The following is a 72,089-nucleotide window of genomic DNA, read 5'->3' on the forward strand; positions in this document are numbered from 1 at the left end:
GACATAAGAAATGGACAGATACTTCTTCACACTTACTGTATAATGGCTTGAAGGTAGTTTTAAAAAGAAGATATAGAAGTAGCTGCTGACTAGAGTAATCTAGATTCAATATCAACTGATAAACACTATATGTAGATATATTTTCTTGTCCTTTAATCATTAATCTTTCACTATTCTGTGCCAAAGTAAATTTATTGTATTCTATGAGTTAACCAATAGGATGACGGATCCACAGTTCTCTCTCCACAGAATTTGCATCTTTATACAGGCAGTATTTCCCGCACTCTTTATCACATTTACCCTAAATAAATGCTAGATAAAATGTTATTCTGCCTAAGATAACTAAGTCAAATGTTTTGGGAAGTGGTTCTCAAACTTAAGCCAGAAATCAGAATTACCTGAAGGATTTGGGAAGACAGATTTCTGAGTTTTGTCTCCAGAGTTGGTGATTCAGTTGATTGAGGTAGGGCTCAAGAATTTGAATTTCTCAAAAATTCCCAGTAATGCTATACTATTAATTGGACCTCACTTTGAGAAACACTGTTCTAGGGAATCTGTGTTTTTAACAAATTCTCAGGTGATACGGTGATTAGCTAAAATTAGGAAGCATTATTCTATGACTGAGCTCTAGCTAACCTCTTTATAACCAACATTTTTTATCTTCTATCATCTCAGCCTATCCTGCTGTAGTCCCACATTTCTTCCTGACACACTCTCATTTATATGTAAGAATGATATTTCTGTGAAGCATAACTCAGCACAATCAAAAAATTCGAATTTGAAGGAGTTACTTTTTTCTTCACATGATGTAAAACACTTTTACAGTTTTTATGAAACTATATTCCAACTTTGGTATAACATACAATCTCTCTACCCTGATTATAGCTAAGATGTAAATGCCTCAAGGACTAGGAAGACAAACTAAATGAGACGGATGTGTTGGATGGAAACTCTGGTGAACTGCATGGCCCATGTCATGTCTAAAGGAAAAATACAGTATGGGAGGGAGGCGCAAGAGGGAGGGAATATGGGGATATATGTATACATATAGCTGATGCACTTTGTTATACAGCAGAAACTAACACAACGTTGTAAAGCAATTATACTCCAATAAAGATGTTTAAAAAATAAATAAATAAAGGAAAAACACAATCCTCTTCAATTAACTACTACTGTAAAACAATATGAACCCGATACTTGCAAGTGATGAGTTTTATTTGTTTGTTTGTTTGTTTTAAGAATCAAATCTAAATGTGTGTAGAGGTATAAGTGCAAGACTTTAATGTTTGTTCAGTGAATAAAAATAAAATAATTACACATCTTATCTAATAATCTGTTTTCATAAACTTTAGTTTTAAATTACAAAGACAGTACAGAATTCTCACATGCCCTTAATCACTTTTATTTTTAACATCTTATATTTTCATGATATATTTGTTACAACTCTGGAGTCAAAGTTGGTATATTACTATTAACTAAACTCCACAATTAATTCAGACTTCACTAGTTTTTCTCTAATGTTCTTATTTTGTTCCAGGATCTCACCCAGGACAGATTATATTTAATCATATGTCTCCTTAGGCTTTTTCTGGCTGTGACATTTCTCAGAGTTTTCTTGTTTTTTTAGAACTCAACAGTTTTAAGCTGTACTGGTAAGGTATTCTGTACAACGTGGTTTAATCAGGGTTCACCTGATGTTTCCCACTGGGGTTTAAACTAGGGTTGTATGATTGGGAGGAAGACCACAGAGGTAAAGTACCATGCTCACCACATATCCTGGAAGTACAAGCTACCAAAAGGGCTCATCGTTGATGATGTTAACAATTACTCGCCGGAAGCAGTGTTTGCCAGTTTTCTCCACTGGAAAGTTACCCCCTGCCCCCTATTTTACAATCTACAGTTTCAAAACAAGTCACAAAGTAGAACCAACATTCAAAAGAGGAAGAACAGTTCCACGTTCTTGAGGGTGGGGTGTCTTCATGAATTATCTTGGATTCACTTGTAAAAGATTTGTCTATTCTCGTCATAACAATAAAATTTTAATTAAAATAATTTTAATAAAAAATTAATGAGAAAGCATTTTAACATAATGTGACATTTTAAAAGTAAGTATTGCATTTTTGTTTTTATTCTAATGGAAGTAAAATATTACTTTCTAAATTCTTATACCCTGTAACACCTTTTACAAATGTGGCTTTTAAAACTGGGTGTGTATTAATGAAATATCACAATTAGGAATGATCTAGATATTGCAGAGGAAGAAGCACAAGCCTGAATGAGTTAGTAAAGCAAACCTTCTCCTGGATAAAGCAGGATAATGTAAGGCTTTGACGAGCATGTAATACACAAGTGTCAAGGATAAACAACGCACATTGCATTTGATTGACTCAGGCCTCCTTAATCTATTGAAGACTCCAACAGGTAACCGTATTTTTAGATTTCCTTTGCTATGGTCAGCAAAGAGACAAAGAACAATGATAAAGAGAATAATACAATTTTAGCCCAAGAAAGAACCTCAGCCATCATTAATTTAATAACTTCATTTCATATAAGAAAATGTTTAATTTGAAAATGTTGAAAGACTTGCATTGTGGTATACAGCTATTCAAGGAATAAATAGCATTATCCCCCATTTTTCTGACTACCAAGTCAGTGCTTTATTATTATACTCTATTTTACTGTGAAGAATCAGAAGAGAAAAGTAACCTGTACCTGGAAAGAATCCTGAATTGCAATTTTCTTTGTTTGTTCCTGTGCTGGTTTATGTTTTGTCAATTTAGCGAAGGCTGTGTGTTGTTTCCATGAATCCCCTCCCTAGGGTTTTGGATTATAAATGGCCAAGAGTAAAACTTACATGAGATATGGAAGGTTAAAAAAAAAAAAAAAAGCTTTCCAAGAGCTGGAAATTTCCATAGACCTTGCTCAGACATTCCTTCCCTCCCCCTCCATTTTTCTTCAGTTGCCAGATATGCTTGATTTCTTATAGCTCTGAGTTGTTCATCAGTACAGACGTTTTCTTTGATTCACTGACTTCTCGATTCCAGACATTTTTTTTTTCCCTCATACTATCATCTCCCAACTCCTGTCGATTTGGATGAGATCTAATTCATATAACAAATCTCTGATTTCATACTTCTTAATAAATTTAGTTTCTTTTTTTTCTTCCAGTTTTATTGAGATGTAAGTGACATACAACACTGTATAAGTTAAACGTGTACAGCTCAATGACTTGATATTATATTGTGAAATGATTACCACAGTAAGTTCAGTTAACCTCTATTGCCTCATATAGTTACAATTTTTTTCCTTGTGATGAAAATTCTTAGAATCTACCCGCTTAGCAACTTTAAATATACCATAGCATTGTTAATTATAGCCATCATGTTGCACATTACATCCACACTATTTATTTATAACTTTTGACCACCTTTGTCCAATAACCATTTGTTTGGTTGACATCTGCAAGATATGTTTTGTTTTTTTTCATTTTTTATGCTTCACCCCTCTAGATTACTAAATGAAGGAAAAGGGAAGCCTTCTTTTTGGAAATGAGAAAAAGCTTTACTACAAGTAGGATGATTAAAAAACAAAAGATAATAGAAATCACCATCTCATTTGTTACTTGTATTAGTCTGCCGTAATAAAATACCACATACTAGGTGGTTTAAGTAACAGAAATTTATTTTCTCACAGTGCCTGAGACTGGAAGTCCAAGATCAAGGTGCCAGCATAATTTGTTTCTGGTGAACACTCTCTTCCTGGTTGCAAATGACCATCTTATTGTCATGTCCTCGCTTGGTCTTTTCTAGGTGCAGACACCCTGAGAAAGAGAGTGAGCATTCGGGTACTCTTCCTATAAGAATACTACAACGATCATATCAGGTCCCCAACTTATTTCCTTTGAATCCCCATCTCCAAATAAACCACACTGGAGATTAGGGCTTCAACATATGGATTTTGTGGGTAAACAAACATTCAGTCCATAATGTTACTTAAGCAAATAAAAACAAATGATAAACCAAACAAATGTATAAGTAAATAAGTAAAAATTCAAAGAGAAGATCATTGAATTGAGTGTCTCAAGCCATATATTCCTAAATGTTGACCTTAAACGTGTGTCAATCTGACTCTTTAAGGATTAATTGGGGATTTTTATCAAAATGCAGATCCCAGATTCGCTGGATCAAAATCTTCAGGGAGCAGACCTAGAAGCATATATTATGACAAAGTTCCCTGAATGATTAAGAAAACCAATGTAAAAACAGCTGGTTTAAAACACAAAATCCAATTCATTGGTAGTCGTTTTTAGTCACATTATAGGAAAAATTTTAAGACCAAGCTTGGCTCTAACTTGAATGTACTGTACCTGAGCAGGAGACCCTAGTATGGACATAAAATGTTAGAGTGATGGCAGATATGGCATTTGTGTGTCATCCTTGTTAAAACTTTAAAAAAGGAGAGGTATAATATTCATATCTGCAATATGCTCCTCTAACTGAATATGATTTGTCTTTCAAGTTTTTTAGAGTTTACTTAAAAGTAAATTTTACAAGTTTGAAATCTATTGTGAACATTTATAGCAAAAGCTAAACCAAATATTCTATAAATGTCAAATGTATCTAAAGTTTTATTATACATAAGAAGAAAAAAGATCGAGAATATAATAAAGGTTAAATAATAGGGGATATTTTTTGAATAATACAAGAAACTATGAAAATTAAATTCCTTCGGTATTTAGAAGTTCTTTTTTAATAGAAAAAAAGAAATGTGACTTTTTGGCAAGGAATTAACTCCTAGAATTAATAAATGTTGGCAAAATGCAACTACACCTGTCTTTAAATTACATTTTAAAAACACAACTAATTTGAGTAAAATTATTCATCTTGGAAAAAAAAGAATTCTACAGAGTGAGTTGATGACTTAAAAGTGCATGAAAGGTTATTACAGAAGGAATATTGAACAGTTGTTTCTGTCTTAAGTTATGGAATAACCAGGTGATCGATTAAAGGAGATATCTGAATACTCACTGTGAGCATACCACTAAACTAGCTGCTTTTAGGGATCATACAAAGGAAGAGACAACATGGCTCCTAACTTAAAAATGGAGGAGCTAAAGGTAGGATAAGCCAGTGGAAATAAACTAGACATAGATGGCATGAGTGAGGGCTGAGATAAAGTGCTTCAAAAACATAGGTTAAAGTGAGCAATACTAGAAGCAATTTAAAAAAGCAGAAATTTATTAAAGCAAATAACTCTTCAGGCAAAGTAATCTTTTTATTTTTTCCAAAAGATTGTAATCCTCTTTTATATTACTCATGTTAATATTTGAGAGCAGTCAATGTAAATAAATGTGATGAAGGTACTTCAGGATTATCAGAATGGGGACCAGGTATGGAAGTTAATATTCTGCCGTTAAGACAGCAGCCTGGTCCAATGGTTTAGAATTTTTAAATTCATCACTTTGTTCATTATTTACACATATCTACTGGCAGCTTGCCAATCATAATGTATGCACAAAGATAAAAGCCATATCATTAGCTGTGGATGACCTGTTTTGGCTGGTAACCTCTCTGCAATACGTCAGAAGGGTTATATTGAAGCAAATACTTCGATAAAATTTTTCTTAGGATAGATGTAACTGTCACTAATAAACTTATGTCCATATCAGAACGTGTTCTTGTATTCTTTCCAAAATTATTTGTTTGTTGTTATATGACATTGGCTGACTTGGAGGATATAAATTATTTTCTATGTAATGTTTGCTAATACAGTATTACAGGAAAAGATGTTTACTATATGCATCAAGATGGAGAATAATGGTGCTGACTTTTCAGTACCTTAACTGTTGACTATATTTTTCCATTTTATTTTATGTGCATTTTGAATTGCATATGCACTATACTTCACAGTTGATTTTAGCACAGGATCCAGATGTTCCTGACACATCTTTTTTCATACCTGTATATAAATGAACTTCAAAATGATACTAGCAACTCTGGCGACTGCATTAGTCACAATAAAAAGTACATATTTTTGTCTTGTCTACATGGGGATCGCCTATGTATAAAGTAGATGTGGAGTAGCTAGTCATTTTTTATGTGTCCGTGCAATGCAGTTATTTACATACTACTGATTTGCTATGCCTGGCCATCTGGTTATGGATGAAATGCTGCCTTTTTTTTTTTTTTTTACCTTTGTTTAAAAGGACTTTCTAAATGTTATCAATACCAAATGCTCTATGTCATTTATGCTAATAATCTACAAAAATATTATATATTTTTCCAGATTGTTGCATGTTACATTTCTAAATTTACATATCATTTGCTTTTTAGCTGACTTTGTAAAACTGTGGAATTAAATATAATGTTTCGAGCGTTTTCAAAGATGTTGTATGACACACTTTACTTCTTAATAACTGTGTGAAACAGTAGATCTACATCACCTGTTCTTTCACCAGTAAAGATGCAGCCTGGTAGTTAAAAGCTCAGGCAGAGCAGTCGCAGTGTTTTGTGGCAAGAATGGCTGTTGAATTTTTGACTGTGTGAACTGGGAAAGATACAAACGTCTTTAAATCCCAATTTCTTTATCTGTAAAGCAAGAATAGTTGAGTATTAATTCATATGGTTGTTGTGTGGATTAAAATAGGTAATCTATTTTGATAACTTAGCACTGCACTGAGCATATAACACATACTTTTTAAAGGATAGTCATTTGGATTAAATAATAGTAATTAAAATATTGTATATAAATTTGAAGAAGCTGACTTTATCACTGCTTACTGTAACTAAATATTTTTCTAATTTTAATAATGAAGATAAACTTTATATTCTTACTTTAGTCCACTTACACAGTATCACAGGAAGTTCATGTACGTTCTAAAGTTTTTAAATGTTATTAAAAAATCTCCTAATGAAAAGTCTAAAACACTCATATTCATACACAGTTTTTTCTAAGTCTTTTTTTAAAAACAGCTTCTCTGAGGTATAAGTGATAGACAAAAACTGTGTTTATTTAATGTATCCAAGTTGATAAAACCATTACTTCAATCAAGGTAAGAGACATATGCATCATCTCCAAAAGTTTTCTTGTGTCTTTGTGAGCCTTGTGTGTGTGTGTTTGTGTGTGTGTATGTGAGAGAGAGAGAGAGAGATAACAAGACTTAACATGAGACCTAAATCCTTTTAATAAATTAAGTGCATAGTACAGTATTGTTGACTAGAGTCACTACGTTGTACAGCAGATTTCTAGAACTAATTCTTCTTGCAGAACTACTGAATAATACATTCAAAAGCATTTTGAATTCTAAAGCAAAATTCCAGTGTATAGGCAGTATCATTGAAAGGAAATCTGCCAATAGCAGACCATCATCAATACAATGTGTTTCCCTGTTGTTTACATAGAAAAAAATTGTATGCAGTATTTACATACATAAAAATATAGTACAAAATTTTTAACAAAATAATATGTGAGAAAATTTTCAAATTATATTTCAGACATAACTAGTAGCAATCAGATATTTTGAAAAGTTTGCCAACTGTTAACAAAGCGATGTATCTCTCAGGTCTTACTAGGCTGAGTCTTGTTACAAAACATGCGTACTTTACTAAGCACAGTAATTTTATAACTATAAAGGTGAGATTTTAATAATCTTAATATGATTCTTTATTATAACATATAGGTGTTTTACTAGGTTTTGATCATGTTTTAGGAAATGTTTAATATTTGAGGTTAATACAAAACACAAAATTATACTTCTTCCATTTGTATTTTCAAAGGAACATCTGATTTTCAAGAAAAAATTATTGAGCTTAAATGGAAGAACAATTTAAAATTCCTAAAATGGTAAGATGTTATGTGTTAAATGAAATTCTAAAACATATTTTCCCACAAGTATTATAACCATATATCTGATAGATAATCCTTCAGGATAAAGAGGAAATTCAACCTATTTCTACGTTTAATAAAGGAGAGGAAGGAGTTCTGGACCAGATGCAATTGATTTTACAAACACAATACCTCACTCAAAATTTATGAACATTTAAGAACAGTGCTATATATCTCAAAGTTTTTGATATTGAAAAGATGTCAGTTTAATACAAATGAAAAAATAGTAGGCATTCTTTTGACTTGTAAAAGTACAGATAATACTTTTTACATTCCTCATATTTTTCTGTATTTTAAAAGAAAGTGAATGATTTTAAAATACAAGAGAATGTTTGCATTTAGCTTATTATCATTTTATGCCTATTATTAATAATCATCAACTTCATCATGCTAGGCGATCCCACATTTCCAGATACGAATAAGGAATAAAATTAGAGGGCATTCTGTAGGTATATGTGTTTCCCTAAGGAAAGTGTTGCTAAAACTCCAACTTCATTTTTTGAACACAGTATACTTAATTAATGCTCTGATACAAATTTCCATGGACATGTGTGCTTAACATAAAACAAATTACTTGATGCTAAGCTGCTTATCAGGGTGCTTACACGAATGACAAAGAGTTTGGGTTTTTCCACATCCTTGCCAATATTGATATTTTAATGCCTGGCTAGTCTGTTGTATATAAAATGTCATCTCCTTGATTCAATATGAATTTTTTGAAAATTGATAAGGTTGAGCAGCTTTCCACACCATGCATATATTGTATTCTCAGAATTTTGTTTCCATTGTTCAAGAGTGGAAACTATACAAAGTGTAAACCTCAATTAGTACTGATTTAGCTACATCCCACTATTTTTGATATGTAGCATGCTCAGTCTTTTAGCTGAAATGTTTTTTACAACCCAGAAATAATGAAACGTTGTATTATAAATTCTCAAGTATAGCGGATTTTCTCCACACTATATTTGTCATTAATTAAAAGTAATAGTATTCTAATCAGAATATGTGATCTGTACTATATGTACTCTTTAATAATTTAGTTTTTGATCATTTCAAAAAGTTTAGTGATTATTTAAACTATTTCATGTGCATATATCTGTTGAGAATTCATGTGCCCAATTTTATTTTCTTTGATGACTATTTTAGCATTCATTCAACAATGATTTATTGAGCAAACTCCTCCCTGTATTCAGAAATTTACATTGATTTTGAAGGGAAATTTTTGTGCGCTCTGTTATTTTATGTTTAGAGTTTGTTTCAAATCTCCCTTTGCTTCTTCCTCACTCCTCCCTCTCTATAATTTTGAGGGTCCCTACAATCCAGGCTTCCATCTCCTCCACGTCCTCTGTTTATGACAACATCTGTTAGTGGGAGTTCCCGTCCTTTGCAGGAATACTGAGATATGGTGTTGGGACACCATAGCAGAAGGCAGTGTGTCTCAGCTTCTGGTCAGGAGCCTGAGTTTCTTCTTCCTCTCATTTGGGCCAGCATTTGCTATAAGCTGTAGCCCTACCTCCTTGCATAAGCAGGAAAGTCTTACCCCTTAATCGGGCTCTAAGACTCAAGCCTGGCTTCAGCAACCCATCTTTCATGAAACACATTGTGGCCCAATGTCCAAAAAGAGCTGAAGTCCAAGGCCACAGTCCCTGCTTCTAGACCTAGAAGTTTCAACACCACTGCCCCTATGGTATTGCTGTTGGTTTGTCTTCTGCTATTTGTTTTTGTGTTTTTCGCATTGACAGTTTTCTCAGGTCTACATTGATGTTTGAATTCTTTTTTAACCTAACTATGCATTTTTATTTATGTGGATTTAGAACAAACAGAGTATGGCAGGATTTGAAATTGCTGATCCTTTTGTGTGAGAATTTTTTGGTATCATTTTCATAGCATTATTCTTCAGCCAAATTTTGAAGGACTGTGTACTGTAAGTCATGATTATGTTATGTTAGAGAGCTTCTACTACTAACACATAAAAAAGTTTTGGGTTTTGCTAAAGTTTATATGAAAAGCCTGAAATTTAAATAACGACATGAGCAGAATCTAAAATCTAAGATATGACTTTATTTCACAGACTGCCTAGAATGCAGTTTTTTAGTAATTCTCAGCTGACACCTTAGAAAGATTCTTAAATATATATCTAAACTACATTTTTGTCTTGATTGATTTTCATATATTAAAAGACATCTCCATTATTTTATTTTTATCAGGCATATCTAATCTTAGAGATTTATGGTAGGAACTTAGAAAAATTTCAGTGAAAATAGGGGGAATTCATTTGAATCTAAAGAATATAAAAGGAATCTAACATCTTCTCATGTCTCCAATTCTTCAAATATTTTAATACTACACTGCCTCTTACATGATAATTTTATTCTTGAATATTAGGGCAGTTATCATAATTCTTAGATTAAATTTCATAGTGGAAAAACCAATATTATAAGGTTTATAGTGACTTGAGGTCTATTCCAAGATCCTCAGATAAGTAATGATGTACAGTGTGAACTTAGCTTATTGATTAAAAGGGATATGAAATATGTAAATTTAGACACAAGGTTTTAAAGGCAAATATAGATGTTTGAACTTTTTTTATTATAATACTACATGAAATCATTGATTGTTCACTTCACTGCACAGAAATTAATACATTTACTTTTGAAGTTTCACTTTGCTTACCTGGGAAACTACCCTCCAACTTATAATATCAGTTTATATCTTGATACATGTTAAAATAGCATTTCACAAGCTCCATTACGTATTTGAAAATGAAAAAAAAACTTTGAAATTAAAATGAAAGATATTGATAATACATATCTATCCTATTTTTCTTTGGCTCCATAATTCAACATTTCCTTTAATGAAAAAGAATAAATTCCTGTTACACAAAGCTTAGTGAATATTAATTTTTAATCTATTACAAAACCTGACCAGTATATTATAAAAAGTTATGATTACATAAATGTGTATGATACTACATAAGTAGAGTTTAATATGGTAATTTACCTTCAGAAATTCTACCTTTCATTTCACTTGAATGTGAGTGTGTGACAAATTTCTAAGTGTGCTAGACTGGAAGGAAAGAATTTTAAGTCCTTGTTTTTACCCTTAACTAACAAAGAGGGCTAACTAGTGCTACTCTCCATTTTCTTATATACAAAATGAGCTACCACATCAAATATGATTTGTATATTTCTTCTCCATGTGCTCTGTGTATCCCTAAACCGACCTAGAGCTTCTAAGGAAAAAAGAAAAAAAAAAAAATCAATAGAATTACATGTTGGTGAAACCAAAGTCTCTTTACGGAAGCTCAGTATAGAGAAGTATGAAATGATGAGATAAGGAAGAGACTGAGATTTTGAAATAGTTCTTTTAATTAGCAATACGACTCCAGGTAAAACAATGGTTTTAGAAACCAGAATAAAATAGTGCAGAATGCAGTTCTGACTGAAGTCACATTGCAATAGTAGCTGTGGATAAGATTCCTATACAACCTCCTACATTTCAAAAGAATAATGTAAATTATCGTTAGTTACCAAGATCTGTCTGTTCCAGTGAGAATTACAACCTAATTTAAATGAGTCCAATGAACCCTCCTATGGAGGAAAGAATCCTATTTCATCAAAGTGGATTCAGCCTGTGGCATGCTGTGTTTAGTTATGGCCCAAGTCACAGCCCGCTGGGAGTGGCAGCCCCTGCCATCAGTGTCTGTCAGGGAGCAGACAGTTCTCTCTTTGTATTATCCCTGAGCTCCAGGCTCCTGTGCCGGTCAGACCACAGTGAAATGCTGACAGTGAGCTGCTGCACAGAGAGACCAGTGAGAGGCTCTCACTCTGTATTTAAAGGGCCCGAGAGCTGCAGGAAGACAGTGTTCCTGCCTCTTCTAAGTGGCATGTATGAAGAGATATCTGATTTAGCAGCTCTGACAGCCCACAGGAAACTTGATCCAGACAGAAACAGAATGTGAAATAACAGGAGCTCTCATCCTTGAGTTTAAGAAAGAGGAGAGGGGACTAAGAATTCTGAGTGTCTCTGATAAACCAGAGTGTGTTAAACACATACTTTCATTTAATTTCCCAAAACATCACACATAATTGTGGAGTTTAAATAACGTACCTTCAGTCATCTAGTAAATGAGTGGTTATGGGGGATAAAATCTGATAATGTGAAGTGAAGCAGCAATTAAAACACAGGGATGAAAAATGTGGCCTCTGGGATCCTGAGACTTGGTTTCAAAATTTGTCCCGACCACTTCCCAGCCAGGAGAAATTGGACAAGTTTTATCAATTTTTTTTGTGCCTTTGTTTCCTCATCTGCAAAACATAACTGGTGCTCACATGACAGAGATTTAATATTCAAATAAGACATCTCTATTAATTGCTTAGAAAAATATTTAGTGTTTCTTAATTCCTCAGTAAATGCTTGATATTATTTTCCAATGATCATCAAAATCTATGCTCATTCTAAAATGACATTCAGCTTCCTGTATTTAAGTGTCATAGTCATAATATCCATTGAAATATGCTTCTCAGTGTTTCTATACTCTGTCTATAATACAAGCACATCATCCTTATTCATGTAATTCATCTAGATTTAGGGTGATGATCTTATGCTATTTGTGTATTTGTTGAAACTCATTTTACTCATTGCTTGAAAGATACTCTTTGATGAGTTACTAAGTAATACTTATTGGAAATGGAAAACTTAATCTGTAACTTTGTAGCCTCAGGAATTGTGATTAGAAAGCAATGAAGATATGGAAAAAACATTTTTTAAAGAAGTAAAAAGATAAGTGCATTAAGGGAAACAGAGAAACAGAGATAAAATGCTTCAGAAAAGATGATTTTTTGTAGCGTCATCTGAATGACTAACAGTATCTTGAACTTAGCACAATGAAAACTACTTACTCCCTCATCCCTATTGCAAACTGATCCTATAGTCAGCTTTGTATGTCCTGTTAAATGAGGTGGATTAATAATCTATTAATTCATTTGCTCTTTTTTGAACCAAATATTTTTTAATTACATAGTATTATACAAATATGTCCTAAAGTGTACTTATTCATACATAGAAGCATTTTTTCAACAAATATAGGCATTTACTTTTTTTAGCTCTATAAACAATGAGGAACAAACATTTGTTTGGTTTTATTTATTTATTTTTCCCATAAGGAGTTTATAGTCTTCACAGAAAAAGATAAATCCATGCATAATACAATTAAAAATTCTAAGGGTGCTGATGAAAGAAATTGTCACATGTTGAGGTATGGGGAAGTCATTCTGGCTTATACATGATTTGAATTGAACTTTATGCTAACTTGAATAGCCTGTCTTATGGCCTGTCAAACATGCATTGTATATCTGCTTTGACCATTAAAGAAAAGAATGCATTTAAAAATCAAAATGGAGTAACTGTGGTTCAAGCATTCAAAATGGAACCAGGTGGTCATTGTGGTTGTGGTTTCAGACACGTTATTGCATCACTGAGAACTTGAATCTTCTGAACTGTATGAGACTCAAGGACAGCATGATCCATTCTCAAAACAATATCTGCTAGCAGCTGCCAGCTGCAACCTGTGGTCTTAAAGTCTTGTAACCATGCAACCATTTCAGACGCTAATCAATTCTTGTTTAACAAGCACCCTTACTTCTTGCCAGCTCCAGTACTAATTCTTGACAAACAATTTATGTAACTTTGTGGGTTTTGTCTATATAAGCCTCCTCCATTTTGTAGTCTGGCAGAATACAATTCAAGTGCTTCTTGAAACTTTGTCTCCCAGGCTATAATCCTCAGTTTAGCTCAAATAAAACTCTTTTTTATTCCTAATAGAGATTATTTATTATTTGTGTTGACAATACTTACTATAAATAAGCACAATAAGAAAACAAAACAAAACAAAAAGGAGTGGTGGAGGTAGTTGTAAATTCATAGCTGTTAGTAATAAACCTGCTATTATTATTATTAAAAATAAGCCTGCTATAAATATATGTCAGCAAATATTGGGATGGGCATATATTTCATTACTCTTGGTTAACGAAGGAATGGAAGAGCTGGGAAATGAAATAAATGTATTTTTATATTTATAGAAATTACCATAAAGTTCTCCAAGTAGTCCCATCATTTCACATTCACACCAACATTATATGAGATTTCCAGTTTCTCCACACGCTCAGCAATACTTGATAATTTTAGAAATTCTAGTTGGCGTGTAGTTGCATATTATTATCATTTTAATTTTCTTGATGTGTAATGACATTCACCATCTTTCATGTGCCTAGTGACTATTCATGTATCTTTCATGAAGTGCCTGTTCAAGTCTTTCGCATGTTTTTAAAGGGAAATGTTTATCTTCTCATTATTGTATTTTAAGGGGTTTTCATATTATTTTTACAAACAGTTCCCTTTTCATATATTTGTTTCACAAATATTTTTGGCCAGTCTGAAGCATATTTTATCACTTTCTTAATATTTTTAAAAAGCATTTTTATTTTATTAAATTTTAAAAAGCACTTTTTTAAAGTAATTTAAGCTTTTTATCTCCTAAGGTATCTTTGCCTACTGCAACACATGAGTTGTTTTAGGTCTTTGGCCTAATTTCCCAATATTTGTGGTTCTTTACATGATTTTTATGGATTTCTAATTTAATTATTTGGTGGTCAGGAAGCATATTCTTTGATTTCAATGAACTTACATTTTTGCAGATTTGTTTCATGGCCTTCTATTGACTATGTTGATGAATATTGCATGTGAATTTCAAAAGAATGTGTATTATAGCATTTTGGTTTTTAATGCTCTAAAATATCAATTAAGTCAAGTGTCATTAACATTGTTCAAGTTTTCTATACCCTTAGTGAATTTTGTATGTTGCTTTTTCTGTCAATGCTAATAGAAGAGTACCAAAATATCCAGTTATGCTTGTGGGCTTGTCCATTTCTCCTTTCAGATCTGTCGTCTTTTGATTCATATATTTTTGAGGTTTGTTGTTATGAACATATACATTTTGAATTACTATGTCTGCTTAATGAATTAAAACTTTTATTATTAAAAATGTTCCTTTTGTCTTTAGTAATATTCCTTTTTCTGAAGTCAACTTTGTCTAATATTAACAAAGCTAATTCAGCTTTCTTATGATTAGTATTTTAATATAATTTTATACTGTGTTACCTAAGGACAGCTGGCAGTTAGGCTTTGCTTTTTTACCCTTTCTTGCATTTTTAGTTTTCTACTTGGAGTATTTGAATCATCTTTATGTAATGTTATTATAGGTATAGTTGGTGTGCTGAGCTGAATAGCTTCCCTCCAAAATTAATACCCACCTGCAACCTATGTATATAACTTTTTTGGAAATAGAGTCTTTGCAGATGTAATTGTGTTAAGATGAATTCATACAGGATTAGGGTGGCCCTAAATCCAGTATGACTGATGTTCTCATAAGAAGAGGGAAATTTGGACACAGAGACAGGACACACAAAGGGAAAACTGCCTTGTGCAGATGCAGAAGGAGATCGTAGTTATTCTTCCACAAGCCAGTGAATGCCAGGAATTGCTGGCAACCACCAGAGCCCAGGAGAGGCAAGGAAGGATGCTTCCCTAGAGACTTTGGAGGGAGCATGGCCCTGCTTGATATTGGACTTCCAAGTGTCCAGAACTGTAATTGTTGAAGAATAAATTTCTGTTGTTTTAAGCTACCCATTTTGCTCTAATTTGTTCCAGCAGCTCTAGGAAACTAATATCATTTGGTTTTAGGCTTACCATCTTTCTGTTTCTTGTGTGTGTGAGTTTTCTTCCCTTTTTCTTTGATTAAATGTATACTTTGTAGTATTCCATTTTGTCTTTTAGATTGGCTTACTAGTTGTATATGTCTATATTTTACAAAGTGCATCTTTTGTTTCATTTTACTTACTCAACTTTAGCTAATTAGAATCTACTTTCATTTTAAGTGTACTTCCATTTCTTCCAGTGCTTTGCATTTTTAATACATTCTAATTCTACATATTTTATAAACCTCATTATACATTGTTATTATTACACGTACTTTTAAATTCTATATGTTTCATTTGGTTATTTTCTATAGTTTCTATTTTTCTCTTAATATATCTTATTTTGAAGTTTTATAATCTTAATTTTCATTATTTACTTAAACAGTTTTTTTAAATTTTTTGAATTTATTTACAATATCTGAGTCTCAGGCTTTGTTTGATAAATCTAACATATGGATCCACTCAGAGTTCTTATTCAATACATTTCTCCTGAGTATGTGCCATACTTTTTATTTCTTTACATATCTTATGTTTTGTTGAAAACTGGACACTTCATATATTATTTTGTAGCAACTCTGAATTTTGCTACCCCTCTCCCTTGAGGGTAGTTGTTGCTGCTTTTTAAATTTTTGTTTAGTTTTATTTTATTAATTTATTTATGTATTTATTTATCTATTTCAGTAACTTGCTTGGACTTAATCTGTGGAATTTGTCTCCCTGCTGTGTATGGCTGGTGATATCGTTTCTGTTCTTTCTTTTTGTATTTTTTATCCTGACTTCCTTGGTGTGTCTGCTTTGTCTACACAGCTTAGTGGTTAATTCAGAACTGGAAAGAAGTTGTACCTAAACAACTTGAATTTATAAGGCTTCTCATCTCTGCCAATAAATCTGTGTGTGAGTTAAAAACCATATTCAAAGTGGAGGACATTTTCAACACTTGCTCAGCATTTACTTTTCCCTGGACCATCCCTGATCTCCCCTGCACATGTACATAGCTTCCCAATCAGCCACGAATGTGTGAAACACATACATAGCCTTCTATATCTCTCTAATTTCAAAGATTCCACACTAAATTTCTGGCTAGATTATTCTCTGAATCAACAGGGATGCTAATCCCAGAGTAACAGAGTCATAAGATTTCCCCATTGTTGCCTACAGAGTTTGCTACATCTACTGATGATACAGTCAAGCCTGGGTATTCACCTTCTGCTCCAAATCAAGTCTGCCCCTAGGCAGTGAAACTTGCATTTTTTTCCCCTTTTCCAGCCCAAATATAGTAATATTACAAAATCAAGCTTGACAGTGCAGAGGTTGTGTAAGTCTCCAGGAAAGAAGGCTACAGACTTCCACTGTTCTTACCCATCATTTAGTAGTTTTTCTCGAAAAAACACTTATTATAGTTTTACCTTGTTCAATTTCCAGAGATGGGATATTATGGGATTTGATGGGGCATATTTTCCAGTTTTAACTTTTATTCTTGTATTTAGAAGAGATAATTTGCTAAACTCTTCACTCTACTATAGCTGGAAATCAAAAGTCTATTTGATGTGTCTGATGTTACCTTAAATTATATCATTTAAATTTTTTTTTTACTTACTTAATGCGAATGCTATTTAAGAATGTCGTTGATTTTAAGGTATATCAAGGGAAGTTGTTGAATTCCCTTTTTAATTAGATTTCTTCTAAGATTTCTTCCAGGTTTTCTGGATTGTATAAATGCAAAATCATTTGACCATAAATAATGACAAACTGATTACATTCTTTCCAGTCTTATAGGTTTTACCTTTCTTTTTTTTTTTTTTTTTTTTTGCCTTTTGTATCCTTTAAGATCTCAAGTAAAATTTTGCATTGAAATAATGAGAGCACGTATCTTTGTCTCATCCCTGTTCTTAGGAGGGAAGGATTAAATAGATTTTTATCAGATTAAGAATGCCCACTTCACTTCCTAGTTTGTATATACATTATCTTGGTCTTCAAATTTTATGTTACGGATTTTACAACACATATTATGTATAACATAATATATATGTATATATTATATAACATATAGTTCTCTTATGAAATTTATAAAAATGCTTTTGCAGCATTTTTAATAGCTACTTTTTTATTTTTATTTTTTATTTTTATTTATTTCTATTTTTTGGCTGCGCCACATGGCATGCGGGGATCTTAGTTCCCCAACCAGGGACGGAACCTGCACCCCCTGCAGAGGAAGCATGAAGTCTAAACCACTGGACCACCAGGGAAGTCCCTGCAGCATCTATTGAGAGAGAGTTTTTCATTTATTCTATGGATGTTTAGATTTACTTGATTGATTTTACTGAAAAGAATATTGCATTTCTCAAATAAGTCCAACTTGTTTATGAAGTATTAGAAATTTTATAATGTGCTAGATTTGAATCTTTATTATTATTTTTTAATTTTCATATTTTATGTTTACAAGCGAGATGATCCTGCAATCATTATTCCTTGCTGTGCTCTTATTAGGGTTTGGTATCAAGATTGTGCTGGTCTCATAAAATAGTTAAGAAATGTTAATATATGGAAGAATTATTACAAACAAGTATACCTTCTTTCCTAAGTGAAGGGATAAGTTCAACCAACAAAACCATCTGGGTTTGGCAATTGCTATGTGAGAATCTTTTCAACAAAAGTTTATTTTTTTCTGTATTGCATATAGGATTATACTGGATTTCTATTTATTATTGTGTCAGATTTGGTAAATTGTGTTTTTACATGAAAATTTTTTTCCATCTGAGATTATTTGGTAAAGTTGTTCACAATATCTCCATTAACTGTTTAGCATTTAACACATAGTATGTACTTCAAAAATGTTGATTTTACTCAGAAAGGTACTGATATGTATTAATCTGAAGTTTTTAAAAAATACTTGATTTGTTCCAGATATAACAACAGTTTTCTAAGAAATGGATAGAAGCCAAAAATATATGTTAAAAGGTGTTTGCTACTCTGAGATTGATTTATATTTGTAACTACTACTTTGAAGATTTTATTCTATAAAATTATACATGTGTTAATTTGTAAGATAATGGAGGCATTATTGCTACTGGTATCTTAAATCAGGCTTATATGGAAAAACATTTCCAAAGCATATTTATAATAGAGTCTAGCTTTAATAAAATAACACTTTATTATACAGTCTTATTTTATCTAATTTCAACTTCCCACCTTGCTACTGCATTAGTACTCTATAAGGACATTTTAATTAATTAAAACTTTTTTTCTATTACTTAGAATCAACATTTATTTATAAATACTTTATAAAAGAATTTAAGATATATTTTGCAATTGCATTACTAGTAAGTTATTATGATGTTTCTAAATCATAGTATGATTATAGAGATTTTTTCATTAATTTTATTGGAGTATAGTTGCTTTACAATGTTGTGTGAGTTTCTGCTGTAGAGCAAAGTGAATCAGCTATATTCCTTCTTTTTTGGATTTCCTTCCCATTTAGGTCACCACAGAGCATGGAGTAGAGTTCCCTGTGCTATACAGTAGGTTCTCATTAGTTATCTATTTTATACATAGTAGTGTATATATGTCAATCCCAATCTCCCCATTCACCCAACCTCCCCTTTCTCCCTTGGTATTCATATGTTTGTTCTCTACATCTGTGTCTCAATTTCTGCTTTGCAAATGAGTTCATCTGTACCATTTTTCTAGATTCCACATATAAGTGATATTATATGATATGGTTATAAGGATTTGTAAAGCAATTAGAGATTATGGGTTATTATTTCATATATATTATCTTTTTTCAGCTGACATGAATATTCTGAAGTTAGATCTTACTAATATTCAGATTGTTTCATAACAAGAGACTGAGTCTCAGACAGATTCTTACAGAATAAGATAGGTTCTTAAAACCTTTGAGACTATTCAAACTCATTACCTCAATGTAATGTATACTTCACAATTAATAGAGGCCAAAAGAGTGGATGCAGATGGTGACATACCCTGCGGAATATGTTTGCTCACTTCCTATGAGGTTTTCTCCTGTACATCAGCTTTGAAACACAGGCAATTAAGTTTTTTACCTCACCTCAGCAAAATCACAAACCACTACGAAAACTCAGAAACTTTCTAGGTTACCCACAGATAGCTGAAACTATAATTGTGCAAACTTGAAATGACAATCTTACATTCCAAATTCTATCTTCTCAGTATAATAAGCAATCTAATTTTATTAATTATTTGGTATCTCAAAATATTAATGCACAAGCAGACTATCCAATATCAAAATTAATATTATTAAGAATTTCATTGTATTTCATATAAAAATGATGAGAACATCAATATATTCATTGTTTTCTTCTATTATAATTTTCCCTAAGATTTACCTATATCAAGGTATTCAAATATATTTTTTAAAAATATACATGTGAGAGTGTGTATCCTTTTCTTATTTTTTTCTGAATATTTCTCTGGAAACAAGCATAGACATTCTCTTACCCTGAATATAAGTCTTCTCTCTTTTTATGATGACCATAAACTGATTTATATGGATAAGATAAAACAAAACAAAAAATATGTCTCTTTAAGAGCTTCATATCAAATTGGCTGCAATGGACTTGTGGTTGCCTATCAAACAGGTAAGTTTCTTACAATAAACGTGATGTACCTGCTGTGCAGTAAGAAGCATAATTGCTTTTATAAATTAACAGATATTTCCAACTCCAAGCCTCAATCAAAAATCTTCATCTTGGGCTTCCCTGGTGGCGCAGTGGTTGAGAATCTGCCTGCTAATGCAGGGGACACGGGTTCGAGCCCTGGTCTGGGAAGATCCCACATGCCGCGGAGCAACTAAGCCCGTGAGCCACAACTACTGAGCCTGCGCGTCTGGAGCCTGTGCTCCGCAACAGGAGAGGCCGCAATGGTGAGAGGCCCGCGCACCGCGATGAAGAGTGGCCCCCGCTTGCCACAACTAGAGAAAGCCCTCGCACAGAAACGAAGACCCAACACAGCCAAAAATAAATTAATTAATTAAAAAAAAAAAAAATCTTCATCTTTACCTGAAACATTCCCAATACTCCCAATCCTGATATCAATTTTCTAATGTTAATATTTATAATAAAGTTAGCATTTGGTAGTTAATCAAAGACAAGAATAAAAGTCTGCTACTGTTTATATTACTATTTACATTAGAATATATTTGCATTCTTGTTCCTTATTTATTTTAATTGCATTTTCACAGAAATACTATATAGCTGCTTCTGACTTACAAAAACATGATTTACAAATGTCTCTCTTGACCCATAAATCCATAAATCATTGCTGCTGTCTCTTATCCTTCTCTATACTCTTCAAGACAATAGCACCTTCTATCACAATCATGGAAGCCATATAGAAGCAGACCAAACTAATGAGCAAAGAAAAACCAACCACACACACAAAAAAGAGACTTTTAAAGAATCAGTGGTAAGCAGTGAAAGGAAAATATGTCAATGAATATGAGAAACAATATTGACAATATTTCTCAAAGAGTGGGCATTAGCTCCACTTTTATCAAAATTTTCTCTCTTGATTGTTAAAATACAGATTTCCAGGCTCTTAAGTCTATTAAATTAGATTCTCTAAGAATACACATAGAATATATTAAAATTTTAGCTAAAACCCCATTGATTTTGACACACAGAAAATTTAATAACTCATCTAGTAGACCTGGACTGGAGGCCCATGAACCTGCACTACAAACAAACATTCACTTATTTTAATGGAGTCATTCTTTCTGCAGACACTTTCCTAACACCCTCTGTTACAATCAGGAAGACTGACAGAATCAGAATCTTAAATTTGGAAATGAAAAAGTAATTTTGGAAAGTGGCCTTCATGAAGTGATAAGGCTGGTGTTGGTGGAATGTTATATGTGATGTTAGGTGACATTCCTTTGTCACTAAAACGATGGACATTCAAACGTGTAAGATTTGTATTAACAGAAAGTGGATTCATAGTTTTAATCCTCTGCTTATGTTTGGCCTGATGGGAAAATTAAAAATTTTATAATACTCTGATAAAGCATAACCTCTTTTCCCAGGATGCCAGACTGTTTTGTTTTGTACAAAAATGGAATATTACTGCATTCCAGAAATAAAAAGGAAACTGCTGTTGATGAAGCAAGCATGAACTACTAGAAGTTCTAGATCATAGGGGCTAGATTTTAAAAACCCATGCAAACAAGGGATGAGAACATAGGTTTAACATGAGGCAGGGAACTAGAGAAGTTTATTTGCATAAAGCAAGGAGTTGAAATACATTGCTCCATCATCCGTAAATGGGAACCCATCTTTGACTGTAAAACTTGAAAGATAAGATTAAAACCTATATTATTTTTCTATAGCTGTGTAATAAATTACCTCAAAACTTAGTGGCTTAAACATCTCACAGCTTCTGAGGGTCAGGAACTTACACGTAGTTTAGGTGGGTGATACTGGCCCTAGGTTTCTTATGCCAATGTATTAAGGCTCTCCAGAAACAGAACCAATAGGAGATAACTAAATAAATAGAAATATTTATTATAGGAACTGGCTCATGTGGTTACGGAATCTAGCAAGTCCCATGATCTGCCATCTACAAGCTGGAGAACTAGGAAAGTTAATGGGACAATTCAGCTTGAGTCCAAAGGCCTGATAATCAGAGTGGGGGCTTGGGAGGAGAGGGTTGTAACTGATGGTGTAGGTCCTGAACTAAGTCCAAAAGCCCAAAAACCAAGAGCACCAATGTCTGAGGGTAGGATAAATGTATGCCTCAACTCAAACAGAGAGTGAATGAATTCACCCCTCTTCTACCTTTTTGTTCTATTTGGACCCTCAGTGGAGTAGATGATGCCACCTGCATTGGGGAGGACCATCTGCTTCACTCAGTTCACCAAATTGAATGCTAATTTCTTCTGGAAACACTCTCAAAGACACACCTAGAAATAATGTTTTACCAGCTATTTGGGTATTCTTTAGCTCAGTCAACTGACACGTGAAACTAAACATCACATGTGGTAAGTAAAACTCAGATATTGTATAGAGGGCAGTCATCCCAAGGCATGACTGGGGCAAAACAATCTATTCCAGTGTGGCTCACACACATGCCTGGCAAGCTGAGCTGGTTACTGGCAGGAAGCCTCACTTCCTTACATTGTGGATGTCTCCATAGGCCTTTTGACATGGTGGCCATTTTCCTCCCAAGCAAGTGAAACAAGAATCTAAAAAAGTGGAAGCCAGAATGTACTTTATGACCTGTCATTGGAGGTCACACACACTCTTTCCCACAATATCTTTTTGGGCATTATTCAGGGTGAGCCTTATTCAGAGTGGGAGGAGATTTACACAAGGGTGCAATGCAAATGAAAAGGGTCAAGGACTTTCATGGGTCATCTTGGGGGCTGACCAACACAGACCCCAACCTTTTTCATTGTTCTGGACAGATATAAGACCTAAACTGGAATTATCTGTGTCTGTTCCAGCCAACAGACATCACTGAAGCAGAAAATGATTCTAAGCCACTAACCCTGAGGTGTTCAGGCAGAAGCAATTAAAAAAAGCAAAAATATCTAGTAAAATCAATGAGCACAACTTATGAATCCTAATCAAAATATAACCTTACTTTTATTTCCCATTATCCCTTTAAAATTTATCCCTTAGAGAGCTGCATTAATCTTCCTGTGGCTAAAAACCTGGTCAGTCCCCATGACTTTTCAGATAACTTCTAAGTCATAGATGGTTTTACATTAACCTTAAATGGCAAACAGGATCTTTTTCTCTTCCTTAGTTAGTGGCCAGTGTGGTTTGCTTGCTGTGGCATCTGGGGTAGGGGGAGGTAGATGTGGACAAAAAAGCCTTTCTTACTATCATATCCCCTTCTCTGATCATTAGCTGTTGTTACCCATCCATTTGCAGTTGGAGCTAAGTAAGGTTGAAAGGTATGAAAGAAGAGATGTTCTTTCCTGAACCAGCCCTGTTGCAAGATGGGGAGAAAAGTCTGACTCTGTCTCTTATTAAAGCTGGTATGATCTCCCCAAAGGAGTCCCATCAACTCTCCCATGAAAGCCTCTTGTGTAGGACTTAAAATAGCTCAGACCAGCTCCCTGTCTTGTATGGTCCAAATCTATTCCACACGAAACTCACACACATTCTTTCGCCTATTATCTTATAAGATGAATGTAGTTATTTCTTTAATGGGAAAACTGTTCATCTTTCTGATGTTGCCCTTCAGACATCCTGAATGGAACTCAGACCCCAGAGAAAACTTCTGAAGTGCTCTGAGTAAGTATCTTGAAGCACCCCTTGCTGGACTTGAGGGAAAGAGTAAAAAACCATTTCTACCCTTTGGGAGATTAATCTTGCTTGGATTGACAGCACGCCATAGACACCCTCCAAAGTCTCCACAGAGTCTCCTCTCCCTTTTCCCATTCTGGACTATTTTACAGACTCAATTTCTTTAGTGTACATGGAAGAAAGTTTTATGAAATTGTGCATTTAAGTCTACTCATGTACTATTTATTCATTTTGAAGCCCAGATCAAAACATCTATGAAAACCACTTTATCCTAACATATTTGGTTTGGGTGGAGATATCCACTGCCTTAATCTCATGATGTGGGAGATACTCAAAATATCTAAAAAGTATCCCTCTATTATTTTTAAGTTAAAATGACTTAGATTTCAAAGACGAGCTTTATTTGCGTGTAAACCAGTGATCTCTAGTCGATGACTTTACTTCTATGCTGGTTCTCTTTCTCTCTTTCTTCTCTTTTTATTTTTCTACTTTTTCTTCTAATATCCCCTTCCTAAGATAATGAACGATTCAAAGTGTAGCTGTCTTATTGTGAAAGATAAGCCAAGAGGATAAATTCAAGAAAATTGGAGAGAGGCACTGTGATTATCTTATATATATAAACACTGGGTATCAACCCACTAGAGGGGCTCAGCATCAGCTGTTCTATATGTTTCAGATTATCTTCCTTTAGAAATTTGTTGGTTAATCCACTGGCTTCTTCAAGTTTTTGCTTAAATCTCACCTTCTAAATGAATATTGCTCTAATAGTCAATTTAATAAAGCAAACTTTCCCATACCTTCCCCCATTTTGTATTCCAAACTTTCATACATGGTTCTAAATTTCCTCCACAATATTTATCACCTTCTTACCCACTATGCAGTTTACTTACTTGTTATATTGTTTATGATCTGTACCGGGAGGCCAAAAATACAAACAGACAATGACAAGACCGTAATAAAAATACATCTGACTTACAACCTGCAGCAACCTGTCCAGGAAACCAACCCCCATATTTACAATAAACAGCCCAGAAGCCAGCCTTCTGTAAGTTAGGCTTGTAGGAAGTCAGACTGTAACTGCCATCTCCAGAAAACCAAACAACAACATCTGTTACAATTGGCCCCAAATGGTCAAGACTTGATTAGTAACTGACAGCTTCCCTAATTTTTGTCCCTCTTTCCAACTTAGAGCCAACTAAAGAAAACCAAATACTCAGCCTTAACCAATTACACAGGATGCTCCACTTCTACAGCTTCCCCATCCCAACAGCCTCAAATCAGGGCATGTGTGAAGACTTCCCTTTTTCCCACTATAATACTTCCCCACTCTTTTGCCTGCCATTGAGTTTCTGTTAAAACACAGAGGACAGTGGCTGACCCTTGCCATGAGCAAGCTCTGAATAAATAGTCTTTGTTCTCATTTATTTCCATAGTATTCTCACCCCAAATCCCCTTGCTTTCTGAATATGATGGTTAACTTCATTTGTCAGTGTGGCTGGTCCACAGTGCCTGGATATTTGGTCAAATATTGTTTTGGATATATCTGTGAGGGTGTTTTTTGAATAAGGTTAAAATTAAAATTGGTGGACCTCAAGTAAAGCAGATTACCCTCCATAATATGGGTGGGCCTCATCCAATTAGTTTAAGGCTTTAATAGAACAAAAACTCACCTCCCGCAGCAAGAAAGAATTCTGCCAGTAGACAACCTTCAGACTTGAACTGCAACACTGACTCTTCCCAGGGTTTTCAGGGCCAGCCTACTCTGATGATTCTGGGCTTGCCAGCCTCCATAAGCACATGAGCCAATTCCATAAAATAAATCTCTCTATATGTGTACACATGCTATTGATTCTGTTTCCCTGGAGAACCTTGATTAATACACTGAAGCAACCACCCTACAACTTGCCATTTTGGAATGTAAGCTCCATGAAGGAAGGCTTTGGGTCAGTTACTGACATATCTCAAGTGCCAAAACATGCTTGGCACATAGTAGGTAGACAATGTAGAATTGTTGAATAAATGAGGCATCAATCTTTCTAAAATGTACAGTTTGGTGCCTGAGGTTTGCATCTGTCAGGAACGTTGAATGATGAGAGAGACAGACAACAAATAGAGATAGAAACAGAAAGAGAGAGCTACAAATATGCACATAGAAAAAAAGAGAGAGAGATTATACCAGATAAGCCAAGATCTTATGAGTCTAAGAAACAATCAAGTAGAAGCCATTGAGTTTTGCCTAGGCTTACCACTGCTCTCTGTTAAACTAGAAACAAAATAGAAAGGAAACCAACATCATACCTCTTATTAATGGACTTTCATGAACACATTTCATCTCAATTTATATTTCATGGCATCCAGGTGCTAAGTGCAGTTTCAAGTCTACTCTACCCTCCCATATATTATACAGTAAATCATCATTTGGTAACGGGCACTTTATTTTTCATGCTGATTTCCTTAAGTGCTCTACTCTGAGGTCTCTCAGTCATGGCCATATTCTTTTCTTTCCTTTCACATATTTGAATATAGAACCATACTGATAGTTCCAAGATTTTTTTTTTTACTTTTTTTATGAACCCTGGGTTATTCAAAATTGTTCTTTCAGATCAAGAACAGAGTGAAAATCTTTCACAGAAAGCCAACATGTAGCAAAGCCTTTTTTTTTTTTTTTCCTTTTATCACTCCTGCTAAGTTTCATTTGAAAAAGATTTTCCTGAAAAAGATGAAAGAAAGTATGACAACTTTGGAACCAAAAATGCCTTGAAAAGTAGAAACATAGCTCAAGAAAATGTGTTTCAGTGTTTAAGAACTTTGACACATTAAAATATGTGCTATTTTATTTGTTTTGCTTTGCTGTTTTTACTGTCTTGCTCTTTTATTTGGATGTAGGTATAGTTGGTGTCAGATATTGGATGGAAGATAAATCATGTTTCACAAATATATATCATTTAAAGTTGTACTGCTATAGACTGATAAACTATTATTTTCCCTCATCTTCCTCAGAAATATTCATCACAATTGTTCATTTGCATTTTGACAACCAAGCCTTCAGGCAATCTTGGGCTGCTGTCTAGGCAAATGTTTCTCCATGCTGCTAATTCCATGTACTGTTCTTTGGCCTGTTCCCAGCTGTTCAATTTCTCTTGCCTCAAACTTTTAGTTTTCATTTTTCAAAGGTTCCTAACATTCTTCTGAACAGGTTTTTAAGAGTAAGTGTTTTCTACTTTAAATTTTGGTACCTAATTCTCAAATAGCACATCTGGCTATCATTGTCAGTTATTATAGGTTGTTATGACTTGAACTTTGGAAGATAGGTTAGAGGAATTATTATACCTTATTCTGCCTGGATTTCTATAAAATGTGATTTCTTCCTGTATTTTCCTTTTTAATGATTTCTAACGTTAAGTGCAAAATTAAAATCATTTTTACAAGTTATTTATAAGTATGTATAAAGAAATATTCTTCTGTGGTCTTGGAGATCAAATTGTAAGAATGATTCTTAAACAACCAGGGTAGAATAGAAGAAAAGCAGCTTTATTAGAAAAGTTCACACTTCCACGAGGGACTTATTCATTTGCCCAAGTTGAAGAGGCTTGAGTAAATATCTGTAACAGTTGCTAATCAACATGTTTTAGCTTTATGGCAAAATGTTTTAAAATGAAATGGAAATGTGATTTCAATAAATTTTAATGCATATTATTTTCAAAAAATGAAGTTTAAGAGTCATCATTTTTCAGCACATAGATGAGCACTAGTAAAAGGGGAAGATAGGGTTGGAGAGAGAACCCTGAAAAATGATCACATACAATTTTGTGAATCATGTAAGGGTTTTGTATTTTGTTCTAGGTAAAATGGAGGGGTGTGACTAGGATGGGAAATGTAGAAAAGTGAGGTTTTCTTTTTAATTTTTTTCATATATGACACCTATTAAATATGTTTAGGAAAGAGCCTATACAAAAGGAGAGCTTAAAGAAACCTGAAAGTTCAAAGTTGACAAAAAGGAAATTAGCCTAGGAGAGGAGGTCTATATAATGTGAAGAAAAGAAAGAGGGATGTATATGCAACTGTTATGGTATGTTTGTTAATATGCTCTTGAAGATGCAGATCTGTCTTCAAGGAAGCATTGATTGACATAGCTTTCTGGTTCCGCGTTGGTCTCAGCTACAGAGAGCCACCTCACCTTGCTCAAGGGAGTGGCCTTCCCAGGACAGCCCACATCAATGACTGACTGAGGCTGAGATATATTCCCTCAACATAGGACAACTCTGATGTGGCATATATGTTCCAGAGTTCTCCACGGGATTGTCTAAAATGACAGTTCTAATTCTCTCTCTGCTCAGTCCTGCTTTCAACCCCTTCCTTCAACAGATGTTGATCTCTAATAAATACCCAGCAAGACAAACTGACACTAAGAACCTAATAGGTGACAGAAAACTGAAAACTGTTCTCTGATAAATTTTTTCCTGTTAGGAGACAAAGCCTTTTTGAGAATGAGATATGAAATGCATATAGGTATAGAAATAATAAGTTCAAAATGGTAGTAAATGTTTGAACTAGTTGTTAGGGAAAAAAGGGGTTAAGAATAGTCTAAGACCTACTAGAGAATGGACTTGAGGATATGGGGAGGGGGAAGGGTGAGATGTGACAGGGTGAGAGAGTGTCATGGACATATATACACTACCAGATGTACAATAGATAGCTAGTGGGAAGCAGCCGCATAGCACAGGGAGATCAGCTCGGTGCTTTGTGACCACCTAGAGGGGTGGGATGGGGAGGGTGGGAGGGAGGGAGATGCAAGAGGGAAGAGATATGGGAACATATGTATATGTATAACTGATTCACTTTGTTATAAAGCAGAAACTAACACACCATTGTAAAGCAATTATACTTCAATAAAGATGTTTTTTAAAAAAAAAAAAAGAATAGTCTAAGAAAACAGAAGAATCACTGGGCTGGTTTGGCAACCAAAAACGGGTCATAGATCAAGACAACTGTGGACACTTCTTTTTTTAAAAATATCTTCTCTCAGCTATTTTGGAAACACACGTATGGCTTTCTTTCCATCTGTCTCATACTTCTTTTCACTCTCTTCCAATAATCCTTTTTCTTTTCCTTATCCTGTTAAATTTAATGTTTATCAGAATCCGTCTGGATTCACTTCACACATTTTCTTGAATAGACTCATCTATTCCTATATATCACTTACCCTCCATCTACTGATGAATTCCCAAACTCTTTGCAACCCAAGTCTCTTTCTCAAACATATGGCTATATAACTAGTAGTCTATTGATCAGCTCTGACTTAGAAATCTCATAGGTGCCCCAAACCCAGCATACACAAAATTTAACTCTTTGTTGTGTTTTGTTTTTTTTTTTTTGTCTTGTTTTGAAAAATTTGTTCCTCTCCTCTTTAATAGTGCATTCCATGGATTAGGTTATTTTAATTTTGAAATTAAGATATTTCTCTATAATTTCCTCTTAATGTTGTTAACTCAATAGCCTAAAAAATACTTGAATCCATCTAATATACCCTTCTTTATGGCCTCCAATGTGCCTGACCTGTGTTATTTCAAAACCCTGCAAATTGGTTTCCCTAACTTGAGTCATTTTTCTCCCATCAGTTTTTGTTTTTTTTTAAGTTAAAACCTATCATTTTATTAGATCTTCATTAAACTGTTGAAACTGAGAGTGAGACATGTTAAAAACAAAAACAAAAACAAAAAAAACCCTCAAAAATAGATCCTGAAAGGTATCGTCTTCTTCAGGCAAGCAGTCATGGAGTAAGCATGTAAAAAACTGGCTTGTCTGTACCACACCAGCCACGGCCAGCCATACAATCTCTGCACTCCTTTCAGTTAACATTACCCAGACCGCCTATAGATCTCACTCAAGGTTTATTTCGTCAGATGCCTTGGCCTTTTCATGAATGTTGAAAACATATTTTTCCTCACGATGCTGAGGGGGCAAAAAAAAAACCAAACTTTTAAAAGCTGTCATTTGAGATGCTGACTTCCTTGTACTTATGCCATACCTCAGTATACAATAAATAAGTAATTAGGAAATGTTCAAGTATGAAAAGATTTCTTCTTCCCACCAAAAGCACTGCTTTCTGAAGGAAATTTGTTTCTCAGTTCAGCCATGTTAAGGCATTTAAAATTTATAATTATTACAAAGACAATGGGAAAGCATTGAGGCATTTGAAGCAGAAGAAGCATTCAGATGTCCTTGCAAAAACCAGATTGGATTCAACACTAGCCAAATCTCACAGACTCATAGCTCTAGAAAAACAAGTACTTGGTATCCTTCTGAAGTCAAACAGAGAAGTCACAGGGTAGTGCCTGAGGGACTGTAGTTTGCAGGCTGAGAACTCCACACTGCACAGATCATCACAGTGTTTTAACTTTTCTTTCTGAGTAGCCAGTAGAGCAACTGAGAAAACAACTCTTTATGGTCTCCATGCTAAACATTTCTTTGGTGCTTGAGTCTGTGAGTCTGTGATTTAGGCTGGTCTTAGTTGGATGCACTTACTGATCTCTACTGGCCTTGGTTGAGATGACTGCATATGGTGGGCTGAAAAATGACCCCCCCCCCAAAATATCAGGTCCTAATCCCTGACATTTGTAAATCACTGTATTAAGAAAGAGAGTCTTTGCAGATACAATTAAGTTAAGGATCTTGAATGACTAAGAATCTTGAGATGGGGGAATCATCCTGGATTATCTGGGTGGTCCTAAAATGTAATCTTATATGTCCTTATAAAAGAGAAGGCAGAGCCATAGGCCTGGGGGGGCAGAGCCTTGAGCCAGAGGCTGGAACACCCAGCCTCAGAAGTTTATTCTGAGGCCTTGAACCTAATGGAATTTGTCCTGCTAGCAAATTTAAATTTCTCGGGATTGGTGATCTCCTTCTTCCTTCCATTTTCTCCCTTTTGGAATAGGAATGTCTATAATTTTTATCCTATGCCTGCCCCTCCCACTTTGTATTTTGGAACATCAATTTGTTTTCTAGTTTCACATATCCACAGATAGGGAGGGATTTTTCTCCTTGATGAATCATACACAGTCTCACACATATATGATTTAAATGATACAGATCATGAGATTTGAGACTTTTGAACTAATGATATTTTGAGAGATTTTGAAATTGACTTGATGTTGTAATCAATTATGACATTTGGGAATGCTGGGATGTGATAAATGTATTTTGCATGTGTCATGGATGTAAATCTTTTAGACCAGAGGAAAGACTGTGGTAGACTAAAAAAATAATGTGCTAAAAGATATCTGACACTAATTCCCAGGACTTGTAAATATTGCCTTATTTGGAAAACAGTCCTTGCAGATATGATTAATTTAAGGATTTTGAGATGGGGAGATTATCTTGGATTATCTGGCTGGGCCCTAAAAGAAACCACAAGTGTCCTTATAAGAGAGAGGCAGGGCAAGATTATCAGAGAATACAGAGAAGAGAAGACAATGTGACCATGGAGGTGGACATTAGAGTGATGTGGCCACAAGCCAAGGAATGTTGGCAGCCACCAGCAGCTGGAAGAAGCTAGAATAAATTCTCCCTTACCGTCCTTGCAGGATGTGTGATTCTGCCAACACCTTGATTTTGGCCCAGTGACACTGATTTCAGACGTCTGGCTACAAGTATTTTGAGAGAACAAATCTCTGCTGCTTTAAGCCAAGTTTCCATTAGGAAACTAATACACTGGGATGAATAATCTCTCCTACATGTTTCTCTCATCCTCTTGCATTCTGTCAGTGTGCTCTTTTTTCATGGAAATTTCAAAAGGCAAAAGCAGAATGGGAAAAGGCCAAGGTCTTTTCAAGTCTCTGCTTACAACATGTTTGCTGATAGCCCACTGGTAAAAGTAAATCACATGACGGGTAACTAGGTGGCCCAGAGTCAAAGTGAGAGGGCACTGAAAGGTTGCAAAGTAAAGGATATGGATATGGGGTAAAAGGAAGGGTCGGGGACATTTTTGCAACCTACCATCCATAGGTTTGTTTTCACTAAATCTGATTATTATCTTTGAGTCTATCTCTGGCTGAACCCCCCTTATTTTCAGATTTTGCCCTTTCTTAATGCTTATGTTATGTTATACTACTGTGGTACAATTCTATTTTCACTATTACAGCAGTTATCCCAAAATGTTAATTTCACAGGTCCTCACTAGACTGTAATTTGAGTGAGGGCAAGCATGCAGTCCTTGACATCTTTATGTCTCCAGTGACTAATGTAGAACCTTGGATGGTAGTGCAAAATATGCTAGTTGAACTACTATACAAATTATACTCTGCTACATTAGACATTCCGCTAATGCACTAAAAAAACAGTGTTAATACCTTTATTTCAAAGGATTTTAAATAAATATAATACAACTTGTTTTTCTTTTTGCAAATAAGTTCATATACTTTTATACTTTTATTCTCATTTCATATATTATGAAATGTGTTAAAATCAAAGTGGAAAATTTTAACTACCATTTAAAAAGTAAGGCAGCACTAATTGCCATGTGATTATATTCAAACTGGACAAAATTACTAATATTAAAATTTTCTTTTCAGTTTATATTTTCTATCATTCTTCAATTTATTTTCCCAGGAAACTTTAGGAAACAGGTTGAAAACACTATAAAGTTATTTTTGCTCACGTATATCCATTTAAACATTTACCTATTGTTGAACAAATATGTTCAGGTACCTGATACTCCTGTTAAAAATGATTAATATGTTGTAACTGGTTTGATTGTTTTCAACTCTTTTAGTAACTCTGGAATGGTGAGTATAGAGTGAGCATTACTCAGCCATTTTACTTTGGTTTTGAACAAAGTGAATAGAAATATTTTGAGAGTGACCTTAACTTTAACCAGGAATGCAGGTGAAAAAATTGAATGCTAGAAAAAGTAATTAATGTTTCAAACACACACACACACACACACACATATACACACACACACACCTTTCTCTTTATTTTACATGATTTCTTATTGATATTACATTTTATCCTTTTTCTGATATTGATATGTACAACAGTATTTTTTAATTGTAATGATAATAAATGTAATTAATTCCAGCAATATCACTTTATTGTTTTATATGTGTTTCTAATTTGATAAATATTTATGAAAAAGAAAAAGAGAAGTAGTAGCTAATATTGGCTCGAAAAATATTTTAGACACAGTCCCCATCAGGTACCCCTAAACAGCTGTGTCACTACACCTCTGTCCAAAACCACTTGTCAAGCTCTGGGCCTTAGCAGCACACAGGGTGCCAACTCTGCTGGCCTGTGTCAGTCTGTGGGGTAGTTGCCTGATGCTGACTCAGATCCAGTTGGAATTGTTTTTAAAAACTCTAAAATCAGTACATTTTTATTTTAGGAAGAAAACCATACATTCTTTTCTTCTTTTTCTTTATAATAACAATTTTGAAATAATATAAACTGTCAAGAATAAGAATCACAAAATGAGTGTCGTTTCTGAAATCATATTTGCCATTTTGCAGCTTCCAGACTACAAAAATCTCATAATGTCTGGAAAATTGGATCTCATCCATTCAAACATAATTATTTATCAAACTTTTTTTGGCAAAAGACTACAGTGCATAGTAGCTTAATTTGCACATGTGCAAGCAATACAAACATTCTGAGTTATTGAACAATTATTAGCTGAATAGTAGTCACTGAATTCAGTCATTCCAGTCAAGCCAGTGATCTATATAGATGCAGCTTCAATGAGAATAGTAGCAAGTGTCAGAATACATAGTAAGTGTAATAAATTAAAGCCCATGGTATATTAGATCTTTTGATTTCCTAAATAAATTTAAGGAGATCACAATGAAAGTCAAAAGATCAACAACAACAAAGATATTCTGTGGGTGCCTTATAAAATGTGTCTTGTCTTGAAGTAATCATAAGAAAATTTTACTTGCAATCATTGCCATCCACATCATGATAGATTTCTTAGGAAAATGAACAAACTATAAAAATAGAACCAGCATTCATCACAAAAAGTGTACTATCTGTAGTCTGATGTTATCACCACCAACAACACAAAAAATAAAGTTGAGAACTTTAATTGAAAGAATACTTCAAAAGTTTAAAAAGTTAACCATGAAGAAAATAGAAAATCAAAATATAAATTTGATTCTCTAGTAAGCATGAAATATTTCAGAATTGAAAAATGCCAAGTATTATACTACTCACATTGTGCCATGTTAGCTATTAGTGTGCTGTGATGATAAAAGAAAGAAATTATTACAGAAGATAATGCATCCCCTCCTCTGCTCTCAGTGGAGACTTAATTATTGAATTTTGTCTATACTGAAGTATTTATTCATAGCCCTTTTCAGTCAATGTGAAATTACTTTTTAAATATTTCTGTATATAAAAATTGTGTATAACTGTAATTATCACAGAGAGTTAATGTAAATAAAGTGTTAGCATATTTTGTGGTTCAGAGTAAATGTTGAATAAATTGTAATTATTGTTAATATTTCTAAAATTACCATTGAACTTCATTAAAATGAATGTTTTCTTTCACTAAATTGGTTGCAGTGAGATGTCAACTTTTGATAGTGAACACAGATCACTGGTGTAAAATTTAATCCAGGTCACCTTAACAACTCAAAATTCACAGGTAAAGTGGGAACCTGGAAGATTTTCTGAATGGTAAATGAAAATTTTAAATTTTATTTATACATATGTAAGCATATTCCCCCTTTGGTTTTCCTTTTACTAGTGTTTTACAATAATCATTGACATGATAGCTTGCAATAAGTAAAATTACATCATTAGGCGGATATTATTGATGGCAATTTTTCTGTCGATATTTTTAATAATTAGGTCTATGTTTTCCAGCATCCCTTCGGAAATTCAGTTGAGAGAATTTAATATTAATTTGGAGGATAGTCATGGGACCCATAATTTGAACATTTTTCTTGGAAAATATTAACAAAAAAATAGAAAAAAATCATATCTTCTATAAAGATAATAGATTTATGAATACAAAAGTATATACAATGTACTCATGTTCATCTTAATTTTTTCAAATAAAATCTATTTCTGCTCTATATCTTCTAATATATATGTAAACGTATTTAATGAAAAAGTGAGCATACAGAAATATTGCAGCATCTCCTTTTAAAGTATCAGGGCAAATTTAAGAATAAGCAACTTATATCTAATGCATGCTTAGGCAACACATGAAATAAAAGGAAAATTATTACAAATTAAATAAATCTCTAAGCAGGTATTTTATGGTTCTAAGCTTTTGTTTTTTTTTTAAATAACAATGTTTCAAAACAAGAGATCCTTCTACAGTGCCATGTGAAAACGCAGTGATGGAATCTGTTAAGAGTCCACATTGCACATCTCCCTCAGATGTCTCCAAGGTGCCACTAGAGTCTACCAATATTAGATAGGAGCTAGATCTATCACACATTAAAGATTTTACTAAATTTAGGGCTGGCTACGGGCCTATAAAGTTATCACTTTGTAGCCTAGTAACATGTTCATAATTAAATGCTAACTAAAGAGAAAATTGCAAAAGATAAACAAATAATAGGCAGTATAAGAAAGCATGCAGAGAATCCCTCCAAAATAATTTTATGATCTTGTGTCTCTAAAGACTCTTCAAATTCTCAGTAGCCCTAAAGGAGAGATTCTTCCAACTCTTACTTTAGTTCTCCCTCAGCTTGAAATGCAGAGTTGAATTATGATGTATGATGGCACTTACCTATGAATATCCTGAATTGGAAGATAGAGAGCAGAGAAAGAGAAAATTGTTAATCCCCTCATCTTTAGGAAGAAATAAAGAATTGTTTAAAAGCAGCCGGCAAGAGAAAACTCAAGTCACCTTCCGAGAAAGCAGGTTAACTGTCGTGAGTATTTGATGTGTGACTGATAAAGGGAGGAAAGGCAGAAACAAAACTGGAGGGATTTTCTACTCAACAGGACATCTGCTATCATCCTAACAAATCAAAGTATTTGGGGACATGGATGGTTTAGTAGTTATTCAAATGAATTAATACCAAATAGAAAATCACCAAAAGATTGACTGCTGGGCAATCTACAGTGATATTGACAAAAAGAACATTGGTTTTTTGTTCGTTTTTTTTATTGGTGATACAAAAGGGCAGTTTCATTATAGTCACAAAGAGGGTTGAAGCAGTTCTTAAGGCATAATCACTAAGAGCACACACACAAAAAATAGATAGAGGGCTTCCCTGGTGGCATGCACCACAATTACTGAGCCTGTGCTCAGAGACAGGGAGCCACTACTACGGAGCCTGTGAGCCACAACTACTGAGCCCACATGACACAACTACTGAAGCCCACATACCTAGAGCCTGTGCTCTGCAACAAGAGAAGCCACCACAATGAGAAGCCCACTCACTGCAATGAAGACCCAATGCAGCCAAAAATAAATTTATAAAAAAAAATAGAACTCCACTTATGAGAAATTATACACTATTTGCATATTCATTTATGTAGCAATAATAACTGCTTTAAAATCCAGTATCTTTAGTATAGAAACATCCATATAAGGTTTGTGGAATAAAATGATGTTTGCAAGGCTTAATATTTTACAATGATTAAACCCTCCCTTCTAAATAACAATTATATGATCCAACTATACAGGTACATATTCAAACTCAGTTTTAGAAATTGGAAAAAAAAATAATGTATATGTAATTGTATACTTAATGATTATATAAACTGATACAAATATTTAATACATTTTATAATGTTCAGACATAGTTTTCATAATGCTCAGATGTTTTAGGGTGCACAGTCACATATTTTTACTACCATCTTTAAAAAGACAGCTCTCCTGGCATGTTAAATCACAATATTTCATCTTTAATCTTAGCTAGCCTTAACAGATATTATCTAATTAGAAACACAAAAGAGTCAACCATATTTTTTTTCATTGTATCACTGCTGATATTTGGTCGATTTTGAAATGGTTTCACTGTAATACATGAAATTGGCATGCAAATATTTAATATTAAAGCCTCTTTAAAAAATAACTGTTGTTGCTTACTTAGCTCCTGTATCAATATTTCTTGCTTTCTCTCCTCCTAGGCCTATGGTATGATTACATTTCTCTGTCCCCTTGAAGTTTAGGGTAGTTATAGGACTTACTTTTGCTGATGAAAAATAAGGCAATGAAAAGTGAATCAATTCTTGGCAGAAATACAAAAGAATTAATAGGCAATTCTCCATGCTCTTTTCTTCATCATGCTGATTGTGGAAATAGAGAATTCTGTATAGCGGAGACTCCATCAATATGGATTGCTGAGTTGTTTCACAGGGGAGAGTTGCCCTAAAAGAACACTCATATTCACAGCTAACTTGAGGACTGAAATGTAAACATTAATTATTAAACTACAGAAATTGGAGGGCGGGGGTTGTCAGCATCGTATAACCTTATAACCTAGCTTATCCTGATTCATATAATTTTCTTTTCCCAATTCCGACAACTGAGTAGCCCACTCCACTAACTTCACATGTTTAAAAGTATTCTATTTCTATAGAGAAGAGATATAAAAGGCATTCATTTAAAATCTATCAGAAACATTTAGCTGCATTTAGTGCTTTGGTAAATACCATTTAAGTAACAGGCTTACTCCTAAGTTATTTATTCACAATAATGATAAGATTGGTCCTTGTTCTACAGGAAGATATGTTCTAGAGAGAAGGCAGACAGAAATACAAATGAATCGGTTCAATACAGTATGATCATTGAATTAATGGAAATACATACAAAAAGAGTGAAAGCAGACAGAAAGAAATCACATCCCTTCTTGAGGGAGTTAAGGAAAACTTTGCAGAGAAGAGTAAATTTGGTGACTGAACACAAAGTCTGAGCATATTCTAGACAAAGGGAATATGCAAAGGCCTGACAATGTATGAGCTCAGGACAAGTTTGTGGTTAAATATTGCCAAATAAATATAATGGAGGTATTGGGATAAATCAGATTGGACAGCTGGACCAAGCTATATCACAATGAATCATATGTGAAGGACTTTATATGTTTATAAATGAGAAATTCTGGAAAAACATTGCATTTTAGAAAACAAAAGATGTAGAATAGAGAATGAACAGAACAACATTTTAAATGGAAAAAAAATCTGGGTGGCAATATTTGAAAAATGAGGGACCTGGATGTATCTAAGATGCCGTGAAGGTTTCAAGTGGAAAAACATATGGAACTGACTGAGATGGGAGAATGTAAGAAGAAAAACTGATTTGAGGAATGGAAAGAAAACGTAGTGATTAATTCAGTTTGGGACACACTGAATTTGTATTTATGTTTCATTTGAGTAAAGATGTCTAGCAAGAGCTCAAAATAAAGTTTTCCATCTCTGATTCTTCCCACTTTCCTAAAATTGTGTAACACAAACTGGTCAAAGAAAACATATAGATTGAATTGAAAAAAGTGAGGATTGGGCTTCCCTGGTGGCGCAGTGGTTGAGAATCTGCCTGCTAATGCAGGGGACACGGGTTCGAGCCCTGGTCTGGGAAGATCCCACATGCCACGGAGCAACTAGGCCCGTGAGCCACAACTACTGAGCCTGCGCGTCTGGAGCCTGTGCTCCGCAACAGGAGAGGCCGCAATGGTGAGAGGCCCGCGCACCGCGATGAAGAGTGGCCCCCCCTTGCCGCAACTAGAGAAAGCCCTCACGCAGAAACGAAGACCCAACACAGCCAAAAACTAAATAAATAAATAAAAATTAAAAAAAAAAAAAAGTGAGGATTAAGTGGTAGGGGATAAAGGAGACAGCTAGAAATAACCCTTTCTGAAATCTCACATGTTTATTTTTCTCGATGCTTGAATCCCTCACGTGTTTCCTTAGTTCCCCTGTGAAGAATGCCTATCTTATTATTCACTAGAGCATAAACTTTGTGAAATCAAGGGTTTTGCTTTATTTATATTTTACAGCCTACAGAAGTTATAGCAATGTATATAGTTAGGAATCTCAATAAATTATAGATCAGAATTTAGTCCTTACTTCAGTTATCTACATGTGTAGGCAATAGGAGAATTGTGTGGTATCAGGATTTGCTAGCATAAGAATTTAACTTAGAGAACAACTAGATACACTTAATTCCCCAGCTATGGAATCTATAACAAAGAGATTTAGTCATGTGATCAGGATTATGCAGGAGGTAGACATATCTGGATATACTAACTGGAAGTGGCTGGCCATTGTCCTGCATTGTTCTGATATGCTCTTTTTAATCATCTTTGAAAAGTTAAGAAAACCTAAAAGTATACCTTCAAAGTATTCCTTGTTGGAAAGAAATTTCTGACCCTGTAACAGCTTGGTTTAATACCACTTTTGGCCTCACAAACAAGAGAGATAATTTGTTTGGTTACCTTCATGGTGATAAGGTCAAAAAAACTTATTAAAATATCAATGTCCATGGTCAAATTTCTGAACCTTTAGAGAATCTGTGACATCTCGTCAGCAGAGTGTCCAAGAAGGTCTCTGTGCAATAAAACCATGCACATTCAAAGAGACACAATTTCACATTGTCAGATAATAAACGAACATATCATAGTTCTGATTGTAACTGAGCTCTGTCTTGGCACTCAAGTCCTGAAAAAACATTTATCTGTCCTTAAGTTTTACTGTTTATGTTTCTCCATTGAAATTCCATTCTCACTTTAACCACACCACAATACAGATTACCTGACTTCTGTGATGCTAGTTGACATTCTGGAATTATTACTCAATCTTTTAGACTTTTCCTGCTTGCCTTCCATGTCCCTGGTCATAAAGACATATGGGTATTTGATTTTGGTTTGGAACATTCACTTATGGTAATAATGCCAGGTCTGTTTTTATACCTGTAAATCACTTTTAGTCCCAAAACTCTATTTGGAAGCATGCTCCCCTACCTGCCGCTAAAGCCTTGACCCTATTCCCAAATCAGACCCCTGGTTATACACTCATTCCTGTTTTACTCCATCTGCCAACTGCCATAAAACCTTGTGCTTTATATTCAAGCAGATTTGACATATGGTTTCCTAATGTTTATTAATTCAAGAGGCTGTTCCAAGTGAAGAGACAAACATTTCATGAAAGATCAAGGATCTGTAGAAAACTAGGCAAGTAATTGGTTTATATATCTTTGTTTCAGCATGTGTTTACTGAGAGGACTACTTACCCATTTACAGAATAATAGCACCACAGATTCAGTAACATTAAATTGGAAAGAGATTGGTTTGTAGATCAGGAAGTCTGTATTGTAGAGATTACCAGGATATTAAAATGACATTTGTGATCAAAAGAAAGGACAACTAAGAACATGACTAGCATAATTTACTGTGATGTGTGATAAATATTCTGAATCACAGCATGCTACCATTTCCAACGCAAGACCAAAAACATACGTAGTTAATTTGGATTCGTACTTATTGGCTCCCTCCATTTTGGCTTTAAGCACTTTTAATTTACTCTTGATTGTATTTATATTTAAGTAGTTTGTCATTTGCATGATTTACTAGAAAATAGCATGATTTAGACTCTATCTCATATAACCACTTTTTAAAGAAATCACACTTGTTTTCTGCTCCATACTTATAATATTACAAATATGGTGTGAACTGTAAATGGTTTATAAATATGCTTGTAAAATATACATGAGTTTTCTTATTTTTCATGTTACCTGATTGTAGATACAGTTCTAGAGACTTTGGGCAATATTCTAAGTGAAAGTTTCTAGAATACCTGTGGAATTCTTTGAGAATGCACAGGAATCTTTAGGAATCATGGAGGATAAAATGTTTATTGAACACCAATATGTTAGTGTCATCATAAGCTTATACCAGTTCAATAAATCTCCAATAAAAGTGGAATTTTACAAAGTTGACAATAATGGTAAACCAATAACAAGGAAAATAATAGAAAAAAAAAAAGAAAATAATTTTAGGGCACCAACCATGTATATTATGTATAATTTCCTAATTCACAGTAGTGCATTTGATACAATGATGGCTGAAGACTGGTGAGATGGAAAGGATCTTGAAATTGGTGTGTGGGGAATCTGTGTTCCGGGCTGAGCTCTGTCACTAATGATCTCAGTGAATTTAAGCAAGTCACTTAATCTCATAGGTTCTTCATCTTTAAAAATTGGTCAAACCATTTCTTGGATAATTTCTCTGATTATAGCCTGAATTGTATTTCCTCAAAATTCATATGCTCATGCCCTAATCCTCAGTATTTCACAGTGTGACTGTGTTTGGAGACAAGGCATTTAAAGAGTGAACTAAGATGAAATGAGTCATTAGAGTGGGTCCTAATCCAATATGACTGGTGTCTTTATGAGAAGAGGAGATTAGCAGGGGGAGAAGGAAAGAAAGAGACAGAGAGAAGCCAGACACATGTATGCAGAGAGAAAAATGTGTGACCATACCACAAGAAGGGAGCATCTGGAAGACAAGGAGAGGGAACTCAGAAGAAATCATACCTGTTGACACCTGGGTCTTGCAGTTCTAGCCTCTAGAACTGTGGGGAAATAAATTTCTGTGTTTAAGGCATGCAGTCTGTGGTATTTTGTTATGGCAGCCCTAGCAAACTAATAAACCCCTTGGCCTCTAGAAATATGTAATCAAATACCCTTTGAACTATATTTATTAACTAGATTTGGGAATAGAAAATGACATGGTGAAGATTCATTTTAGTGGCATAAATGCAAATGACTTACAGAAAGAGAAACTAAAGGCATTTAGTTCAGTCCACATTTAACATATCATGGCAGCATATATGTCTCCCTAATCTTGTACCTCTGGTCCAGTAGAAAACAGAGACACAAAAGTAAAAGACGTTTTCTCTTTCAATAGATAAGAGAGTATTTAGTGAAACCTTCACAAAGTATAAGTTTAATGCAACTCCAATGTCTAATGTAATGAGTGATTGATTGGCACTATGATTCTAAATAACTGTAAAATGTATAACCTCTACAGAGATTCTTACATCATTGAAAGTTATCTCCATTGTGTGGCATGGCCACTTTAAATGTTTTCTCTGATATGTTTATATCAAAATGTATGTAGAAATGTTTACCTTTAATTTATTACTAAACATTTTATACAAGTGGACAATAGTAGAATATAACTTAAAGCACATTGACTGTGTCAGAGTTACTCAGGAAAACAGAAGCTATGCTATTTTAACTGAGGGACATTAATTATAGGAAATTAAATTCCTTAGACTTTAAGTGTTTGTTAGAAGATTAATATTAGCATGGAACACTGGGGTAACAGAAAGATAACTGTAGGAAGCATCTAACATTCTAGGGCTGAGGGAACCCTACAGAATTATCAGAACCTAAAAGACAATTACTTCTTGGTATTGCTTATACATGGAATATTTTTTTTTAATGTCAAATGCATAGAAACAGAGAGTAGAAAAGTTGTTGCCAGGGGTTTTGGGAAAATAGAGAGAAGTTGGTTAAAGCATACAAACTTTCAGCAATAAGATGAAAAAGATCTGAGGATATAATACACATATACATAGCCCATATATCATATCATATATGTAATTACTTTACATAAAGGCCTAATTACTAAAGCAATAAAATTTAATAATTCTTTTCTACAAGATCTCAGTTAATTATAAATTTTAGATCATAACCTCCTAAAACACTATCAATTTGTTTAATACTCTTGACTAAGCTAATATTGTTAAAATAGAAACTCAATTTGATTTAATTTTTTTCCAAGAATAAAATAAATGTATGCTCATTATTTAGGAGTCAGTAGACTAAATCCATAGCTTCTAAAAGATGACTTTGTTACCATATGGAAATGATAATAAAATTATTTGAAAAATTAAGCTAGTAAAACAAAGCAATATATTTTTTAAAAATGAGTCAGTAAATACTAGAGGAAATTGATTTTAAATTGTTTAAAACCAGAAAGGGAGAGTTATTTTTTATTAAATTAAGATTGTAGAGACATTCATCTATAATCATAATTTCAGGCTAGTCCCTTTTTTGAAAAAGATCTACTACAGTATTTTCAAAATTTGAAATATGTATAATATAGTCTTTAGAAAGGTATTAATAAAAAATTATCTCTAAAAGTTTCACAAATAAGGCATGTCACAAAATTTTGGCAACCCTCTAAAAGAGATTGTATTTATTTTCTAACTATTACAAAGATTCATCTACATTCACTTTAACTTTGCCATTACGAATATTTTGTTTCAATGTCCTGGCAGAAGAAATTTCTGAAAAGAGCTATAGAAGGCATTTGATGTTACACTTTTATTTGGCAAAAATGCTGTCTCCTGTGTGAATTAAAAACCAATGTCTTTGTGTATTGAGTTATTTTTTAATGTATTATGTGCTCTCTTTCTCTGTCTCTCAAGATTTTTTTTTTTTTAATGAGTGCAAGGACCTACATTAAAACCAAAACAATAACAAAAAAAATCTGTTCTCAGGTAGGTACAGGAACACATTTGCTTCATCATTTCTTCACCCAAAAACACCCTTTGCAGTGTACCTAGAATATTTTTCTAAGAAATAGATTTGTATAAGGCTTCTCCCAGAGTGCATTATATTAATCTCAACACATTTACTAGAAAAACAGCACTATCTTATAAAGAAATGCACTTTTCAGCATAAAGATAATAATAAAATATTATTGGAAAGCATATGTATCACCCTATTAACTGATGAATTGAAATAAAAGACATTCTATAGAAGTTCACTTAATATCTATTTTATTGTTACTTGTAACCCATGAATTAAAAAAAATATTTTTAATCATATGTAAATTAAACTTGATGTACCAATTTCAAATAATTTTAAAATAACAATACACATTCTGGTCACAAAACCTAGAATGTCAACAATATTATCTTTTGTATTTTGGGGGGGAGGCACTCCAAAATGCTGTGGCCTCAGAGTTGGTTCTGTGATTAGCATGATAGAAAAATTAATAGAGGCTCTATATGCCTCATGACCAAAACATTGATTTTTTTGGTCTGTTTGTAGTATGGGAATACATATGTGGAAAAGAAAGAGAAAAAAAAATCCAAATGCAGCGACTGTGTGTGTGTGTGTATGTGTGTGTATGTGTGTTTTAATTTAAATCTCCATTTTCTTTCTCCTCTCATTTGACATAATATCTAGTAGAAATGTAGTTCATAATTAGATCTCTGACCAACCAAAGTAAAGCAACAAGAGAAACTGGCCACTTACAGGCCAAAGATAACTGTAAGAGGAAAGAGAAAGATAGAAGGGAAAATGAAAGAAGAAAAAAATTAGAATAAAAAAAAGAAGCAAAGGAGAAAGGAAAGAAGGAAGGGAGACAGAAAAAAAGAAAGTGAAAAGTTGATGAATATATCCCTTTTTCCTCTCTTTCTTTTCTTTTTTTTTTTTTTTTCTGGCTTTGCAAGTTAATTTGTGACAATCGATGTATACATAATTGAATGATAACTCAGAGGTAGAGCAGATTGGCAGAAGTGATCATAATCCCTAGAGACTGTGCTCCTCTGGGTTGGTTTTGTCTCACAGCTATTCCTTTAGTGACAAGATCAAAAGAGACTTGCTTGAGGATATTCTCACAATAGAAATCAATCCCTTTCTCTACAACTGAGCTAGGAACTAGTAAGGCAAATCTTTCTTTACATATTATTCTAGAGGAAAGTGAGATGGGGGCTGGGGATATGTGTAATCTGTAATTAACTAATGTTAAAATAATTTAATTTTATGCCAGTGGCTAATATTCTTATTTTGGAAGCATTTGAATTTAAATACCAAAACCATTATTAAATATTTCTACTGTTGGGAACACACCAGTAAAGTTGCAGTCATCAAAAAATTATGTAGATATTAATAAGAATAGGTTGAACTTTTCTTTAGTGCATCATATATGCTTATCACTAAACTTGAAGTCTGATTGAAAAGGAAATCTTTGTTTAAGAATTTTATTATGAACTTCTCCAGTAATCATTTATTTTGATTTAATTTTTATTTGTCTTTGGAAGTTTGAAAGTTTCTTCAAGAAAATAAGATAGCCACAAAGGATTTCCCCTTTGTCCTCTTGTCACAGCTGGGTGTGGGGCATTATCATAACCTGATGTATTGATCTACTTTTTAAAATATTTCAAAAGTAGGCATTACACTTTAAACAATTACTGAAAATTAAGGTCCCAGATACTTAATATTGCTATGATTCTACGTCTCAACATTAATTTTATCTTATGAGATAAATCATTTCAATATTGCCTGATAGACCTTATATTTTGCCTTTGCATTTAATATTTTATATTGGAAAAAACATAGAGTAAGCCAAATTACTGTAATTAATTGGTGAGAAAAAAAATGTCGTCTAATCTGTACATATTGTGATAAGTAAAATGGGAAGCGTTGTTAGTAAGAAATATGCTAAAGGAAATATTTATGCATCCATTTTTTAATTCAGTTTTGAAGAACTCCAAAAACCTTATAATTTAATGGTTAAGGGAACAAAGAGAATTTAAATCTCGACTATACTATCTGTTTTTGTTTTTTACCTTTTACATAATTACCCTAAGCCTCAGAATACTCAATTTTAAAAAGATAACACTAATAAGAATAAAACAAATAGATAATATTTATTATCTATTTCTAAACCTGTCCAGAGAATGACTTAAATGGCAAGGATTGTGGTTCTTTTTAAGAGTGAGATTAGTAGATATTTTTATATAATATAAAAAACATTATAATGTTGATATTAATGAATAACAAGTAGAGTTATTATGTGTAATTAATGAGATAATTAATTATTATTATTATTATTGTATAATGGCTTTCAAACTAATTATATAACAAATATTTTCCAAGCTGTATAAAATTAGGAAGTAGAAGATTATATTTTATTACATTATATTTTTCAAACATAGATTATTTACTATCAATTTGTCATTCTTGTAATATGAATTAGTTTTGTCCAAAAGCAAAAGCCTTACTTCTTTCTTCCTATCCACTCCAATTCTCTGAATGTTCACTTTTTGATTAAAATTAAAACTGGATTAAAAGCACAGATATCACAAGAGGCTGATTCTTGAGCTATTCCCTGCTGTTTCTACATCACAGTTTTCTTTTCTTATTCTTCCTAGATTTAGAATAATGTGTTTCTTACTTCCATTCCTCAGTGCCACTTTTTGAGTTGTCTTAATTGTAACCCAAACAAACTGGCAGTTTTAGATTAGGGGAGGACTCGTGAGATGGAATAAGTAAACTAGGAATCTTCAGAACATCTTCTTAATCAGCTATCTTCTCCCCTTTCTATAGCTAAATGAAGGTAGCAGCTATTGACCCTTTTTATGTTAGCATGACCATCATGAGTCACACTATTAATCATTTTCATGGTGATATTTTAGCTTAAATTAATATTGTATTTTATTTTAACCTCAAATTTCACCTGAATATCTTTTCCATTGATTATTGTTATACTATACTGTTGAGTATAAATAACTTAATAAATACAGGGATCATTGGCATATATTTCTGTATGACAGATAAAGAATTAGAATAAGTGATGTATACATTTGTTGACCACTAGTTAATATACCAAAAGGAGTTATTTCAGTGGTAAACATGGCATGGTTATTTCCCAGTGAAGCATAGCATGCATAAAAGAGGGTAAAACAAGTTAGTAGGCAATTACTCTAAGTGTCTGGGAAGTAGCGATCACATAGAAGAGTCATGTCCTGTGGACCCTTTCACTTACATAGCAGGGAGGGATGCAGTTGGCAGTCACCTAAAGGATTCACAAAATAAATTACACATACACTAAACTCTTAAGATAAAAAAGGAGTTAGCCAGGCAAAGAAGGTGGAGAGTTTTGCTGGGATAGAAAACAGTAGGTTCAAGCTGTCAGAGGCTAGAGAAAGAGCATCACCATCAAGGAACTGAAAAGAAATCTCTGTGGGGTCATGCAGAGAAGTAGTTGTGAGAAAAGACAGTGAACGTGTACGCAGGAACAGGACAAAAATGATTGTGGAAATCATGTAAATAGTTTGCATTTTAGTCTCAGTTTACTGGTTTATAGACCTTTTCTTGCTTCTGGAAAAAGCTATGCATGATGCTAGTTGACAAGGACAATCAGGTCTTAGGTACTCTAAAGCAGTCAAAGAGATGACACACCTACCAGATGAGTCGTTTACAGAGAAACATAGAAAATCGACATTTATTAATGTCATTACATTATATGCTTATTTTACATTGCTAAGGAATATTTAAAGTAATTCATAAATTTTAAAAAGAGGATGAAAATAAACAATTTGTAGCAACTGAAGAGATAAATCTTCCAGAATTTACTTGACACCTGAGTAAATCTTTTGAACTAAGGTCAAGAAAGAGAAAAGCTTGGAGAGGCCAAGGTCACTGTAGAGCATCTATCCTGACATCCATGACCACCACTTTTAGGTACAGAACATTAACTGGTATGCTATTTTCAGAGGCAGTGTAGTGAAGTAGAATACTGTCTGCATGGACTCAGAAGTGAACTCCCTGAGATCAGATGCTGACTTTGTAAAAGACTACTGGGGAGACCTAAGTTATTTAAACTCTCAGTGCTCTTTTCTGTAAGTTGGAGATAAAAATAGTACTATCACATCTTAGGATTATCATGATAATTAAATTAATTGACATCTGCAAAAACAGTATGTGGAGTACGGGGATGGATCTGAGGATGAACAGAGTAGAAGAAGTGGACTCGCTTTAAAACTGTTTATCATATGTCCTCCCTATCTAATGAGTTTTGTGTTTAAATACTTAAATACATGTATATTAAATCCTTGTGGAAAGAACAATTGAGTATGTAGATAAGGTCGCCATATGCCTTATTGCCCAAACTGGAACACTTTTAGAGTGAAAGTGGGTGTTAGTAATAATTAGGACTAAAGAATGGTGATTCTAGGACCATCTTCAATAAATAGGGAAATTGTACCCTCAGAACCAGGTGTGATGTTAAATTTGTTGCTTTAAGAGCCAAAAATTCCTTGATTACATCCTTTCTTTAGGCAACTTTTACATGAAGATTTCAGTAATGACAATAATGATTGATGGCATTTATGTAGTTCTTTAATGTTTTTCATATAGATTACATGTTTTATTCCCAATAACAAACCCATCCAGAAGGTGATACTTTTAATTATCACTGCTTCACAGGTGAGTAAATTGATACATGATAAATATAAATAAATTTCTATGAAGTCAGGTTCACTCAACTAATTATCATTAAAGCCAAGATTCCAATAATGGCAGTTCCGTGTCATTGCCTACATTCTTAAAGATATGCCATAGACCCTTGAAGGAGTGGTTGTGTGGAGAATTAGGGAACAAGTAGAATTAATATGGATTTAGATACTGATTAGACATTGGTGGAGAGGAAAAGAGAAGAGAGTGGGTTTGGCCTTTTAAAATCCCTTCAGAAAATGTGTACATCATAATGCCATCTATTCATCGATTATTAGTTAGCAGGTGTTTTCCTCTGCTCCTCCCCAAATTATGAACTTTGATTTAGTGAGGTATTAGCCAGAGAAATGAATGTCCTTACAATCATATTTATTGTAGAAAGAAGACATTATAGAGTAATCAGTTTTGAGGTTTCAGATTAAAAATACGCTAAAATTATTATAAAAACTTGAATTTTAAATAATTATGTGACAATTGCTTTTCACTTGCTTGATTACATATTGTTCTTTTACATACATAAATAAAGATATTTTAAGGGAAAATTAAGAGACATATTTTCAAAAGTTGCCATAATAATAATTTTCTTATTCTGAATATATTTATTTTTAAATAAGAATGAAAGATAGTCATTTAAAAATTTTTTCATGATTCCAGTTTAATTTAGCAGCCACTGATAAACTATTTCAAATTTTAAGTTCAATTACAGGTCCTCTCGTTTTCTTAAGGAGATTTAAAACCTGGTGTTATGGGTTGAGTCCCCTTAAAATTCACATGTTGAAGCCTAACCCTGAGTACCACAGAATGTAACCTTATTTGGAAATAACATTGTTGCAGACTTAAATAGTTAAGATAAGGTCTTTAAGGTGGATCCTCATCCTCTGTGACTGGTGTCCTTATAAAAAGAGGAAATTTAGAGACAGAGACATACATACACAGGGAGAACCATGTGAACATGAAGCCAGAAATGGAGCTGATACGTCTATTAAGTCAAGGAGCACGAAAAACTGCCAGCAAACCACCAGAACCTAGCAGTGAGGCATGGAATACACTCTTCCTCAGAGTCTCAGAACAAGCCAACCCTGCTGACATTTTGATCTCAGACTTCTAGCCTCCAGAGTTGTGAGACAATACATTTCTCTTGTTTATTCTACCCAGTTTGTTATGGCAGACCTAGAAAACTAATTCATTTGGATATATATATTTAATACATTTGTATATTAGTTTAAAAATATTAGTCAGTGTTTCTTCTGGTTTCCTCTATGTTATAAATTTTGACATGGCTTCTCTTTTTTATTTATATGTAAGTGAGATGACATATAATTAGTGTAAAACTAAGTTTTATGCCTAATATTACAATGCCTTCCAAATGTTAAAAGCTAAAATTCTGAAACTACCTTGGGACAACCCATTATTATTAAAGCAGTTATAACTAAATAGCCATGTGGCTTTGGAGCAATAGCTTAACACTTCTGGGCCACAATTTTCTCATAATGTGTTACATAGTCTTTGAATTAAAGATCTCTATGGATCTTTTTCATTATAAACACTATGCTTTGTAATTTTTTAGGGAACTTTACATGTTATGAAGTTAAATATACTGAGTAACCTATTCCAGTACTTCTCAATCTAATGTGCAAAAGAGTTACTTGGAATTCTTGTCATAATGCAGATTCTGAGTCACTGAATATAGCGTGGTCCTGAGATTCTGCATTTCTAGCAAATTTCTAACTGATGCCCTTGCTGCTGGTTCTGGACTATGTGCAGCAAAAGGTTTTAACTTTGCCATGGTTATCAGATGAATTTTAGTCTCCACCCTCACCCGGGCTGTCATCACTAATGACATTAACACCAAGGTTTTCATTTTTTAAAAATCCTAGAATCAAAATTCCTTGATATATTTATTTATAATTTTGCTAATTATGAAATAATAAATGATAACAAAACAAAAATCGTTAACCATTTATTGACTGTTTATTATGTTTTAAGCAGATCAAGCAGGATGAGGTTAGAAGTATTGTTGCTAAAGTGGTTGTGCTGGGATCCAACCCTGTTCCAATTCCAGATCTCACCTCCTGAATCACTGCATATAAGAGCGTATGTGCGTAGGTATTCGCGTGTACACATATGCACATATGTGTGTATGTGGGTGTGTATGTATTCATCCTCTGAGACCATTTCAGTTACCATGGGCAATTTCAATATTTAGGAACGATTTTGTGTTATTTACCCATCTCTGATTTCAACGAGTTTACCATGTGCATCCTTAACTGTTTGATTTCTTCTTCTCTATTATGACTTCAGCCTCTGATTGTTTCATGCTTCCTTGTTTTTTAGTTAAATTCTACTCTTTTTAACCATTATAAATTGCTGAATCCCTTGGCCTCTCCACACTCATCAGGCCAATCTAGGTTTTGCGTCCATTCTCCATAATCCTGCTTCAACTGTTTCCATTTTTTACAGCAACCATTCCAAAGACATGTTATAGAACACGGGTTCATTGGATCTATTTCAGATCCAAATATCTTACTCATAAAAAGTATACTAATTATTCTGTTCATCTGTTTCTCTTTTCAAAAATTTTACACATTTTTTAAGTTAAAGATGTATCAAATAAACAACTAATAATACGAGACCCAAGGCTTATTTTAAAATACATGAACTATAAAGGGATAGTTCCAAAATCTTCCATTCGATTGAAAAATGTATTATATAAATATGCCAGTGGGCAACGGTATAACTATACTTTCACATTATAGAACCACATCTGTGGCACTAGATTCAGCTATTATCACCACATATGGGGAAACTTAAATAAGACTATCAAATTTCAATACAACAAGGAGAATGAGCAAAGTATTGATAGGTTCAACAGCAAGGGTGATCCCTCAAACATAATGTTGAGCAAAGTAAGCAAGAGAAAATTGTCTACACTATGTGATTGCATTTTTTGATATTCATAAGCAATTCAAACTAACTTATGATTTTAGAAGTCAGCATGGTTTTTACCTTTAGGGGCACAGTGTATGGGACAAGATGCAGGTGTTATTCAACTGTAAAATTTCTTGGAGCTGCATTCTTCTGTCTGATGTACTTTCCTGTGGAAATACAATGTTTCAATTAAAAGTAGCTTCAAAAAAAGAAAAATTTGACAATTTACAAAATTTTAGAAGTTGGTCACTTTGAGTGTTAGCATGTTATTTTCTAAAACTTTTAAAATATTTTAATATTTCACACTAAAATATTAATCAAAACTATAGTGCATTGGCCTCATTTTGTCTTGTGCCACATTTGTCAATGTAATATTAAGATAGATGGAGACGATATGTAATATAGAATAGAATAATCTGCTGGCCATTGAGATAATTTGCACAGGAAATGACTCCTAATCTCCTGACTGGGCATCACTAAACAACATCTATCTAGTAAGAAAAGTTTGCACCCTAACTGAATGTTAAGGCTCAAGTAACTTCTGGTCCCTCCCTCATCCCTCTTCTCTGATTGACAGGATGGGCTCTGGGTGCTCTTGAGAAAACAGCATTGTGTCCTCATCCTCAGGCGGAGAAACTGTTTTGAGTATTGTCTCATCATTCTGAACTATCTTTTACTCTGTCATAGTGTTTGTTGTTTCTCATTCTATTGTCACTAATAATCTCGGCTGCTGCCAGCACCACAACGACCTTTTGTTCTTTCTTCTTATCTTGTTCATTATCTGCAGCTTTCCCCTTGCTTTATATAAAAATTTAGTCCTCCTCCTATTCCTTTTTTTTCTCTCTCTCTCCTTTTCTCTCTTTCTCTCTCTCTCTCCCTCTCTCTCTCTACCTCTCATATTTTGTCTGCATTGGTATGATGCTAGTCATCCAAAGACTTCTCTGGGTGAACTGTACAATGTATGGAGTATAAGTTTTACCACGTCTAACTATTTTGTTCTTTTTTTTCTACCACAGTTGACATTAATATCAAATTCTGCCCCTCCCTCCTTTCTTTCTTTCTGAATCTAGTAGTTTTTTCTTCTTCTCAATATGAAGGAAGAGCAAAATTTGGAACCCTGTGTATATAGGTGTGTTCGTGTTGTTTGTGGTGGGTTGACTAAAATTGCCAATAGTAGCTCATATTTTGAAAAGTGTAAATGGTATTCAGGTAAAAATAATAATTTCGTTGATGAAGTAATGATAACTTGTGGGGTATTTGGAGACTTGCAAAGGGAAAGACAGTTGCAAGCCTTTTATTTTTCAAATATCAACATTTAATTAATTTCAGGCCCTAAATGAATCAGCTTCTCCAATCCCATTCAAACACAACCAATGTAGAATTTTAAATTCTTTTTTTAAAATTGTTTTTTTTTAAATGTAATTACTAACTTTAGTCTTCCTAAACTTTAGGAATTTCAGAAATTCTGGTCAATAAATATTGTGATGTTTCTTCCTTAATTAACCTGAATAATTTTTTTCTGGCTGTTCTTGAGCTTCTTTTTTAAACTACCTCATTGGTTGTTTTGAGATATAAATATGAAGGTGTCTTAAAAGCATTTAGATAGTGCCTAATGCACAATAAGAGCACTGAAAGGAATACTTATATTTTTCTTGCTTATAACTATAATAATTATTATATAAGTTGGCAAACATTATTTTTGCCCTTACTATGAGCTAGGAATAGAACCTTAAAAAAATCAGTCAATGTCAATTTGTAAACCACTAATGCTAATCTTTGGAGAGTAGTTCCATGACTTGAGGCAGAAAAGACACTAGATGTATCTGGGACATCTTGTTGTTGCCAGAAAGCAAGTATTCCTGTAAGAACATCAAGAGAGAGTTCTAAATGACTGAAGAACCTGCTTAAATATATCTATGGATTTTAGACTTTGCAAACATGAAAGAGGAACAGTGTTAAATATTAGTAAGCCTAGTAAGCTCTTAAATAAAAAGGTAATGTGCCAAGATCTGCAGCTTCCATTGGCTTTGGTGACCATGTATCATTACTATGTAGGAAGAAGCAGAGAGAGTCCAATAAATAGTTAAAAATAATAAAATAACCAGTGCCTAGAAGAAAGATAACTCCACAGATAAACTCCAATTCCCTAGAAGAGCCTAGATGATATTTCTAATTATAATAAAGCATTTAAAAAAACAGATCAGGTTAATATATCATATATATAGCACAATGGGTCGGGTACTACTGTGAATGCAAATATAAAAACCTCAGTTCCGGGGAAGATCAGTGTTTCAGAATTTAAAATCCTTAAGTAAGTCTGACATATCATAGAACCATCATATAAAAGTGAAACTATATTTAAAAAATTATCTCATCACTCGTTACTTGGTGTGGAATTAATTCCAGTCTGGTTAGTCAGAAGAGGCTTCTTTGAAAAAGGGATGTTATTATTTTCTACTGTTTTCTTCCCACTCTTGAAAAAAATTTCTCTGCTCCACTCTCAAACAACAATTCAGTGTAGTGATGAATAGTGAAAAGAAAAATCTAGATCCCAATATTCATCATCATTAAACATTTATCAAGTACACTGTTAATTGACAAGCTGGTGAAATGTTTAATTGTTATATTGTAAATTTCAACCACTTGCCTCCACTTGCAAGCCTCCTTTATGGGCAATATCACACCTGCAAACCATGCTGTGTTGGATGGTTTAGGCAAAGATATTTTCTATCAGATGAATTTGCATCCTTGCACACTTGGCTTATTGTTCAAAAGTGAGTTGCAATGATTTCAAGTGCCATTCTAGATTTGTAGAAATTACTGCAGTATGGGATTGAAACAATTAAATGTATAGAAAGATTAGAGAGTGACCAATTAAAATTGTGGTGGAAATTAGGAGAATCAAAGAATTTAAATCAAATAGTCTTGATCTCAGTGAAGAATAAGGTTTTTTTATATGCAGATGATAATTATGGTACAAGTAGATACTGGATTCCCAAATTTTTGAAAAACAAAGGGAAAAGAGTATTGTGCAGAGAATAATCAATGACCCAGATAAAAAGGAGGGCAAGTTGTAAGACCAAGGTCTTGAATGTAACAGTAAGGGTAGAAGGAAGAACACAGAGATAAGTTTCTGAGGCAGAGGAGATATTTCCACTTGGTAGGTAGACTTTATAAAGAGGAGTGACAGTGACAATGTACAGAGAATGTTTACATGCTCTGATCTGAGGTTAAAATTTCAATCTTCAAATATTACTTGAATCTACTTTCTAATCTTTAGCAAATTTAGACATCTCAATCTGGCAGCTCCACATTTTAGATTATGATTTTTCTTCCCTCAGGAATGTCCATTCATATCATTTGTGTATTTTTCCTTGTGTTTATTAGTTAAGGCCTAGATCAGATAACATCATATTCATTAATGTTTCTGAAAATTCTCAGCCATTAACCTTTGTTAGTATTTTAATTTATAGTTTTTGATGGTAATTCTAAAATGTAAGCTCATCGAGAGGATTTTTTTACTGTGTTGTCTCCAATACTTAGTATCACAAATGTATATTTTATGTGTACTTTGTTTACATTCAATGATTAAATTTTTGAATATTAAATGTTTACTAAAATTAAATTGACTATAACATTAACTAGATTGCATACCGATCTAGTAATCTAGAGTAATATTTTCAAGAAATTCAATGTGAAATTATTTAAAAGTGAATAAAGTAGTTATTAGAGAACAGGTGCAAATTTTTCTGGGAGGGAGTCATGTTGCTGATACAAGTAATCTAAGATATTTGGCACAATAATTAAGATTCTGAATAGCTGCAAAGAAAAGCACTGAACTAAAATTAGATTTAAGATCAGGAGTAAACTATAATAAATAATAGCTAAGTAATTTTAAAAGACGGCAACTATTTTCATTTTAAAATATTTTCATTAAAATCAGTGACATTTGCTCATTGTTTAAAAATAAAGCCTAATAATGTTGATTAAGTTTGCCTGATGTGTAAAATATTATATATACCTATAAATCTGTATAGATATATTGATACTATATACACAGATGGTATACATGTGGGTAATTTGTTTATGTGTGTAGGCCAAATAATGCCCCACCTTGAAGATTCTACACCCTAATCCCTGGAACAAGTTAGTTACATGACAAAAGGGATTTTGCATTTGGAATAAAATTTGCAAATCAGCTGACCTTTAAATAGGTTATCTTGGATTTTCCATAGTCCCTAAGTAACCACAGGGGTCCTTAAAAGATGGAAGAGAGGCAGAGGAGTCAGTCTGAGAGATGCTACAGGAGAGGAGGCAGAGGTCAGATGAAACTGAAAGGGAGGTCAGTTAAATGTGAAGTATAAAACAGGGGTCCCCAACCCCGGCCCACAGACGGCTCCCGGGCCGCACAGCAGGAGGTGAGCAGCGGGTGAGCAAGCTAAGCTTCATCTGTATTTACAGCCGCTCCCAATCGCTCGCATTACCGCCTGAACTCCGCCCCCTGTAAGCATTATGATGAGTTGTATAATTATTTCATTATATATTACAATGTAAGAATAGTAGAAATAAAGTTCACAATAAATGTAATATGCTTGAATCATCCTGAAACCATCCCTTCCCCCCACCCCCCCGGTCCGTGGAAAAATTGTCTTCCACGAAACCGGTCCCTGGTTCCATAAAGGTTGGGGATGGCTGATATAAAAGCACCTGACACACCTTTGCAGTTCTGAGATGAAGAGGGCTGTCACACAGGGAATGCAGGCAGCCTCCAGAAACTGAGAAAGAGACCCAGCCAATGGCCAGTAAGGAAAGAGAACCTCGGTCTTACAACTGCATAGAACTGAAATCTGTCAATAATCTGCATTAACCTGGAAGCATTTTCTTCCCCAGACCCTCCAGAAAGGAACACAGCCCTGTGGATCCCTTGATTTCAATCTTGGGAGACTCTAAGCCAAGTCCCAGCTTGAGTTCACTGGACTTCTGAAAACTGTGAGATACTAAAAGGGTGTTGTTTAAGCCACTAAACCTGTGGTAATTTGTTATGGCAGCAATAGAAAACATCTTTTAGATTTAGACCAAATATTTTTATAGCACTTATAAATACAGTTATGACATTCTTAATCTCTGTTTTCTTATCATGAACTTAAAACTTCAGGGATTGTAAGATTCTATGACTGCCTAAGGCAGCACAACTGATTATGAACTTTGGTAATGGTACACACATTTTTCAAATGTGGACAATATAAATCTAAAAAGAAGAAGTATTACAAAGTCTTGGAAGGATTGTTGAATATCATATAAAAATGTTGATTATTTTGGAATTTTAACATATATATATTATCTAAGAATAGTCATATACTTGCTCTGCTAAAATGCCAAATTGTGGGCTAAATTAACAAGTGCTTTTGAACAAAATCTAAGCATTATTCACTCATTTCTTTCAAGATTACTTTTTTCTCCTTTTAATCTTATTTCTTCTCCATTTTTCTCCCTGAGTACCTACGTTTTTCTTATTTGTCATCCCATCTTGGTTTTTATTTGCTGTTTTTGTATTTTACCTGTTTAAAATTTCATGTACAAATGTTTGGGGATTTTTTTTTCTGGGAAGGTAGTATAAAATATAAAAATCAATAATACATATAGTAGTCCATTTAAAAAGAATGCTTTTCTTGCATGGTGAGATCAGAAAATGTTCAATAAACGCTGACTTCTGCTGTTTCAGCATATTTCAAGATCAAGTCAGGAAGAATGATACAGTTCAGCCTAAACTGAGTATAAAAAGAAAGAGAATTATTTAAGGCACAACTGTTGGAATAGCTACTCTTTCCAGCATAAAAAGATAACAAATAGTAGCTAGTCAATATGTTTTATAAAATGAATACACTGTCCAGAGAAATAGGACTTGTCAGTGGTGATATTCTTAAGTCACAGCTGTCAGTGAGTTTTCTTAACACTTGGCATTCACCACAGCAGGTATACTATTATTGTGAAAACATTACCCAAAATTAAATTAAAAACATAATTCTTTGAATATAGTACCTATTGAAAAATATTTGTGAGATGAAGGAGAGAGCAATTTTTATTAAATACATTTAAGAAAAACAAAAGAAAGGACTTCTCTGGTGGCGCAGTGGTTAAAACTCCGAGCTCCCAATGCAGGGGATCCAGGTTCGATCCCTGGTCAGGGAACTAGATTCCACACGCATTCCACAACTAAGAGTTTGCATGCCATTACTAAGGAGCCAGCAAGCTGCAACTAAGGAGCACACGTGCCTCAACTAAGGAGCTGGTGAGCCGCAACTAAGGATCCCGTCTGCTGCAACTAAGACCCGGTGCAACAAAGTTAATTAATTTATTAAATATTTTAAAAAAGAAAAACACAAGTCTCAGAGAAAGACTATTTCATTGAATCATTCTAATCTGCAACTATCTAAAAATGCTGTATATTAAGCATGTAAGTCACTGTGCTAGAAGAAAACCAGCCTATTGTAATATGTGTTTTATATTTCCTTGAATTTAATGTCCTTGACATATGTTAAAACAACCCTAAATATTTTGAATGACTTAGGTAAGAAGTTTTTCTGCAGACATGCCTATATGGATTGCCACATTAAATGAACTGTGAAGCATCAATGTATTTGAGTTGCCAACAGAAGTCTTTGGAAGTTTACCTTTTGCAAATCTCCCAATGACTTCAGATGTGTTTGTCATTCTGAAAAGCAGTCTCCTTGTCATTATTTAGTACTTGAGAATGAATATTTAGCCAATATGAGCAATCATATGTGGATACTTAAATTCTGTAAGCAAATAGTCTTCAAACCCTTACTTCTTTTTTATGTTTTCAAACTTCTCCACTCACATACTCACCCTCTGTGATGTGTGATGAAGTATAGATTTTATAGAGCGAGATCTCATGTAGAGACATCATAGAGATATATGAGGTAATAAGAGTTAAAATAGAGGATCTGACCTAGTCTTAAGAGTCAAAAAAGTATCCATGAGAAAGCCATGGTTGTTTATAAAGGTATAGAAAGTGAATAAAAATGTATTAGGCAAAGTGAAGAGAACCCAGTTCAAGATGTTAGAAGTGTGAGAGCTTGTGGAGAGATGAGTATTATTTTTTTTCTCAGAAACGTGGCTGAAGCACAAAGGGTGCTTGATAAGGTAGGATGAGAGCTCCATACAGGGAAAACCATCTAAGCATTTGAAGTAATACGAATGGCCTACTTAGGTTTATAATCATGAGAGACTGCTTTCTTGGGCAAACCATTGACCTGGAGAGTAGGAACTTGTTTATTTCTTATTACCAATCATTATTTATATTTCAGATTTCAGTGCATTTAATAGGTCTCATTTATTCTTTCCTTTCTCTCTTCCTTGTGGCTAGTCTGGTGAGAGAGCAGAAACTGTCATATATGTTATCTTAGTTTTCTATGCTGTGTAACAAACTACCACAAAATTAGCAGCTTAAAATAACACATATATATTATCTCACAGTTTCTTTGGGTCAGTGTTCAGGCATGGCTTAGCTGTGTTCTCTGCAGAGGATCTCACATGACTGAAATGCAGGTGTCATCAAGGTCTAGCTTCTCATCTGGAGGGTTGACTAGGAAAGCTTCTGCTTTGCCACACTTGTGGCTCTTGGCAGCATTCAGTTCATTGTGATTTTAAGATTCATGGCAGCTTTCTTGTTTCCAATAAAGGAAGAGAGGGGGGGAAACTAGAAAGACCCTGCTAGCAAGACAGAATCTTATTTAAGGTAGCCTAATTATGAAAGTCCCATCCCCTTTGCCATAGTACTGGTTAATCACAGTCTTGTCCAAATTGGAGGTCAAGGGTGGCATTGGGACAGGTGGTGATTATATAAGAGCATTAACAGCAAGAGGTAGAGATCATGGGACCATTTTAAAGTCTGTCTGCCACACTCCTGCTTTCTGTCTTTGTCTTTGGATGCTCTTTCCTCCTACATGTGTATCTGGATTTACTGCCCTGGCTGTGTACTATATGTACAAATGCACCTGTTGTTTTCTGGTTTCATCCTCCTGATGTTTATAGTATGAAATAATTTCATGATTCATAGTGATAAGTACAGAGACTTAGAGTTTAATGTTTGGATAAGCATGGGTTGAGACTGAAACAGGCTCTTGTACAGAATTACCCCATGAAGATATTGGATCAATTTCCTGTTTGTAAATCCCATATTTAATCATTTTATTGACAAAATAACAAAAGAAAGCCAAGAATGACTTTATTTAAAACAGAAACAAAATGATTTTATTTTGTTTTGTTTTGTTCACCAAAATATTTCCACACTGACAACATTGTCCAGGTCATAGTCAAAGGTAAGCAAACAATTGACAAATGCTTGAATACATGCATGCATAAATAAAAACAAAATGAATGGATGAATCATGCTGGTTAATATGCCTCCAAGTGGGAGAGCATGATATCAATGCCCATGCTGCTCAAAAGAGTGATCATTTCAGGTTCGGAGGCTAAAGGTCATGCCATTTGAAGTGTAACAACCTTGAAAGATAATCAATGTGTTCTCTGGACATGTGTTAACACTAGGAAATTACTGAATGTGTTTTCTCTTCAGAAACAAATGCACATGTTATGTCTCTTTTGTTCTTTCTAAACAACAGTTTAAAAAACATAAAAATTATTTCTCAGCATAAAGTTGGAAATACCTTACTAATTTGAGAATTGTCCACAAGAACCCTTCTATCAAGACTCCATTAATTTGCCAAACGTTTTTCATTCTTCCATTTTCTCTAGTGTTACAAATGACTTCGGGCACCATTTGAGAAATTTAGTTTCTAGAGCCATTCAAACTGCATTAACTTGTAAAAAATAAAACTGATTTAATAAATGTACTACAAAATGAAACTAAATATTTATAAACTACGAAAGTGTCATGGTTAAGTACAGTGAAAAACCCACTGGTTTTTCCTCTCATAATGTGAAGCTGTTATAAATAGTTTTCAAGTTGGCCCAATAATTTTTCTTGGATTTTTTTTTTTCTCATCAATGATCACATGAGGGAATATGTATAAAAGGAATTTTATTGTCACCTTTTTTTTACAATAGTGGAAAACAAACAGCATAAGAGGAGCGTTAGTGAGATGATCTAAAGTCCTTTTAATGCTGCAGTTGGTCCCAAGGCCATAACTGGCATTCATCATTGTCTTCCTAAACCACCCATTCTAGACCCCCAGCTAGTAATTCCTCTGGTCTAAGTAACTTGCCTGTTGGAGTGACCCAGCCTCTCATCAACAAAGGATCGGGGATTCTGTGTCATAGGTTAAGTTCTTCAGAAAAGAAGTTAAAGAGTTTGGGGTCTAGGATTTATATTAAGGATCAATACTTGTGAAAGAAGGAAGAAGAAGCAGGATTAAGCAGAGAGAGAACACTATATAAGCCTGATAAAGTCTTGGCCAATCCTGCAATGCATTCTGGGGCAAAGGTTGCCTGTTGGAGTTATTATTTGTCAGGACAAATTGGCCAGGCCTCTATACATGTGCCTCATACCATCAGAGAAAGGCTTCCCCCCGGAAGAGTGGAACCTTAAGAGAAGTGACTACACTTTTGAGCCAGCACTGAAGAAACTGACAACTAAAGGCTGTCTGTTAACTACATTTTCTAAAACCCGGCAGAACATCCTTCCTTAAAGGGAAAACTTGGTGCCACAGCAACATACCTACCATACACTAATTCCTAAATTTTTAGCAGGCCACAGGCCATGGCTACTGTGAGACCATTTACACTTACAGCTGGCCAAGAGAAACTCCAGTGGATCACCTGTATTTAAAACATATTCTTGGGAATTCCCTGGTGGTCCAGTGGTTAAGGCTCTGAGCTCTACTGCCAAGGGCCCGGTAAGGCCTAGGTCAGGGAACTAAGATCTCACAAGCTGCACAGCCTGGCCTAAATAAATAAATTAATTAATTAAACATATTCTCTCCTGCCTCTATTATATAGTGGTAGCCCTACATCTTCATGATGGTCAGGATTAATAACCCATGTCACTATGGTAACTCACTGACAATCTCCTGAATGTGGAGGCCAAGATGTGAAGGCAGTAGAAGTAGAGTTTTGACTGAGAAACATCTGGACAGTAGAATTGGAATGGTCATATAAGGAAGATCCAAATGACTCTAGTATCTCAAACTCCCAAACATCCCTCATGTTGAGTGAAGCAGCTCTTTTCTATCTGATGAAGTTGTTTTTGTCTTTTGGGGGAACACATTGTAATGACTTCACTAAAATATTTAGATTTAGAACTAGAACCAGATTTTATCATTCTTTGAATAGTTGATCACAAAGTCAAATCCAGGAAAACTGCACCAAAAACTTGACAGATAGGTAGATAGATATGACATACAGATATCTATATAGATATCAGTATCTATATCTACATCTATAACCACCAATAAAATTCTAGGAAATAAATGTGGAAATAAATACTAACTCTATTATACCAAGAAAGGAAAACATGACTATTTTGAACTTAAAACTGTGATATATTTAACAGTTAATCTTACTCACATGCGTAAGGGAGGACATACCTTTTCACTCTGCCCTCCTAGGTTCTCCAGATAGGACTGCAAATTAGACTGACAAGAGACAGGTCAACAAAATAAAAGCAAACACTTTATTAACTTATGCAGTGCTCATTAGTGGAAAAAACCTCAGTGACGAGTAACTAAAAAGGGTGGTTATAACATGGGCTTATAATGGCATTTTAACAAAGGACAATAAATTTGTACAGAAGGGACAAGGCAAAGGAAAAGGGATTTTAGGCTTTCAGGGGCAGTAAACTGCGGGACGTTAAATATATGGGGAAACTAATGGAAGATAAGGGCTAGTTAGTAAGGTTTGTTTGTGTAGACTTTTTCTCAGTTCTACCATTTCTCTGGTGATAAGGATGTTATCGCCATCCTGGTAGAGAAATGGGGGAGGGACAACTTCACAAGAGAAATGCATGTTCTGCTTTCATGCACATAAGGGGAGGGCAGAGAGTTCATCCTGTGTCTGCATCTTCCCACTTACCTTCAGCTCAAAATAATGTTTATGTCAAAGTGACACAGTTTGGGGTGTCATGCTCGGAACCCCTTCATATGCTTTTTGCAACTGCCTGAGTGTGTTTCTAATTAGTTGCTGGTTGGCTGACTGAAACCTGGACCCAAAAATGGCCTATTGGGGTTGAGATCCCAGCAATGCCTCAAGGCAGTGCCGGCTACATAATTTGTGGAACACAGTACAAAATTAAAATGTGAATTCTCCTTGTTCAAAAATTAGGAAAACTGTCCTGTTAAGGGCACTAAAATATAAAACTTTTCCCTTTCTCTGTGGGCTCTCAACTTGTAGTGGTTTTTTTGCTTTGTTTTGTTTTTTGCTTTTGTTTGTTTTTTTTTTTTTTTCTATTTGAAATTTTAAATTATTAGCATAGACTTTACAGTTTATTTTTATATTGTGAAATGCCAGCTTTAAATGCAAATATAAGGGCACTCAACTCATGCAGAATCATTGAAATTTATATTTCAAAGTTCATCATGCATATGCATTTCCTTTTCCCACGACAATGGATATACTGTACAATACTAACTCAACTGCTTTTATTTCATTTCTTGGCACTTGCACATTCTACCAACACTCTCTACCTTTAGATTACTGATGGGTAAGGAAAGACTGAATGGTACTACATTTCCCTTTTCTTTAATGACATCATTTTCAGTGTGAGTGGTTGGCAAACACAGGGAAGTAACACATGTAAGAAAGGGGGGTAAGGCTCTTTGGTCATTCCTACTTTTTAGAATGCCACTGCCTTCTTTCTACATTTGGATTAAGTTCTAGTTTGAACAGAAAGGATTACCTCTCAGGGCTGTCAGAACCTCTGCTTACTTAATCACAGATGTAACAAGCTTACCTTATACTTGCTTTGAGTCTTGTAGAATCCCATGGATTGTGGGTCACCTGGAATTCTGTGCTCATGGACCATTGTAAATGCTATATGCAAATGGGGAGGCAAGGAACAGAGAATATGAATATGGTACATATATCCTTTGCTTATATGTATGCTGCATTGTTTCTTGGGCAGCAGAACATTAAGCCAATCGTGGGGGCCTTCTGAGTACATGTCCCTGTGTGATTACACAAGTCAAGTTTTTCTGAAACTGATCCTGTCTTGGCGTGATGTAGCAGAAAAAGTTTAAAGACTTCAGACAATATAAACACTGTCATGTTTTTATCCCATAAAATATATAGCATCACACATGTATTCAAATAAAGTTTAGAGAAAATACTTCACTTCATTAGGATAAATATACTGGAGAAATATATTGGTTAGGATTGTACAAGTATTTCTGGAAAACCACTGTAATGGATCTTTTCCATATGTTAGTGATAAAATGAGAGATGCAGCCATTGGAATAAGCTCTTATGCAGACAGAAGCTAATTTAACAAGAGCAAGAAGGGCAGGGTTACTCTACTATGTATCAGGTCAGAATGGTGTTCAGAAAGGTCTGATCCAGTGGCTTATTGATCATCCTTTCTCTAGGAATGAGTCAGATGTGTGATTTACCTGTATAACCAAAATAAATGATGAATAGGAAAATTAATGCTCCCTAGGACTCCAGAGCAAGACCCTTCCTTTCATGTCAAATAAATCTTGACTCACTACTGTGCCCTGGTAGAGGAAACAAAGAAACTAAAAAACAATCTCTGTTTATGGAATCAGAGGTTCTGATACAACGATAGACCTTTGAAAACAAGCCCAGAGTATGAGAATGTGGTGGCATACAAGAGAAGCCCCCTAAGGAGATGGCTTTTAAAGTCAAATGGGCAATGACTTGACCTGTGGATATCAGTCACCTCTTCCCACAGTGTAATAGTCATCTAGGGTTGACATAACAAAGTACCACAGACTTGGAGGAGTAACAGCAGAAATTCATTTTCTCAAAATTCTGGAAGCTGGAAGTCCAAGATCAAGATGTCAGCAGGGTTCATTTCTTCTTAGGGCTTTTCCTTGGCTTGGAAATGGCTGTTTTCTCTGTCTTCCTGTGGTCTTCTCTCTGTGCTTATCTATATCCAAATCTCCTTTTCTTTTTTTTTTTTTTTTTTAACATCTTTATTGAAGTATAATTGCTTTACAATGGTGTGTTAGCTTCTGCTTTATAACAAAGTGAATCAGTTATACATATACATATGTTCCCATATCTCTTCCCTCTTGCATCTCCCTCCCTCCCACCCTCCCTATCCCACCCCTCTAGGTGGTCACAAAGCACCGAGCTGATCTCCCTGTGCTATGCGGCTGCTTCCCACTAGTTATCTATTTTACATTTGGTAGTGTATATATGTCCATGACACTCTCTCACCCTGTCACATCTCACCTCTCCCCCTCCCCATATCCTCAAGTCCATTCTCTAGTAGGTCTCTGTCTTTATTCCCATCTTGCCACTAGGTTCTTCATGACCTTTTTTTTTTTTTTTTCCCTTAGATTCCATATATATGTGTTAGCATACTGTATTTCTTTTTCTCTTTCTGACTTACATCACTCTGTATGACAGACTCTAACTCCATCCACCTCATTACAAACACCTCCATTTCATTTCTTTTTATGGCTGAGTAATATTCCATTGTATATATGTGCCACATCTTCTTTATCCATTCATCTGATGATGGACACCTAGGTTGCTTCCATGTCCTGGCTATTGTAAACAGAGCTGCAATGAATATTTTGGTACATGACTCTTTTTGAACTATGGTTTTCTCAGGGTATATGCCCAGTAGTGGGATTGCTGGGTCGTATGGTAGTTCTATTTTTAGTTTTTTAAGGAACCTCCATACTGTTCTCCATAGTGGCTGTATCAATTTACATTCCCACCAACAGTGCAAGAGTGTTCCCTTTTCTCCACACCCTCTCCAGCATTTATTGTTTCTAGATTTTTGGATGATGGCCATTCTGACCGGTGTGAGATGATACCTCATTGTAGTTTTGATTTGCATTTCTCTAATGATTAATGATGTTGAGCATTCTTTCATGTGTCTGTTGGCAATCTGTATATCTTCTTTGGAGAAATGTCTATTTAGCTCTTCTGCCCATTTTTGGATTGGGTTGTTTGTTTTTTTGTTATTGAGCTGCATGAGCTGCTTGTAAATCTTGGAGATTAATCCTTTGTCAGTTGCTTCATTTGCAAATATTTTCTCCCATTCTGAGGGTTGTCTTTTGGTCTTGTTTATGGTTTCCTTTGCTGTGCAAAAGCTTTTAAGTTTCATTAGGTCCCATTTGTTTATTTGTGTTTTTATTTCCATTTCTCTAGGACCTGGGTCAAGAAGGATCTTGCTGTGATTTATGTCATAGAGTGTTCTGCCTATGTTTTCCTCTAAGAGTTTGATAGTGTCTGGCCTTACACTTAGGTCTTTAATCCATTTTGAGTTTATTTTTGTGTATGGTGTCAGGGAGTGTTCTAATTTCATACTTTTACATGTACCTGTCCAATTTTCCCAGCACCACTTATTGAAGAGGCTGTCTTTTCTCCACTGTATATGCTTGCCTCCTTTATCAAAGATAAGGTGACCATATGTGCGTGGGCTTATCTCTGGGCTTTCTATCCTGTTCCATTGATCTATATTTCTGTTTTGGTGCCAGTACCAAACTGTCTTGATTACTGTAGCTTTGTAATATAGTCTGAAGTCAGGGTGCCTGATTCCTCCAGCTCCATTTTTTGTTCTCAAGATTGCTTTGGCTATTCGGGGTCTTTTGTGTTTCCATACAAATTGTGAAATTTTTTGTTCTAGTTCTGTGAAAAATGCCAGTGGTAGTTTGATAGGGATTGCATTGAATCTGTAGATTGCTTTGGGTAGCAGAGTCATTTTCACAATGTTGATTCTTCCAATCCAAGAACATGGTATATCTCTCCATCTATTTGTATCATCTTTAATTTCTTTCATCAGTGTCCTATAATTTTCTGCATACAGGTCTTTTGTCTCCTTAGGTAGGTTTATTCCTAGATATTTTATTCTTTTTGTTGCAATGGTAAACGGGAGTGTTTTCTTAATTTCACTTTCAGATTTTTCATCATTAGTATACAGGAATGCAAGAGATTTCTGTGCATTAATTTTGTATCCTGCTACTTTACCAAATTCATTGATTAGCTCTAGTAGTTTTCTGGTAGCATCTTTAGGATTCACTATGTATAGTATCATGTCATCTGCAAACAGTGACAGCTTTACTTCTTCTTTCCCGATTTGGATTCCTTTTATTTCTTTTTCTTCTCTGATTGCTGTGGCTAACACTTCCAAAACTATGTTGAATAATAGTGGTGAGAGTGGGCAACCTTGTCTTGTTCCTGATCTTCGTGGAAATGGTTTCAGTTTTTCACCATTGAGGACAATGTTGGCTGTGGGTTTGTCATATACGGCCTTTATTATGTTGAGGAAAGTTCCCTCTATGCCTACTTTCTGCAGGACTTTTATCATAAATGGGTGTTGAATTTTGTCGAAAGCTTTCTCTGCATCTATTGAGATGATCATATGGTTTTTCTCCTTCAATTTGTTAATATGATGTATCACGTTGATTGATTTGCGTATATTGAAGAATCCTTGCATTCCTGGAATAAACCCCACTTGATCATGGTGTATAATCCTTTTAATGTGCTGTTGGATTCTGTTTGCTAGTATTTTGTTGAGGATTTTTGCATCTATGTTCATCAGTGATATTGGCCTGTAGTTTTCTTTCTTTGTGACATCTTTGTCTGGTTTTGGTATCAGGGTGATGGTGGCCTCGTAGAATGAGTTGGGGAGTGTTCCTCCCTCTGCAATATTTTGGAAGAGTTTGAGAAGGATAGGTGTTAGCTCTTCTCTAAATGTTTGATAGAATTCGCCTGTGAAGCCATCTGGTCCTGGGTTTTTGTGTGTTGGAAGATTTTTAATCACAGTTTCAATTTCAGTGCTTGTGATTGGTCTGTTCATATTTTCTATTTCTTCCTGGTTCAGTCTTGGCAGGTTGTGCATTTCTAAGAATCTGTCCATTTCTTCCAGGTTGTCCATTTTATTGGCATAGAGTTGCTTGTAGTAATCTCTCATGATCCTTTGTATTTCTGCAGTGTCAGTGGTTACTTCTCCTTTTTCATTTCTAATTCTATTAATTTGAGTCTTCTCCTTTTTTCTCTTGATGAGTCTGGCTAATGGTTTATCAATTTTGTTTATCTTCTCAAAGAACCAGCTTTTAGTTTCATTGATTTTTGCTATTGTTTCCTTCATTTCTTTTTCATTTATTTCTGATCTGATCTTTATGATTTCTTTCCTTCTGCTAGCTTTGGGGTTTTTTTGTTCTTCTTTCTCTAATTGCTTTAGGTGCAAGGTTAGGTTGTTTATTCGAGATGTTTCCTGTTTCTTGATGTAGGCTTGTATTGCTATAAACTTCCCTCTTAGAACTGCTTTTGCTGCATCCCATAGGTTTTGGATCGTCGTGTCTCCATTGTCATTTGTTTCTAGGTATTTTTTGATTTCCCCTTTGATTTCTTCAGTGATCACTTCGTTATTAAGTAGTGTATTGTGTAGCCTCCATGTGTTTGTATTTTTTACAGATCTTTTCCTGTAATTGATATCTAGTCTCATAGCGTTGTGGTCGGAAAAGATACTTGATACGATTTCAATTTTTTTAAATTTACCAAGGCTTGATTTGTGACCCAAGATATGATCTATCCTGGAGAATGTTCCATGAGCACTTGAGAAAAATGTGTATTCTGTTGTTTTTGGGTGGAATGTCCTATAAATATCAATTAAGTCCATCTTGTTTAATGTATCATTTAAAGCTTGTGTTTCCTTATTTATTTTCATTTTGGATGATCTGTCCATTGGTGAAAGTGGGGTGTTAAAGTCCCCTACTATGATTGTGTTACTGTCGATTTCCCCTTTTATGGCTGTTAGTATTTGCCTTATGTATTGAGGTGCTCCTATGTTGGGTGCATAAATATTTACAATTGTTATACCTTCCTCTTGGATCGATCCCTTCATCATTATATAGTGTCCTTCTTTGTCTCTTGTAATAGTCTTTATTTTAAAGTCTATTTTGTCTGATATGAGAATTGCTACTCCAGCTTTCTTTTGATTTCCATTTGCATGGAATATCTTTTTCCATCCCCTCACTTTCAGTCTGTATGTGTCTCTAGGTCTGAAGTGGGTCTCTTGTAGACAGCATATATATGGGTCTTGTTTTTGTATCCATTCAGCCAGTCTGTGTCTTTTGGTGGGAGCATTTAATCCATTTACATTTAAGGTAATTATCGATATGTATGTTCCTATTCCCATTTTCTTAAATGTTTTGGGTTTGTTATTGTAGGTGTTTTCCTTCTCTTGTGTTTCTTGCCTAGAGAAGTTCCTTTAGCATTTGTTGTAAAGCTGGTTTGGTGGTGCTGAACTCTCTCAGCTTTTGCTTGTCTGTAAAGGTTTTAATTTCTCCATCAAATCTGAATGAGATCCTTGCTGGGTAGAGTAATCTTGGTTGTAGGTTTTTCTCCTTCATCACTTTAAGTATATCCTGCCACTCCCTTCTGGCTTGCAGAGTTTCTGCTGAAAGATCAGCTGTTAACCTTATGGGGATGCCCTTGTGTGTTATTTGTTGTTTTTTCCTTGCTGCTTTTAATATGTTTTCTTTGTATTTAATTTTTGATAGTTTGATTAATATGTGTCTTTGTGTGTTTCTCCTTGGATTTATCCTGTATGGGACTCTCTGTGCTTCCAGGACTTGATTAACTATTTCCTTTCCCATATTAGGGAAGTTTTCAACTATAATCTCTTCAAATATTTTCTCAGTCCCTTTCTTTTTCTCTTCTTCTTCTGGGACCCCTATAATTCGAATGTTGGTGCGTTTAATGTTGTCCCAGAGGTCTCTGAGACTGTCCTCAGTTCTTTTCATTCTTTTTTCTTTATTCTGGTCTGCAGTAGTTATTTCCACCATTTTATCTTCCAGGTCACTTATCCGTTCTTCTGCCTCAGTTATTCTGCTATTGATCCCATCTAGAGTATTTTTAATTTCATTTATTGTGCTTTTCATCGTTGCTTGGTTCCTCTTTAGTTCTTCTACGTCCTTGTTAAATGTTTCTTGCATTTTGTCTATTCTATTTCCAAGATTTTGGATCATCTTTACTATCATTATTCTGAATTCTTTTTCAGGTAGACTACCTATTTCCTCTTCATTTGTTAGGTCTGGTGTGTTTTGACCCTGCTCCTTCATCTGCTGTGTGTTTTTCTGTCTTCTCATTTTGCTTATCTTACTGTGTTTGGGGTCTCCTTTTCACAGGCTGCAGGTTTGTAGTTCCCGTTGTTTTTGGTATCTGTCCCCAGTGGCTAAGGTTGGTTCAGTGGGTTGTGCAGGTTTCCTGGTGGAGGGAACTAGTGCCTGTGTTCTGGTGGATGAGGCTGGATCTTGTCTTTCTGGTGGGCTCGTCCACGTCTGATGGTGTGTTTTGGGGTGTCTGTGGCCTTATTATGATTTTAGGCAGCCTCTCTGTTAATGGATGGGGCTGTGTTCCTGTCTTGCTAGTTGTTTGGCATAGGGTGTCCAGCACTGTAGCTTGCTGGTCGTTGAGTGAAGCTGGGTCTTGATGTTGAGATGGAGATCTCTGAGAGATTTTCGCCGTTTGGTATTACGTGGAGCTGGGAGGTCTCTTGTGGACCAGTGTCCTGAAGTTGGCTCTCCCACCTCAGAGGCACAGCCCTGATGCCTGGCTGGAGCACCAAGAGCCTTTCATCCACACGGCTCAGAATAAAAGGGAGAAAAAATGGAAAGAAAGAAAAAAAGAGGATAAAATAAAATAAAATAAAGCAATTATAATAAAAAATAAGAAAAAAAATTATTAAGAATAAATTTATTTTAGAAAAAATTTTTTTTTTAATTTTTAAAAATAGATTTATTAATTTTTTATACTAAATATAAGAAAAAAATTATTAAGAAAAAATTTATGAAGAAAAAATTTTTTTTTAATTTTTTAAAATAAAAAATGAAAAAACTTATTAAGAAAAAATTTTTTAATTTTTTAAAAATAGAAAATAAGGAAAAAATTATTAAGAAAACATTTATTAGGGAAAAAAAATTTTTTTAAGCAAAAAAAAAACAAAAAAAAACGGACGGACCTAACCCTAGGACTAACAGTGAGAGCAAAGCTATACAGACAAAATCTCACCCAGAAGCATACACATATACACTCACAAAAAAAGAAAAAGGGGGAAAGTTAATATATCCTGCTCCCAAAGTCCACCTCCTAAATTTGGGATGATTCGTTGTCTATTCAGGTATTCAATAGATGCAGGCACATCAAGTTGTTTGTGGAGCGTTAATCCGCTGCTTCTGAGGCTGCTGGGAGAGATTTCCCTTTCTCTTCTTTGTTCGTACAGCTCCCGGGGTTCAGCTTTGGATTTGGACCCGCCTCTGCCTGTAGGTCCCCTGAGGGCGTCTGTTCCCCACCCAGACAGAACGGGGTTAAAGGAGCAGCTGATTTGGGGGCTCTGGCTCAGTCAGGCCGGGGGGAGGGAGCGGTACGGAGGAGGCGGGGCGAGCCTGCAGTGGCAGAAGCCGGCGTGACCTTGCAGCAGCCTGAGGCGCGCCGTGCGCTCTCCCGGGGAAATTGTCCCCAGATTACGGGAGCCTGGCCGTGGCGGGCTGCACAGGCTCCCGGGAGGGGCGGTGTGGAGAGTGACCTGTGCTTGCCCACAGGCTTTTTGGTGGCGGCAGCAGCAGCCTTAGCGTCTCATGCCCATCTCTGGGGTCCGCGCTGATAGCCGCGGCTCGCGCCCGTCTCTGGAGTTCGTTTAAGTGGCGCTCTGAATCCCCTCTCCTTGCACGCCGCGAAACAAAGAGGCAAGAAAAAGTCTCTTGCCTCTTCGGCAGCTGCAGACTTGTTCTCAGGCACCCTCCCGGCTAGTTGTGGTGCGCTAGCCCCTTCAGGCTGTGTTCACGCAGCCAACCCCAGTCCTCTCCCTGGGATCCGACCGAAGCCCGTGCCTCAGCTCCCAGCCCCTGCCCGCCCCGGCGGGTGAGCAGACAAGCCTCTCGGGCTGGTGAGTGCTGCTCGGCGCCGAGCCTCTGTGCGGGAATCTCTCCGTTTTTCCCTCTGCGTTCCTGTTGCTGTGGGATCCGCGCTGATAGCCGCGGCTCGCGCCCGTCTCTGGAGCTCGTTTAGGGGGTGCTCTGAATCCCCTCTCCTTGCGCGCCGCGAAACAAAGAGGCAAGAAAAAGTCTCTTGCCTCTTCGGCAGCTGCAGTCTTTTTCCCGGACTCCCTCCCGGCTAGCACCGAAGCCCGAGCCCCAGCTCCCAGCCCCCGCTCGCCCTGGCGGCTGAGCAGAGAAGCCTCTCGGGCTGGTGAGTGCTGGTCGGCACCGCTCCTCTGTGCGGGAATCTCTCCGCTTTGCCCTCCGCACCAATGTGGCTGCGCTCTCCTCCGTGGCTCTGAAGCTTCCCCCCTCTGCTACCCGCAGTCTCTGCCCACGAAGGGGTTTCCTAGTGTGTGGAAACCTTTCCTCCTTCACAGCTCCCTCCCACTGGTGCAGGTCCCGTCCCTATTCTTTTGTCTCTGTTATTTCTTTTTTCTTTTGCCCTACCCAAGTACGTGGGGATTTTCTTGCCTTTTGGGAGGTCTGACGTCTTCTGCCAGCGTTCAGTGGGTGTTCTGTAGGAGCAGTTCCACGTGTAGATGTATTTCTCATGTATCTGTGGGGAGGAAGGTGATCTCCGCGTCTTACTCTTCCGCCATCTTGCCCGTCCTCTCTCTCCTTTTCTTATAAGGACTCATCATATTAGATTACGGCCTACCTATATGACCTTCTTTTACATTAATTACCTCTCTGTATGTCCTATCTCCAAATAAAGTCACATTCTGAGGATGCTGTGAGGTAGGACTTCAACATATAAGTTTTGGGGAGACACAAATTAGCTCAAAACAAGCAGCTATGAATTCAAGGACAAAGTAGCCATGGTGACAAGAGTATAGGTTAGGCAAGAATTCAAGAACATAGTCTCCTTTCA

Source organism: Eubalaena glacialis, chromosome 6 (assembly GCF_028564815.1).
Source record: "Eubalaena glacialis isolate mEubGla1 chromosome 6, mEubGla1.1.hap2.+ XY, whole genome shotgun sequence".
NCBI lineage: Eukaryota > Metazoa > Chordata > Mammalia > Artiodactyla > Balaenidae > Eubalaena > Eubalaena glacialis.